The 71882-nt window shown below is 44.1% G+C and overlaps 2 protein-coding genes across 2 annotated transcripts; one reads left to right on the top strand and one right to left on the bottom strand.

The window, feature by feature from the left end:
- Positions 1–38359: 38359 nt before the first annotated feature.
- On the bottom strand, positions 38360–41137 carry ALG2 (ALG2 alpha-1,3/1,6-mannosyltransferase). The gene is made up of 2 exons (XM_066629002.1): positions 40780–41137; positions 38360–39400 (listed from the first exon to the last, which is right to left on the bottom strand). Exons 1-2 carry the CDS (start codon positions 41110–41112, stop codon positions 38507–38509), a joined length of 1227 nt encoding a protein of 408 aa, XP_066485099.1. The 5' UTR covers positions 41113–41137; the 3' UTR covers positions 38360–38506.
- Positions 41138–41391: 254 nt separating this feature from the next.
- SEC61B (SEC61 translocon subunit beta) lies at positions 41392–45755 on the top strand. The gene is made up of 4 exons (XM_066628355.1): positions 41392–41500; positions 41583–41680; positions 43367–43468; positions 45383–45755. The coding sequence occupies exons 1-4, from the start codon at positions 41498–41500 to the stop codon at positions 45468–45470; spliced, it is 291 nt and encodes a 96-aa protein (XP_066484452.1). The 5' UTR covers positions 41392–41497; the 3' UTR covers positions 45471–45755.
- The last annotated feature ends 26127 nt before the right edge of the window (positions 45756–71882 follow it).

Here is a 71882-nt window from a genome sequence, read left to right as displayed (position 1 = left end):
CAGTGAAGTGGCTAAGTTTGCAGATGACACCAAACTTTTCCGAGTGGTAAAGACCAGAAGTGATTGTGAGGAGCTCCAGAAGGATCTCTCCAGACTGGCAGAATGGGCAGCAAAATGGCAGATGCGCTTCAATGTCAGTAAGTGTAAAGTCATGCACATTGGGGCAAAAAACCAAAACTTTAGATATAGGCTGATGGGTTCTGAGCTGTCTGTGACAGATCAGGAGAGTGATCTTGGGGTAGTGGTGGACAGGTCGATGAAAGTGTCGACCCAATGTGCGGTGGCAGTGAAGAAGGCCAATTCTATGCTTGGGATCATTAGGAAGGGTATTGAGAACAAAACGGTTAGTATTATAATGCCGTTGTACAAATCTATGGTAAGGCCACACCTGGAGTATTGTGTCCAGTTCTGGTCGCCGCATCTCAAAAAAGACATAGTGGAAATGGAAAAGGTGCAAAAGAGAGCGACTAAGATGATTACGGGGCTGGGGCACCTTCCTTATGAGGAAAGGCTACGGCGTTTGGGCCTCTTCAGCCTAGAAAAGCGACGCTTGAGGGGGGACATGATTGAGACATACAAAATTATGCAGGGGATGGACAGAGTGGATAGGGAGATGCTCTTTACACTCTCACATAATACCAGAACCAGGGGACATCCACTAAAATTGAGTGTTGGGCGGGTTAGGACAGACAAAAGAAAATATTTCTTTACTCAGCGCGTGGTCGGTCTGTGGAACTCCTTGCCACAGGATGTGGTGCTGGCATCTAGCCTAGACGCCTTTAAAAGGGGATTGGACGAGTTTCTGGAGGAAAAATCCATTATGGGGTACAAGCGATGATGTGTATGCGCAACCTCCTGATTTTAGGAATGGGTTAAGTCAGAATGCCAGATGTAGGGGAGAGCACCAGGATGAGGTCTCTTGTTACCTGGTGTGCTCCCTGGGGCATTTGGTGGGCCGCTGTGAGATACAGGAAGCTGGACTAGATGGGCCTATGGCCTGATCCAGTGGGGCTGTTCTTATGTTCTTATGTTCTTAGGGGATACACAGGGCCCAATCCTATCCAAATTTCCAAGCTGATGTAGCCACAGTGCAGCCCCAAGATAAGGGAACAAACATTCCCTTACCATAAGGAGGCCTCTGTGACTACCTCCCCACTGCAGGATGCAGTGCATACCCCGTTGGCACACCTGCATCAGTGCTGGAAAGTTGGATAGGACTGGGTACACACTTTTACAGCAGTATTTCATTTCTCAGTATGTGCCTGACCAGCTCTGAAGCAATTCTCCACGTTTACTTACTGTCTTTGATTGCTAACCTCTTAGCCTTGCCTTTTGCCCCAATCCTATCCCATGCGATACAGTGGTGCTAACACTGTATCCTATGGTGGGAGGGCAACCAGAGAGCATGGGAGAAGTAAGGAAAAAAAATTTTTTATTTCCCCATAAGCTGCCTGGGTGCCAATGGATCTACTTGGATCTATGCCAGCAATTTAGCTGGCATAGCTGGCGTAGGTCTGAGGAACCTCAAGGGGCATGTCAGCCTGGGAAAGGGGGAATAGGATCCTGGCTTGCATGACTGCCACTGAGATTCAACCCTTCCCAGCCTCAGCCTCCCCCTGACTGCCCCACTCCCTGCCTGGCTCCTTTCCTGCTCATCCCCTGAACTGCCCATGAACTCAGTGGTGTTACTAGGGGGTGAGGGTGGTGCGGGCCGCACCAGGTGACACACACAGGTGGGTGACACGCACTGGGGGGTGACAAGCTAAAATCGCGGAGGTTAGGAGGAATACCATCATGTTATATACCGTTGGATGTGGAATTTCCAGCAGAATGCAATGCAAAAAACCAGAATGAAATCTCTCCTTTTCCTCAAAAGTTATGGCCAAAAATCTGGAGAACAAAAAATGCATGAAGCCCTATGGAAAGTGAAACTGAGCCGTATCACGCGTTTACTTGCAAGTAGGTGAACTTGCCTTAGTCCATCAGAAAGGACTAGAGAGCAATCCAATGACACCAGAATGGCCCTGATCCAATGAATGCGGCCCCCAAAAACACCTGAGAAGGAAGTTCCTTCCTCCAAGCAGACGAATGTATTGAGCCCTATGGAAAGTGAAACTAAGCCTTACGGTCGTGTTTACTCATGAGTAAGCACACGTGCCTTGGCTGGTGGTCAGGACAGGACAGGCAAAGGGGAATGTGAAGCCACTGGAATGGTCCTGATCTGATGGAGATGGAGCTCGACAAATGCTCCAGAAGGCAGCCTCCCCCCCCCCCCAAAAAGGATCAAAACAGAGGCTTCAGCTGATAAGGTGAACTTTTTTGAGACTTGCAAACCCAGGTGGATCCTGACAGTGATCTGGTTGAAACAGAAGTTCTTAAATTGAACTGGGCACTGGGTAGGGCTGAAAACCTTTCTGATTTTGGAGGGGGTGTGTTATTGCAGGCAGGCCACAGAGGAAATTCACTTGGTGTAACAGGGCTGGCTTCTGCTTATTTAGAGCCCAATCCTGTCCCACCGACCACAGTTGCAAATGTGCTGTAAGACACGTTCGTGGGGCTCACTACTGGGCTCCTGCCTGTGCTAGCCCAGTGTCAGCCAGTGCTGGGCTAGTGCCGAGCGGTCGCGCAGCTCCCACGGCTCGGCGGTCTCCCGGACCGCTGAGGTGCAGAATGGTAGCCGGTAGGCAGGGAGGAGGCAGCCAGTAAAGTAAAACATTTGTTTTACTTTAATTATTTATACTTATTTATTTTAATTTGCCTGATGATGTCACTTCCACCATGACATCACTTGGACAGATTGTCATTCTAAAAAGTTTGAGAACTGCTACAATAAGGTGTTAGTAAGTTGACACCCTGGGGGGTGTATGTGACACCACTAGTGACCAAAATCACAGTTAGGAGGAATAATACCATCATGTTATATATCAATCAATGCGCAATTTCATGGAGAATGTGTTCTATCTTTGTTCTATCAAAAGGTACAGCCAAAAAACCAGTGGGGGTGGAGTGATGGTACATCACCATGCCCACCACCTGGGGTGTTGCCCCGCCCACTGCATGGGGGGTGATGCACTGGCATCCCATACCGGGTGACACGAACCCTAGTGACACCACTGCATGAACTGGCCCTGCTACCACCTTTCTTGCTTCAGCATGGCCTGGGCAACTCATTGGCATGTGTGTGGGTTGTGTGGCCATTTGTGCCTGTACTCCCACAGTGCACACAGTCCTGCAGTGCACAACAGCTGTGCGCCTTTTGTAACACTGGAGCAGGACTTAGGGCAGCTGATTACGAGACCTACTACATAAGCCTCAGGCTGGATTGGGTTGCCCAAAGTGTTCTGTCCATGGTCCTGTTCTGATGCAGTCTGCTATCCAACTTGCACTATGAATTCACCCTTCTTGCCTTCTATGTGTTTCTAGGCTTCTATGTGTTTCCCACAATCTTCTCTCCACCATGGAGGAGGGAACACGTTCCTGGAGCCTTCTGTGCAAGGCTAAGGCACAAGCCAGTTTGGTAACCATGAAACACTTTCAGAAAACACGATGAACGTTAATGAGTTCCTATTTCCTCGACTTTCCAGGTGAATGATAGAGGCTATCAGTGGAGAAGACTCAAAATCTGGCAAACATCCTAGATCTATTCTATACAAGCACACTTCTACTAATTGCATAAAGAGCAGCTGGTGTGCTACAGTGGCTCACAGTGTGAGCTGGGAAGCCCTCAGTGGAAATCTACCGTTAACCAGGACATTATATAAGGGATAAAGTAACCATTGGCTAATTGTGACACTGGGGATAAAATGTTAGGCCAACCAAAAGTTTCGTACAAAGAAGTGAGCAAGCTTTCAGGTTCAATGAAACTCCCTGCCAAGCTGGATATTAAGCAAAAAGGGGTCAGGGGAAGAGGAAAGGATGCTATTATGCAGACAAAAAAAGCTGAAGATTGCAATGATCTTAAAATAGGGTGGGGAAGGTATTGTACATGCACCCAGATAGGCAGCCCAAACCTATTTGATGACCCCTCCCCCCTTGTGATGCAGATACACCAATGGAGAGTGTGCTGCATGCTAGGGTGGGGGCAGACAGTTGCAGAGTTCTCCTCGGGGTAAGGGAACTTTTATTCCCCTGACCTGGGGAAAGCCTCAGCTTTCCCTATGTGTCTCCTTAATCGTGTGCTAGATATTTTTCAGAAAAGAGAGGGCTATGATCTGGTCTCAAGTGAGTGTCACTGATTCAGAGATGTGCAGTCAGGGGAGGCTCTCCTGTCAGCTCAGCCTCAGCTGTGATTGGGCATGAAACTGCACCCAGCTTCTGACAGGTTGTGCAATCACAGAGGAAACTGAACTGCTGCTCTGCAAGCCCTAATCTCTCCAAGAGCCTCTCCGAGTGACTAGAATTTTTGGCAGCAGCAACTCAGCCTCCCCAATGATCATGCCACCACTTAGAAACTGGGTGCAATCTCCTCCTCTGTGACAATTCCCATTGTTTTACTTGGGACAGGTATACAAAAAGAGGGACTGCCCTGGTAAGTAGGGACAATTGAAATACAGGGAATTGTGGGCCGGCTTTTCCTGCTTTGCTATGTGACTAATCTGCTCTGCTCCTCCTATTATCAAATGCCTGAGCAGTTAGTTACCTGACCACATTGCAGGGGAAAGCCCCCCCCCCCCCAGAAACCCCCCTGCATAATGGCTCCTGACTGATAATGACTCCTCCATCCTGAGACTGCAGGGAAGGCGAGGGCCAAGTGGGTATGTCCCATGTCTGCAGGGACAGCCTCTGGAGGGAGTCCACCATTCAATGAATGCAGAGCTGAACAGCTTCCCATGTTATGTGACATGTAGCTCAGTTCTTTAGCAGAAGGCCACTTATCAGGTACAAAAAGGAAAGATGCAGCCATTGCCCAGTTGTTTCAAGGGTTCTTAGCGGCACAATTATAACCCTGTTGCTGGGGAGCATTCAAATATTGTTTTCCAAGGTAGCATTTTTGTAGGCAAGGAAATCACATTTCAAGAAATTCAGGGTTGTCTCATTCATGAAGCTGGCAGAGGCAGCCATCTCAGGCAGCGGATTCTGGCGGGGGGGACGGACGGGACACCCACTTCTTTCTACCCACCTGCTCCTCCTCCTTCTGCAGAGGCTGGCACACCAGCAGGTAAGGGGAGGGGTAGCATTTGGCAGGTTGTCTCAAATACCAATAAGTTGTGGTGTTTCTAGCACACTAACTGGAACCTTTTGTTGCTAGGAAAATGCATTTCCTCCTCTGTCTCAGCCTGCACCTCTATTATGACTATGAATATCATATAGGCAGTTTGTGCCTGTGACATCACCACTGATGAGCATCACAACTCCCTCTCCATGCTCACACCTGTATGTGTATATTTAAATGGTTTTAGCTTACTTTTCCTAGCCTTCGGAGGCAAAGCTCCTGTTCATGCTTGTCATGAATATGTACAGTTTAGGCCTAGTAACATGTAAAGCCCGAACCAAGCTAAAACAGTAACACAGAAGTGGCTTGCAGTCCTAGCTGCTAAGAATTTACAACTCAATGGAAGGTGATTATGTAGCACCTAGGCAGCCAGAAAGATGCCCATCAAGGATGGAATGCAGCTGTAGATCTCCAGGGGGGAGGGAAGAGCTGAGAGGGAGAGCTTCCAGCCCCACTTCCGGAGGTCAGGGCTTTTGGTCTTAGTGAGAGAGGTGGTGGGTGCACATCCTGCCCTGCCAGCACCATGTGGCCTTATAGGTAACTGGCCTGAGGATCTACAAAAGAAGCTGACCCAGGTGAGATTTAGAGAATAATAGTTAGCCAGTTAGCTTTGTTGTTTTATGCTGATATGTTTTCTAGAAATTTTTATGCCTCTAGCATTTGCTGCCTTTTGTAACCCTATGTACTTAATAAAGTAAAAATCTTTTTACCTTGTTGGTTCATTGTCTGTTGGGGACAAAGGTTCAGAATCCTGCCTAGCTGTTCAGCAAGCTACCAAAAATCCTCATTGTGGACTAGTAACTTGAGGACTGAGACTAAGTAAAGAAAGTGCTCAGTGCCTACAAGGGATATAGTTAAGCCTAGAGGGTCTCGGTGTCCCTGGACTGAGGCACTGGCTCTTACAGGGTGGTGGCAGTACTACCGAACAGGGATCTTTGAGGGCTCTAGGGTTCAGAACCAACAACTCTGATCACCCAAAACCCTGGGAGTGAGACCAAGTATACGACAATGCTGTACTGCTCATGCATAGAAGTGTGCACCTAGCATTTGAAACAAGCAGACAACAAAGACACCTGGTATACACCAGTAGAACAAGCTCCTTCCCCACAAAAGTTATGCACAACTGGTGGCCTGCCAAGCTGAATGCAGCCCACCGACCAACTACAGTGACCCACTCGGAAGCTTCCTGCAATAGCACTACCAGGGAGGGGAGTCCAACACTTGGCAGATCACTATAGATGGCTGGTGGGCTGCGGTGTAAAAACCCTGTCAATTGCAAGGTGTCCACCCTCCATCTATAACCTGTCTTGCTGAACATTATGTATAGGTTGACAAGTTTTAATTTTAAAAAATACTACCTCCCTATCCCCTGCAAGGTTGAGGGATAGAGCCAGAGAAGATGATGGGGCAGAGGTAGGAGAGAACCTAGCAATATGGAAGCACAACCAGAACTGTAACTTGTATAGGTGGAGCCTAGCAGAACCTGGCAACTCATGCACAGTGTGTTGGCATTTAGATTTGATTGACCCTGTGCTGAACAAAGAGAGTGGCTGGGCTGGTGGTGGCCCTGAGTGCCAGGCTGCAAGAAGGTGTTTGAGAGGCCATCCCAGGACGGTGTTGATAGCAGGGATGACCGTGGCTGCAGCCGCAATTTGGCTAGTGCTGGCTGCAGCTACCCGCAAGAGAAGCATGTTTATTGGTATGATTATATATATGAAGTTACAAAGTTATATATAAATATACCAATATAAATGTACAAACTTATCAAGTTAGTACACACACACACACACACACACACACACACACAGAGTTCAATAAAAGAAAATGTTCAAAGAAAATGTGCAGGTGCATATCTGGTCATTATTATTATTGATTTCATGTCATGACTATTACTGAAAATAATTTTGTCATGGGAAGAGTGCCAAAATTTATGGGCCCCAGGTGCCAAATGACCTTGGTATACCACTGGACTGACTTTTTCTTCCATACTAGTTCCTGGCAAACAGTTTTATTGGCTGGACCAATAAAATATTGGCTATCTGGCAACATTGTAGGACTCTGAGAAGAATTTGAAAGAAACATACAGGTGAGAAATGTATATGACGGTATGAGTTATTCCTGAACTGTAAAACAATCCAAAATGTTAAAGAGATGACCATTCTTCCTTGATTCCCACAATTCCAGGCCTGTTTGTTGCACAGTTCCAAGTGTACCACACAGATGAAATGCCATGGAAAAACCCTCCCATTTCAATCTCAGTGTTATCTTAAAAAGTACCTGCATATTTTCAGCAGGACAGCCAAACAACAAAAGTTAATTTGCAAATTTATTGGAGATTTGTCCTACTTATATTGGTTTTGTTTCATTTATTAGTTGCCTCAACCTACACAAAGTCAAGCTCTCCCCCAGTCCCCATGTGGCAGGTATGTATACAAATGGCAGGTACTGATGAAATGTTTACAGAAAAGATTGGCTTGTCAATGAGGCAGAGGATGGATATCGACCCTTTCTCTGGTGTTTGTCAGCCTATAACCTGTTTAAGAAATGGCCCTCAGCAATGAAATCCAATCAAACATCCTCTGTAACTTCCCCCCTTCCCAGAACGCTGGCAGAGGCTTCAATCACAATAAAAGAAAATGAACCACTTATCATATAAATGAGGAGAAGGTAATCAACGGGTTACAAATTTCAACCAGAGAGGTTCTTATTAAGAAAGAGGATTAAACCAGGGAGCTTTTATACATTTGGACCTCATTCAACGGCCTTCCCTTACAGAGCACTTTCTGTAAGACAAGATACATTGCACTGTTTCATGTCCCCAAGTGGTGGGACGTTTCAGGGGCCACATATTGTGGGTTCAATTTCCTTGTGAAGAGACAGCTCTAGATACACACGGAAGCTTCTGTGATACCTTCTGCATTTCAGATTGACACTTGGGAGTTCAAGGAGCAGATAAGCTGCTGGCCAGCTCTTTAAAGTCTTTCAAATGGCATGAATGCCCCCAACCATAAATGGACCCCCTAGAAAATATGTAGCATGTTGAATGAAGTGGCATGAATGCTCCCGAATGGCCTTTGGACTCCCTCCCCCTCCCCCCAAATCAGCTTCATGCCAGCCAGCTGCATAAACTCAGGTGTCTATCTCATCTTCTGGTTATGCCCCAACTGCCTATTTTCCTCTGTTTCCATCTCTGCAAGTACGATGTGCCTGGCACCTAGTAGCTACAAGCCATCAAAAACTGTAAAGACACATATTTAGTTGCTCTAGAAAGAGAAGCCTAGACATGGTGATCTCACTACTAGCTGACGTTAGTATCCGTACTACAAAATACGCTTTGCTCCCAGAGCTGATACCAATGTATTCTACAGGTTACCAGCTCACTGCTGACAATCCAGTGAGAGGATTTGTTTTGGAGAGCTTGTGTGCCAGGTTCCCAGAGTAATTTGTGAAACATTGCTAAAAATAAAGCTGCTGCTTGCCCTGGTGATCATGCTGCAGATGGTTAATGGTGGACTATACAACTAGCAGCCGTTAGTGGAAATTTCACTTGCACCCATGGGAGGCTCCAGCCTCCCTGGGGAAGATGGCTAGGGAAAGCCATGGCATTGGAGATAGTGGGGATTGCACCCCAAAAATGGTTGGAGGCCTGTGCACAAGCTCTGGATTAGAGGCGAATACAGCAAGAATGTGTAGTCAGGGGAGGCAGAGCTTTCCCTATGATTGTGCATGTGCTCTACCCAGTTTCCAAGTGGTGGTACCATCACTGGGGAGGCTGAGCTGCCACTGCTGCAAGCTCTGGTTGTCAGGGTTAGAAAACAACCCGGGGAAATTTGGCCTGGATAAGGTAGGGCCTAAGCTGTGCAAAATGCTGAGTCACCAAGAGTCAGGTGGCTAGAGAGCTCACTAATTGTAGCAGGTGTTGAGCTAGCAGCAGCAGGAGGAGACACCACCCTTCCTAATTCACGCACAGTGCTTTAAAAGGACCGCAAGAGCCCTCATGTGTGAGAAGGCAGGTGGTCAGGTATAGTGCATGTTGTGCCGTCTTTATGTTTCTTTGCTATGCTGCTGTTATTAACGTTCCCTTGTAAATACAGACTGAAATAATGAAGGATTTGTGTCTGAAGTGCTGTTTCTCGTGTGGGCTGAGTCTTTGAGGCTGCATTCCGCAGGCAGCAACAGATAAGAGGCTGCTCCCTCCTCGACACTGGTCTCTCCAAGAGACTCTGAGACTGTCTTTCCAAGAGACTAGACCTTGCAGCCGTGGTCGCTCAGCCTCCTCTGGGATTGCACAGGTGCTGGAGCTTCCTGGTAGCCCCCAGAATGTCTTGCAGTGTGATGATATGCAGTTGCTCTGCATACTGTGTCTCCCTTGCTTTCCTGCACATCACTGGTATACAGTCTCACTATACATTCTGGTATATAGTCTCACTGGTATACAGGCCTTTGGTAAGCAACTTGTAATACGGGGATCCTTCTCTACACTTGAGTTTGTGGTGACAACGCTGACATGATGTGTGTGAACTTTCTAAAGTGCTTGCTGTCATTATCACAACATGGCACAATGAAGGCTACCATTTTAGTAGTTCCCTTTTAGCAGTATAGCAGAATCTCATTAGCAGTTCCTTATTTGACTCTTCGGCCACCACACAGTATATTTTTTTGGCACAAGTGGAGTTGTAACAGAGGGTTAGGGTTAGCATGGGGTTACACAGGCTAACTATTATATTATCACATTAACATTACTGTTAAGCACCCCCCCCCCACTTCCCTTAGCAGTAATTTAGGAGCGGCGCTAAAGACTTATGATGCCCTTGTAATACTTACTTTATTTACAAATCTCCAAGTAGAGCACAGTGAAAACAAATATACAACAAGCAGAACAACTATTAACACAACTGTGTCAGATTCCTTGTCAATCTCAACATGCAAACAGGAGCTGCTTTTAGTTGTCTCTCTGCCCCTCCCCCAAACTGTGATGTGTGTCACATTCTGGACCACCCACCTCCTCTCATTACATCATCGGTCATCCATCAAATTTGTCATGCAAAAACCTTTTGTAAAAGTTATTTTTGTTCATTTGATTACTTGTATTTTTATTATGGTTTGCTGTAGATTCTACTGTCTATTTCACTTTGACTATAAGATATCTTGATAGGGCTGAAAGGTGGGAGATAGATAGATAGATAAAAATTCATCCCAGATACCAGTTGTGCACACTATTAAAATGTTCCCCCAAAATGGCAAAAAAAAGATATAAGATCCTAAAATAATCCTCCTGCTGTCTAAGTAATGGAGCTAGCTTCTGGAGGACCAAGACTCTTGGTCCACCTAGTCAACATTGTCTACTCTGGCAATGGCCCTCCAGAGTGGTAGACAGGAATCTTACCCAGCACAGCCACCTGTGTTCCTGCTAACAGAAGATGCCAGGGCTTGAAAGTGGGACTTTCTGTATGCAAAGCATGTGCTCTACAATGGAGCTAGATTGTCAGCAGCTGTACACAACAATTACCATAGAGTCAGCAAGCAATTCATACTACTGTTCTTACATCGTGCTTTTCCCTACTTGGAAAGCATCAGGCAATTCTATCATCTGTTTTCTCTCTTAGCCACAGATTCACAAAAACAAATTGCGGTCATATTTGTGATCAAAGATTAGCCAAGGAGAGGAGAAGCAAATGCAGTGGAGAGGATGCTGCACCTTTATATGTGGCATTTGCCTGAAAGTGGAGGTGAAAGTGCTCCTTAAGAGCTTGACTAGGTTTTGTTCTTGGTCCTTCAGTTGCTGATTCCCTATTATAAAAACAAAAGTATTAATTGTAAAGAGGCTAAAGAGGCTACAGTGTTTAACAATTGAGAGACTGTTGGGTCCAGTTGTTTTCCTTAGATTTAATCTCTTTATATACGAAATATTTCTTATAAATATATAGCCACACATGCTTACTAGACATTTAGAAGGTTAGATGAATTCCTTCAAAAAACATGGTCCCATCCATTTAAATTAACCTTTTCCTTTAAGCACCAAGAGGAAATTGGCCTTTTTGGTTTATTTTTATAGGCCCTCCTTTCTGTATGTGTGAACTCCAAGTTGTCTTACTCAGAATAACAAAAAGACCAAATGATGATATTAAAGACCTGTATGACTGATTTAAAAAGAAAAAAAGAAAAAGACTAATTTTCTGCATTTTCCAGCAAAATAAGCCATCAGTGTTAGACTGTATAATTGACACCATTGCTTAGGGAACAAACCTATGAATCTTATTAGAGGCAAATTCATTACTTTAAATCCACCCTTAGGATGCAGAGCTCATCAAAGGAACCTCAGGAGGCTGCAGCTTAGAGGATGAGATGATTTGAGGCTACAAATCTACAGATTTGCTGTAATTAACCTGAACTAATTATTGTCAGGCATTGGGTTGGACATCCTGGAGAAAGGTCTTCCAGGCTAGTTTTGCACTCTTGTCAGTGAAATCACGACACAAGGTTTTCCTTGAAGAGAGGTAGTGCAACAGTCCTGCAGATCTAATGTTAAATTGAAAACAGTTGTTGTGCAAGAGCAAAGTGTGTTAAAAGTGATATCTAGTTATAACTGCAGAGATTGTAAAATTATCAGTGCAGTTTGGTGTGTGTGTCCAAAAATCAGTATGCGCTTGTCTAATTCAAAGAACAGAATTGAATGATGACATCATAATCCAGAGGTACTGATGTTCTTATTAATTCAGAGATACTGAGGTTGTTAAAACAAGGTTGTTATTCAGAAACAGTTATTTTCAGTCTTGTTTATAATATGCAAGCTGTAATACACTAGTTTGATGGGTGGGGGAGAAGAGAGAGATGAACGTTTTGAATCTTTTCCCCAGCCCTACTCACTTGTACCATGATTCACACTCTCTACCTCCACACTGCAAGCAGTGATTAAAATAAATTTGGAAGTGCAGGAGCTCATCATGACATGCTCCCAATGCCTTACCCCACTAAGACTATAAACAAAAAAATCAGCTTCAAGTTTCCTCATCAGAATGTCTTCGTCTCCTGCCGCTTATTCTTACTCTGAAATTTGCCAAATTTTAATTAAAAATCTAGCTCATTTCATCTCAAATACTTGGGAGTGAGTTGAAATAGTTTAAAACAAATACATAAAAACTGAAAAATGGAATTTATAAATATCCCAGATAAGTATAAAAAATATAATAGAGGGCCTGTCTGTATATATAAGTAAGTCCCACTATGTTCAGTAGGACTTACTGCCATGTATCCATCCTCCTTATCCATGGATTTGGGACCCACAGATGTAACACACCTTGGGTTCTGAAGCCATGGTGGCAGGCCAGAGCTCCCGTATGGAACTAGAGGCTTTCTGAGGCCTGCAGAGGCTGCGTATGGCCTCTGTGTGCCTCAGAAAAAGCCTCTGGAGTTGCTGGAAAGGCACTTCTGGGTTTTACAAAAACCGCAAGTGCCTTTCTGGCACCTCTGGAAGGCTTTCTGAGGCCTGCAGAAGTGTCTGCGGGTGTCGGAAGTCCTGGGGAAGTCCAGGAACAGATTCTCCTCAAATACAGAAGTCCAACTGTATATGTCTAGGATTGTAGCCTTTATGTAACATGAGCTACATACTGTCTCTCATGCAGCCCTTGGGAAAGATGATGGTCTTGACCAGGGGTGCCCAAACCCTGGTCCAGGGGCCATTTGCAGAGAGTCCCCAGTCTCCAATGAGCCTCTGGTCTTCTGGAGATTTGCTGGAGTCCACACTGGTCTGATGCAACTGCTCTTAGCGTGAGGGTGACTGATTGATCTCTTGCATGAGCTGCGGGCCGAAGGCTCCCTCCATTGTGATGCAGCAGTAGCAGTGAAGGAAAGGCCAGCCTTGCTTTGTGCAAGGCAAAAGGCTTTGAGCTATTGCAAGACCTTCATTGAGTCATATAAGTTCCATCTCTAATATATTCAGTTATATAAATTTATGTAAATTCAAATTTTAAATGTAAATTAATTATTTTTCCCCCAGCCCCCAGCAGTGTCAGAGAGATGCTGTGGCCCTCCTGCCAAGAAGTTTGGACACCCCTGGTCTAGGCCAGAGATGTCAAACCTAAGGCCCAGGGGCTGGATGTTGCCTGTCAAGCTCTTTATCTAACCCTCAGCCTCTCATCAGCTGCTGAACTGTGCTGAGGTGTCAGTGCCTAAAGTGTGGCCCGTGTGACCATTGGGCTCTCCCATATCATGGAAATATGATCAAATTTGCATATTTTCTCTTCTGTCATTTGCAGCTAATGAGATCCTAAGTGAGAAAACAGTGCTGATTTCTGATCATCAACTTAATGTCATCATCTTAATGATGTCACTTCCTACTGAGTGATAACACTTTTGGCCGTCAGCAGGCCTCGTGCATGCTATTCAGCCTGTCGTACAAAATGAGTTTTTGACACCCCTGGTCTAGACATTAAAACATGCCCCTAGGCAAATATCTGACAGCCCAACACTCATATAACTGCATATTCCAGATTGGGGCGGGTGGCAAGGGCGCTAACAACTCAATTCTGTGGGTTCTTCATGCTGGCAGTCAACATAGCTGACTGCCTCCTGTCACAAAAGCACTTCCAGCAACACTGAAAGTAGCATGCTGATTGAGCACCAGCAGGAAGGCAGGAGCCTTCCCACCCATGACGGGATTGCTGGCCACCTGCTGAAGCAGTAGGACAGCGGGGGAGGTGGGAAAGGGTGAGTGAGGGCAGAGTGGGACAGGGAGGGGTGTAATGGGGTGGGGACATTGCAGTCATTGCAGGGACAATGACTCATGCTGGATTCTATCCCCTCTGTGAGCAGCTTCCCCACCCCCTTCTCTCCTCTAACTTGCATCAGCTGAAGAGCTGGTGCAGGTCTAAGGAGACCCATTGCAGAGCAGGAGGCTTACAGAAGTGTAAGGGGATTTACACTGCCCCCCTCCTGCTGGATACAGTGTGGGGGGCAGGGAAAGGATAGGGTGGTGCCCTAAGGAAGGGCCCTATGGATGTGAGGTGTGTGCTTAAGGCCACCTCTCAAGTGTGTGACAGAGGTGAGAGCGGAATTGGGGGCTTCCCAATTCACCATCTTAGCCATGCTGTAGTCTCAAAAGTTACCTTCATTAGAGTGCTTGTTTGTATGATTGTTAATTAACCATTGGGTCAATTAAGGGTCATGCTAACAGAGAGCTCAGAGAATTGTTTTTGTTTCAAGTACAGCAGGTCTAAAAGGTTCATCCTAGGTATATATATATACCTATATAACAATGCAGCAAAAGGTATGGTGAAATAAGCTGATTATAATTGGAATCCCTGATAGCATAAGAATGCTTTCCTGTACTGTCAGTGGGCACCACTACAGCTAATTGCAAATATTTCTGAGATGAAGCATCACTAAAGCAAACCCCTCTGAAATGGCATGTTAAATGGTAATTCTATTCCCTGTAGATGTTTTCTGTGCTATTAATCTCACAACTTGTTTCCAAGTCAGCAAAACACATTATCTGAATAATCATAATGCTGTTAATGTCTCTGTGTATTTATGCTCTTCTTTATGCAAAGTAGACGCTGTTTTCAGCCTCAAATCTTTTAAGATACCATATATTAAAAACTTTATCAGAAATATGCTAGCAGCTCCACAGAACAGAATACCAAAGCAATGTGTATTATGTGAATATATATTTGACATATACATTTTAAAAAGTCAAATGAGCAAGAACAGGTTATGTTAACCAATTGCAGATTAGATTATGAATTGGTTTGAATTGGCTTTAATAGATGAATGAATGAATTAAACTTTAAAATGGTCAGTATTTGGAGGTTCTTCCAGAGGAACCAAATGCTACTGTTGCCTGGCCAATCCTGCTGCGGACTTGCTGCTGGCCAATCCTGCTGGTGATGGATGCCACTTTTTTCTCCTCTACCAGTGATCCCAGGTATTTGAATTTTTGAACCTGCTTGAGACGCCTGCGTTGGCTTGGTCATGTCGTGAGAATGGATGATGGCCGGATCCCAAAGGATCTCCTCTATGGAGAACTTGTGCAAGGAAAGCGCCCTACAGGTAGACCACAGCTGCGATACAAGGACATCTGCAAGAGGGATCTGAAGGCCTTAGGAGTGGACCTCAACAAGTGGGAAACCCTGGCCTCTGAGCGGCCCGCTTGGAGGCAGGCTGTGCAACATGGCCTTTCCCAGTTTGAAGAGACACTTGGCCAACAGTCTGAGGCTAAGAGGCAAAGAAGGAAGGCCCATAGGCAGGGAGACAGGCCAGGGACAGACTGCACTTGCTCCCAGTGTGGAAGGGATTGTCACTCCCGAATTGGCCTTTTCAGCCACACTAGACGCTGTTCCAGAACCACCTTTCAGAGCGCGATACCATAGTCTTTCAAGACTGAAGGTTGCCAACAACTGAGGTGAACATTGGTCTGTGCCTTTTGACATCTCCAGAAGGCTGTAGAAAGGTGCTTTAAACCTGTAGAAAGGTTTTAAAAAAGCAAAACAAAACTGGAAGTGCCTTTCTAAGGTGTTGTAGACACCTTCTGGATGTGACCGGAGTGCGGCTCCAGTTGCGTTTGGAGATCTGGGTCCCTGACCCACAGATTTCTTGATCCGCAAATTTTGGCATCTGCAGAAGTTCTGGGAGCAGATGCCAGGGCACAGCTGTACAAAGATGTCAGCCAAATTGTGGTTTCATCATATACACACTTGGATACAAAAATTCTGGTAGCCATTTTGAAATCAATTTCTTTTTATAAAGCCACAGACAAGCCATGCATGCACTCACAAATGTTATGTATTTTTGAAATGTCTGCAATTTGGCTATATGTTAATGTTTTTAGGATAGTTCACCTGGGCTTTTTTGCAATAGTTTAGCCTTTTCATATAAAATAATCATCCCTTGTACACTTCCTTGTTTCGTGAAAACCGATGAGATGCAAAACTGGAAGTCCTGGAAATCCTGGAAGTCCTTTTTCCAGGATGTCCAACCCAGTGCTTGGCAATAATTAGTTCAGATTAATTACAGCAAATCTGTAGGTTTGTAGATCATCTTGTCCTCAAACTGCAGCTTCCTGAGGTTCCAAGAATTATGTCAGAATGCCAGATGCAGGGGAGGGCACCAGGATGAGGTCTCTTGTTATGTGGTGTGCTCCCTGGGGCATTTGGTGGGCCTCTGTGAGATACAGGAAGCTGGACTAGATGGGCCTATGGCCTGATCCAGTGGGGCTGTTCTTATGTTCTTATGTTCAAGAGAGGTGAGAAAGCGAGAAGCTGTCAAAGGCATCAAGGTGTCAAATGGCCCTTTCAACAGAGCCACTTCTGCTGGGGCATCACTTTGCAGAGCACCTCAGCTGCCGAGTTACAAAGTACTACTTCAGCAGAAGTGGCTCTGCTGAAAGGGTGGCCAACATGATAATTGAGTTCTCCTATTTTGAAAATATGATTATTTTCTCATCTGTCATTTGCAGCTAATGAGTTCCTAAGTGGTGCTTATTTCTGGTAATCACATTTCTGGTGATTCTGGTAATCACATTTAGCATCGGGACCCACTTTTTAAAAAAAGAATCTTGTCGGGACCCACCAGAAGTGATGTAATGACCGTAAGTGACATCATCAAGCAGGAAAATTTTTAACCATCCTAGGCTGCAATCCTATCTACACTTATCCAGGAGTAAGTCCTGTTTACTATCATCGTTAAAAGCATATACACAGTTGTTAAAAGTACAGGTCTGTAACATTTGCAGTCACATGCTATGGTAGCATCAAGTCTAATATATTAAAAATAAAATATTGAAATGAATGGGGACCCACCTGAAATTGGCTCGCGACCCACCTAGTGGGTCCTGACCCACAGTTTGAGAAACACTGGGCCGTATTCATTTGTCATTGCATATTTTCTGCCACAAGATGAGGAAGAGCAACTGAATAAATACCAAAATAAATACAACCGAATATTGATGGTAACAATGGAAGAGATTAGACATACAGCAAAGCTTTGAGATATTTGGTAAGATTATATTCCCATGATAAAATGCAAACTGGAATAGTCTTGGTTGAAATAGGGATGAAATTATCCAATGCAAAATATGCCTGCATTTTTGGTTGATATTATCATTCAGGCCTATAGAATACATTAGGTTTTATTATGCATTTCCTTCTTGGGAGGAATATAAATCAGTACTTGCCAAGGGAAATAGTCCCATGGGACATGAAAATGTTTAAAACCTGCCTTGTATCAAAAGTTGCTAACAATTAAAATTAGACCTGTTTATGGACAAGCATAAATCGCAGGACTAGAGAAAAACAGCCTCTGTAGGATAAAAGTTCTAGCAGCAAAATATTGGAGAACAAAACATTATATAGGAGTTTAAGAAGTAATTTTTGTGATGCATGTGCTTTGTTCTCCGCATTGAGGACATATTTTCCATGTAGATTTATGTGGCATTAAAACAAAATTCTTCATTAAGAAAAAAAGAAATCAAACAGATACTTAACGAAAACAAATTGCTTGAATGAAGAGTGAATAAATATAACATTTACATATTTATCCAAAGGTTTAATAAAATAGCATGAAATTGCCTGTTTTTGTGAGCTAGTAGAAAAATGCTTCAAAATTCTCCTCAGCTGAATTTCCTCCATGTTTTGACTTTCAGTGGCTGCAGTCCTATAATACTTTCCTGGGAGTAAGAATCATTGAACACAGTGGGACTTGCTTCTGATCAGACATGCATAGGATTATGCTGTTAATTACCTACTCTTGTTATTTAAGCAAACTGCTGCATTTCTCTATTGTGTTTTTTGTCTCTGAATTTTGTCCAGTGTTCTGTTGGCAGATCACATAGGATAACACCCAGGGGACTTCACTATGGCACTATGCCTCACTGGTGTCTGATTCAAAATCATTCATCATTTCACATATGAAAATAGGGCCAGGTGTACAGTATTCCTAATTCTCCTATTCCAATAGCAAGAATCACTACCTAAGCATGCCACTCATGTGTTGCCTATGAACACAGAGATGTGCCTGTATCATGGATGGATGGATGGGGGGAGGGTTTGTATTATTGAGAAATACTAGCGGCTGCTAAAATGTGGCAAAATCATGGATGGGGGTTTTAGTATATTTCCTCTGCCATGGTTTTCTTCTTGTTCTCCACATACACACACCCCTCCCACTGCTACATGCTATTTTTAGAGGGGAAAACTTCCATTGAAAGTCACAACCATGGCAGAGGCAAAGAAGCTTTACTACTCCTTCTATAGTTATGCCAAGTTTCAGCCCTTTACCACTAAATAACCAGAATCTGAGCCATTTAATGCTAAATGGGGGGGGGGGGGGCGGTGCTTCTGGAACATGGGAGAGGAAACAAATGCCTTTTTTTCCTTTCCTCCCAGTCCCAAAATTTCTCTGTATAGCACAGAGAGGAGTTTTCCCACTTTACAATGTGAACCCCCCCCCCCCCCCCAAATAAATCCCTCTCCAAGCTTTTAGAGGCTCAAGCAGGTCAATTCTCAAGCTGGCCAACAAAAGACTTGTGCAATATGTTGAGAATAGACCCTTGTCAGGCAAATCATTTTAACTGACAAAGTTATATACTTCTACATACCTGGGGAGTCTCTCAAATATGTCTACCTTGTTCTGGAGCAACCCTGTTTCACTTCCAGACTGATAGGCATTCAGTCACCTAAATTTGTTCCTGGGAGTATGATAATGATGGTAATATGTAGTTCTATTAAATGGTTTATACTTACAGCTATAGCCACCTAGGGGATATCCGTACTGCAAATACAAGGCATTGATAGTAGTATTACATTGATTATGGTATAATTCACACACATACTAAAATACTATAATTCACACATATACAGCATATGGAACAAACAGAAACAGTTGCTTGACTTGGGGTGCAATCCTAACCCCTTATGTCAGTGCTTTCCAGCACTGACATAAGGGCAATGCAGCTCTGAGGTAAGGGAACAAACATTCCCTTACTTTGAGGAGGCCTCCGTGAGTGCCACCCAACTGCAGGATGCAGCACGTGTCCCACTGGCACCGCTAGGCCAGTGCTGGAAAGCACAGACATAAGGGGTTTTGATTGTGCCCCCAGTTAATTAATTAATTAGAGACCAAGTGCTTGAAATGTTCTCCACTGGCATCTATGCACTGCCGACATAATTGAGTAAGGGATCTGCAGACTAGGGGTATGCAATGTAGGGACAGCAGGTGACACAGATCAGGATCTCTCAAAAAGCATTGCCACTGCCAAAGCTGTGAGTACACAAATACTCACAACTTGCACCCTCTGAACAGCAGCTGGAGCGCATGTGCCAACTTTGGTGGCAGCACTTTTTGGAGGACTCCAGTGGGGTTGTTCTGTCTCACCTGCCACCCCCAGACTGCATGTCCTTGCTGCCGACATCCACCTACATGTCTACTGTTTGTTGAGTACAGTGAAGATGTTCTTTCACAGACTTCTTAGTGACCCTCGTTTTGCAAGTGATCCTTCTGAGTGACCCTCCCAGACTGCCTGGGAAAAGGGAATGACTGTTGAACTGGTTCATGTGTGCCCTCAATGAGCTAAACAAGGGATGTGGTCAGAGTTATGGTTACTCCTGATAAATAGGCTTGTCATTTCTAGCCATGGGAGGAAACAGTTTGTCACATGCAAGGACACATATAAAAACTGGTGGGGTGAGTGTGTGTGCAATTTTCTGTCCCAGTCTTGGGCAGGTTCCTGTGGGCCATATAGACTCATGAGAGACCATGGGAAAAGGCATCACTTGGTACTGGTCACATCTAAGGGTGAGTAGATGGGCAGACCAATCCTGAGCTGCCCAGAATGTGGGGCTGCTGCAGTGCCAAAAATGGCTGCCGCAGCACCCAACACGCAACCAGGCAGCCGCCAGTGGCTCCTCAGGGGAAGGGGACATTAGTAAGGAAAATAGCCCCGCAATGGAGCTACTCAATTCTGCAGCAACCCTTGGGCTGGCGCAGAATCAAAGAACTCTGTGTCGGGCCACACGGCCCGACATGGAGCTCAGGATCTGGTGCAGCTGAGCTTTGCCGGTACCACTCTCCCCCAACCATGCCTCCTCCTTGCCCTCTGCCCGCCCCCTGCCCCACAACGCCTCCTCCCCGCCTCCTCCCATGCCCCCAACTACCTCTCAGCTGCCTGGCAGTTTGGGCGGCTGCTGAGCAATGGAGCACCAGCTAACTCCTGGTGCTAGCCCAGTGCCTGCTGGCACTGGGCTAGCACTGGTGCTAAGCTCCGCAAATGTGCCTTACAGCACATTTGCGACAGTGCACGCTGGTGGTGAGCTGGCGCACAATGCATAGGATTGAACCCTGATATATTAACAAGTCACAGATGCACATTTTTCAATCTCTGCTTTCACCTAACTTCACCCCTCAACTGACACCACAAATAAATAAGAGTGAGAGAGAGAGGGAGAGAGAGATAGAGAGAGATGGAAGGGAGGATGGATTTTGAAATAAGATTTGGGGGAATTGATTTGCACAGGAAAAGGGGGAATGAATTTTGGAAAGGAAAATTAATTTGTTTGAGAATGAATTTTTGGAAGGAGGAATATGGTAGAAAATCAACATTTTTGGAAAAACATTTTTTAAAGGGGAAATTATTTGGATGGATTAGGCAGCGAATTAATGCATTGGAGGAATAAAGGGTTGGGGATCAATTGAGTAATAAGTAAAGTATATCTGAGAAATTACTTTGTAAAGAGAAAACATGCTTTCAGTATGTGTTGGATAGATGGAACTGATTGACCAGCAGTCTGATCAGGGTCTTGAATGTATTTGGAATTCCTTCTCTCAGGTTTCCAAAGGATGTGTTACAATTTGGGAGTTGAGGATCAGGCAGAAGTTACTCTAACTGGCCTCTCTCTCTCTCTCTCTCTCTCTCACTCTCTCTCTCTCTCTCTCTGAGCACTCCACAAACCTGAGTGATCATCAGGGAAGCCTCTTCAGTGGAAGCATCTCTCTGCACAAGGCTCTGCATACCTGACCAGGTTGCTGCAGGCCGGAACGGTCAAGCTTCCCTACCATGTGCTGCAGGCCAAATCAAATCCTCTGGCAGGCCAGATGTGGCCTCTGGGCTGGAGTTTGGAGAACCCTGCCTTAATGCCTTGGGTGGATTGTATGCTTTCATTTTTGTTTATGTTTTTGTGTGTTTTTTTCCAAGCATGTTTATCTGTTATAATTTGACTGGAGCTTTCTTTTAAGAAAGAAAGGAAGAAAGGAAGAAAGAAAAGAAGAAAGAAAAGAAGAAAGAAGAAGAAAAGAAAAGAAAAAAGAAAAGAAAAGAAACCTTTTCCTCTCACTGTTTATTTAAACATTGAAATTGGCTTTGGTAGTGGAGGGGAGATAGCTTCCTGACTGATACAGGAACCACCCAATCAGCAATGTGCACAGCCTGGCTCCTTGAAAAGGGGAATCACTTCGTGGTGATAAACACAGGTGCCAGCCAATCATGCTGTTGTAAACTAGAACTGGTTTCCTTTGAGTCTGATCTTCAGAAGAAGTTTGTCCAAGTGTTATATATGCAGTGAGTGCACTTTCCCAGCAGAGTCACTGCTAATCACAGAATCACAGAGCTGGTAGATACCTGCTAGGTCATCTATCCAACCCCCTGACTGTAGCAAGTAATCCTCCTAGAGCAGTGATTTTCAACCTTTTTCATCTCACGGCGCACTGACAAGGTACTAAAATTGTCAAGGCACACCATCGTTTTTTTGACAATTGACAAGGCACACCATGCTGTTGGTGGGAGGCTACATCCCCCAATGGTCCTACTAATAAATGACCTTCCCCCTAACTCCTGCGGCACACCTGCGGACCATTGTGTGCCACGGCACAGTGGTTGAAAATGGCTGTCCTAGAGCATCTCCGGCAAGTGACTGTTGTGCTTCTGGCATATTTATGCATGTATAAAGTGATATGCAGTTGACTTCACCTTAACAGTAAGAATAAGGTCTCTTGGTGAGCAGGACTATTTATTTATCAATATTTCTTGGTTGATTTTCCACCTATTTGGTCTGTTCAGGATTGGGCTCTCATGTGGAAGGATTTGTGACAGTGGCAAAAGGAGGCACAACTCCAACCTCGCCAACGTACCCTGCTATACCCACTGTAAAAGGTAAGACAGCAGCGGGGATGGGCTGGAAGGGAGAGAGCAGGGAGGGGGAGGAATGGGGATGAGGAGGCTGCGGGAGGGGGTGGATCCAGCGGCAATGGTACATGCCAAATCCTATCCCCTCTTTTAATGGCGTCCCTGCCCCCTTTGTGTCCTCAGACTTATGCCAGTCAAAGAGCTAGAACAGGTGTGAGAAGACCCAAACGCAATCGGGAAGTGTATAGGGAGGTAAGGGAAAATATTTTCCCTTACCTGTCCCAAGCCTCCCAATCTGGCCCCCACCCTGATGCAGCAGGCACTTTTTTTGGTGTGATTGCATTAGTGAAAGAATGTTAGGATCAGACTCTAAGACAGATAACCTTGATGTGCTTGCGATGGAGTAGTCCCTGCTTTAGCAACGGTGTTACAAACTGCTATTTTAACCAGTGATAAATGAATTCATAAGATCAGCTACCTAGAAATGTGTATGATCTCAGAGTGTGGCAGCCAGACGTTTTCAGCCAACAGGCTCTGCTATCCTGCCAGGAGTTGATTTGATCATGTGACTTTCTCCCATTAAGAGCTCAGTTGAACTTTATGTAATTTAATTGCAACCAGATTTTAAAAATTTTAGCAGGGTGGTTAAACGTGCAAATTGTGAATCAAGACATTCCCAGTTAAAATCTCTTCTCAGCTGCGAACTGACGAGGTGATTTTAGGCAAGGGTCTACTGACCCAGGTTGCCCGCCCTGCCTATATGATACAGGGGCTGTATCATATATGATACTGTTATATGTTATGATATGCCTATATGATACTGGTTAATGGGTTTGTGCTGTTGATTTTAAATATCTCTGAGTTATACCATAAAAGTGATAAGCCTGTGCCTCTTGTATATTTCCCAAAGGGATGAACCACCTGCATGTGTACATTTATTACCACCTTTTAGTTTTCCTAGAAGTTTTGATTGATGTACTATTCAAGTAAATTCCTACCCCTTAATTTAACTTGGCAGCTGATCACAAATATTAATCTTTTTATGTCCAGCTCCTGATAGTTAACTTTAAAAAAAATTCTAATAATACTTCCATTGAAGTCACTTTTTAATAAACACTTTCCCCCCACAAACCTCTGTTTAAAAAGAGATTATTCAAGCGGCTTTTAAACAATTAGTTCTTTGAAAGATTTAATTGGAGAAGATAAACCTGTAGAGAATCTAATGGAGGCACAGTTCTTCCACACTCAAGATTATCTATCTGTCACCCGATGACCCATCTCCTTCACACTACGTTTTAATTTTTGTACCAATTATACTGTATATGGATAATTCCTATTAGCATATTTATGGTCATTGCCTCATATTTATTGTCTGCACAGCTCATTAATCTTCATCTAATGTGTGGGGCTGACAGCTCAATCTATTTTGCAATCTTTGGGCAGCAGCCATATCCAAAAAGGGCTTTGTTTCCCTGTAAATAAACTGTGTTTGGGACCAGAGGACAATGGCGCATCATACAGTGATTGACACAAGCCAGGAGTGCTAATCAAAAGTAGATTTTATTACCAGATGAGTCAAGTGCATTATGGAGCCATTGTTCTAGCGCTGTCAGGGCAAGAGCGGATGTGGTCAGTCACCTCCTCAAGATGGGTTGATTGTTCTCTAAGATTATACAGAGTCGCCTTATTATCCAGCCTAGACAACAAGGCAGTTCCCCCAAACAGACACCTTTTGCAGAAACTGCCTGTGCATTGGGTTGATTTGAATTGCTAATGCATAATCTGTCTAGCACAGATGTGCAATGAATATTGGGATGTTTTGCATGTCAGTTGAGGAGGCTGAATGATGAGGTGATGATTATTCCATGATGGCTACTGGACATTCGCCAGCAGTTGAGTTCTAGCACTTTCCACTGACACTAATCAGATCATCTTCCAAAGCCTCCTTTCTTTTGTCAATTCAGCGACAATTTATGTAAGAATATAATACAGCCCTCTTCTAGTTAACACAGTTGGCAGGAATTTTGCATTTTTATCTAATTAAAAAATTTCACTCCCATCTCCGATAGGATAGATGAGAAAAGCACACACAAGCAAGTTGGCTACTTCTGTTTGCTTTTTTGAGGCTTTTAAAACTCCCATTTCCTTTGGAAAAGTCCAAAATGTATCCTCAGTCTCTTGCCAAAGGTATCTCCTATTTTACAAAATGAAAAGCACAGAAAGATCTGGGCGTATTACTAAGAGCTGGAGAGAATGCTATCAGAGCTTTCTATGAATGCAGTCTCAAATACACAGTAATAACAGGTGCTTTATGACAGGAAAAGATGGTAAACTGAAGAGTAACAAAAAGAGAAGAATCATCGCAGCACCTTCTGTTAGAGCTGTGCACCAACTGTAAATTGTATATTGTTTTTACCTCCGTCACCCGATTAACAACTGTTTAGTCGGCCAATCATCTGCTTTTTTAACAGATTAATCAATAAACAAATTAAATTTAAATACATTTAAATATTAATCAAACCCCAATCTGTTTTCTTTTGAGATGAATACTCAGAAATAACAGCCCAATCCTATGCACTTTCCTGGGAGTAAGCCCTATTGACTCTGATGGGACTTACTTCTGAGTAGACATGCATTGGATTAGGCTGTCAGTCTCATTGACTTCAATAGGACTTACTTCCAGGCAAGTATGTAGAGCAGCGTTTCTCAAAGCTTGTCCCTCACTGTACTGCTTCCTTGGTCTACCTATTTGAAGTACCACCTACCTATTTGAAGTATTTGATGATGTAATCACCTGTTACTTCCAGATTAGTAGGCCTGACACAGTGTGATAAACACCAATAAGAGGCGCAGGATGGACAGGAGGGCTTTTTTGAGGACACAAAAAACACAACCCCGCCAAGCCGAGCCTCTTACTCCTGCTTGTTGCGTTGCATTGCTGGTCTCACTGCCAGGTTGCAGCCAAAATCTATGACTATTGATGAGGAGAAAAGGCCATATTTGTTAATCCCCGATTACACTTCAAACCCCAGCCCGGGGGCCAGATGCGACCCACAGAAAGCCTCTATCTGGCCCACGGCCAGCTTCTGATCCCCTGAGAGCCTCTGGCCCAGTTGACCAAACACAACCAGCGTTGTGCCTGTGGGGTGGGGGAATGGGGGTCCATTTAAGTCTATGCTTTATTTCTTGGGCTGTGGTGGTGCTTGGAGAAATCCTGGGCATTTGAGCCCATTGATTCATTCATTCGTCTAAGTTCCATCTTGAATGTATTTAAATTTTATATTTAATTTTTTTTCCAGCCCTCAACACTGTGCCAGATATTTGATGCAGCCCTTTGGCCAAGAAGTTTAGAGACCCCTGCACTAGTTAATCAACCAAAATAGTCTCTCCAAACAAGCATACCTTAAACTTGCAGCCTCCACCAATTTAAAATTTCTTCTTGTCTATTAAAATAGATCCAACCACTTACAGAAATGCTTTCATTGATAAATCAACTGTACAATACCGATTAAAACTTGAATCCCTACGAATTGATGTTATAGGTGGGGTATTCAAGTTATATTCAAATTGTCCTCCGCTCTCCCAGTAGCATATTGGACACCTTCCAACCTGAGGGGCTCATCTTCCAGTGTTGTATCTTTTGCCTTTTGACTCTAAAGTCTACTACTACTAAAGGCGGGGTATAAATAAAGTAAATAAACAAACAAAATAAATTAAAGTCCATAGGGTTTTCTTCCCCTTGCCCCTGGCTGAGCTGCTGCACCCAACAAACCTGCGTTGGATGCAGCGCAAGCCTCCTGGCTTGCCTGCTCCAGTGCAGGTTTGGATTGCACCCTGAGTTACTCAAGTCCCTTTGCCACAACAAGGCAGTGATCTATGAAGGGGATTCAAATTGGGATAGGAAAGTATTAATGTAATTGTCCAGGGATTATTGGATCCGGTGCAGGTCACCCATGTTGAAAATTGCTGAATTCAAATTGGATTAGTTGCAAAGAAGAGCAACAAGAACAATCACAAGATTAGAGAACACATTCGAGAGCTGGAGGAGTGGCTGCTACACTGTATAGTGAAAGAATTCATTTCCCCACACTCTATCATTATAAAGCCTGAAAATTCTACTCATCGTAAAAATCATGGATTTGTTCTTTTGGTAGAAAATCTGGCAAGGAAAATCTACCTTGGGGGAGATAGAATTGGATCACTTTTCAGGAAATGCTCATGAAAAATGGTTGGGTTTTAGCTGCTCAAAGAACCTGTGCTGTGCAGTTCCAGCAACCGATAGGAGATTCCCCAAGGCAAGACTCTTCCTTCCCAACCCAAGGAGCAATACTGTCTCAAGATCTGAATAGCATTATTGAGGCTCCCTGGGAAAAAGCACTGGAAAAAGATGCAACTGTGATTCAGGAAGCTAATACCAACAGGACTCAGATTATCCTGAGATGACATATCTACCACAGTCGCAAACCTCCATCACTAGAATGTTAACAAAAGCAGTAACGCTCCCAGGCTTGCCAACAGCTGCGGATCTGGCCGATTGTGACCCATTGCTTCAGCTCGATATCATAGATCAGGGGTGTCCAAAGATTTTGGCAGGAGGGCCACATCATCTCTCTGACACTGTGTCAGGGGCCGGGGGGGGAAGAATCAATTTACATTTAAAATTTGAATAAATTTACATAAGTTTACATAAATGAATATACTAAAGATGAACTTGTATGAATGAATGAAGGTCTTGCAATAGCTCAATGCCTATAAAGGGCCTTGCACAAAGCAACGCCAGCCTTTCCTTTGCTGCCGCTATTGCATCACAGATGTGAAACAGCAAGCAGTGGAAGAAGCCCTCATCCCACAGCTCACGCAAGAGGTCAAACAGTTGCCCTCACGCTGAGAGCAGTTGCATCAGGCCAGTGTGGGCTACAACAAATCTCAGAGGGCCAGAGGCTCATTGGAGACTGGGGGCTCCATGAGGGCCGCATTGAGAGGCCTCGAGGGCCACAAGTGGCCCCAGTGCCGGGGTTTGGGCACCCCTGTCATAGATCAAAATCTTGTGCAAGAGGCACTGATGGCATTTAAAGCTATGCCTAATCAAGAACAGAAAAAGATCATTGGCAACTTAGATGCAGTCAGACAGCAATTACAACAATCTATTGACGCGTGTGGCCTCTGGGAACCAAGTGCCTCGGGAACTAAGTGCCAGGTAAGGCACGAGAGTTTAGCATCCGGGCGAGGAGAAGGCAAGGAGACCTCTGAGTTTTGGAGAAGGAGAGGAGGAGGAGCAGGAGGAGGAGGAGGTAAGTGTACTCATTCTAACGCTTTGTCTTTCTAACTCCCTGTCTTCTAACCTTAACCTTACCTTTAAAGCAACCTTAAATCAAAATTGAAAGTTAGCACCTAAGGGAGGTACATAGGTCTACTCGTGAGTAAGAGCAGAGTCCTACTCGTGAGTAAGAGCAGAGTCCTACTCGTGAGTAAGAGCCCAAGGGTCAGGCATTTAAATCAAAGTTGAAAGTTAGCTGCACCTAAGGTAGCACCTAATCGAAGGAAGGGAGGAGGATAAAGTGGAAAGCAGGTTTTTCTACTTGTTTAAATTAAACCTATACTTAACCCAGGTTAAACTTAATCTAAGTTAGAACATAACCTAAACAGGTCAGTAAATTGGGACACAGGATCTAGAGAGCAATAAATAATTAAACAAACCCAAATAAAAACTAGCTTGAGGTTACAAAAACAGTCCAGCCTAAGAGAACAGAACTAGGAGGGAAAGAACCTAGGAAGGGCCAATTCCCAACCCATTAAGAGCCCCATTAGGCTAATCCAAACAGTCCATTCAGGAGCCTGCAGAGTAGGTCACGCCCATCAGCAGCCATTTGCCTTCCTGAGCTTTTGTAAACTCACCTGGGAAGGCCAGCCCCCTTTCAATCAGGAAGGAAGGAGGAGCCAGCCAGGAGTATAAAGCTAGGCGGGCCATCACGTGAGGCTCTCTGCAGACGCGTGTGGCCTCTGGGAACCCAGTGCCTCGGGAACTAAGTGCCAGGTAAGGCACGAGAGTTTAGCATCTGGGCGAGTTCAGCAGCAGGGCGAGGAGGCCAGGGCCCCATACACTGCCCTTCCTCTTCCCTTGAGAAAAGGGCTGCTATCCAGTGTACGGTTTTTAAAAGGACCCCTAAATAAAACAACAACAACAACAAAAAAGCTATGCAGTCAGACAGCCAGCAGCAGGGTGGGGGCTATCCAGTGTTCTGCATCGAGTGCCAAATGTATGATTATATGCCTCTGGGGCATAAGTCATGGGTGTGTCCTCGGTGCAAGGAGCTCCAGGCTCTCAGGGAATGCGTCCGCTCCCTTGAAGCCTTGGTGGCCGACCTGGAGAAGCGCAGGCAGCCAGAGGAGGACCGTGGGGAGACTTCCGGGGACGATCAGGCTTCGTCCCAACCTCAGGCATGCAGGTCCTCGGCTGCCCGGGTGGGACGTCTCGGGACTGGAGGATGTCATCCTGGAGAGGAGGGAAACAATCCCCTAGGGGGGATCCTTTCTCCAGGGGATGGGCCCGTATCCGAGCACACTCGGGATACTCCTCGGCGGGAGGGGGGTCGGGGGCTTCTTGTAGTGGGGGATTCGATTATTCGAAACATAGAGAGGGGGGTTTGCGACGGATGTGAGGACCGCATGGTGACTTGCCTGCCTGGTGCGAAGGTTGCGGACACCACTTCTCGTCTAGACAGGCTAGTAGACAGTGCTGGGGGAGAGGTAGCGGCTGTGGTGCATGTCGGCACCAACGACGTGGGCAAGTGTAGCTGGGAGGTCCTGGAGGCCAAATTTAGGCTTTTAGGCAGGAAGCTGAAAGCCAGGACCTCAAAGGTAGCGTTCTCTGAAGTGCTACCTGTTCCACGCGCAGGGCCAGCTAGGCAGGCGGAGATCAGGGGTTTCAATGCGTGGATGAGACGGTGGTGTAGGGAGGAGGGGTTTAGATTTGTTAGGCACTGGGGAACGCTTTGGGACAAGCGGGGCCTGTACAAGAGGGACGGGCTCCATTTGAACCAGAATGGAACCAGACTGCTGGCGCATAACATTAAAAAGGTGGCAGAGCAGCTTTTAAACTGATCCCTGGGGGAAGGCCGACAGGAGCCGAGGGGCATCCAGTTCGGGACTCCTCATCCCTATGGGATGAGGATGGGGAGGTTAGAGAACAACAAGACAAAGGCAGGGTAGAAGAAGAAATTGGGAAAGGTAGGGTGATGGGATGTGATAGACGGTTTGGCACAATGAGAGGATGCGGGGACAAAGGAGCGAATAGGCAGCCCATCCTGGGCATTCCGTGTATAAATGCTTTTATGCGAATGCCCGAAGTCTACGAGCAAAGGTGGGAGAACTGGAATGTCTGGGGACAAGGGAAAATATTGACATAGTGGGCATAATGGAAACCTGGTGGAATGCGGAGAATCAGTGGGATACCGCAATCCCGGGCTATAAACTCTACAGGAGGGACAGGCAGGGGCGTGTTGGAGGTGGGGTGGCCATTTATGTTAAGGAAGGGATAGAATCCAGCAAAGTAGAGATTGAAGGTGGGTCCGACTCCACCGTAGAATCTGTGGGTTAAATTACCAGGCTTGTGCAGCGATGTAATACTGGGGGCATGCTATCGTCCTCCAGACCAGAAATCGGATGGGGACCTTGAAATGAGGAAACAGATCAGGGAGGTGACAAGGAGGGACAGGGTTGTAATCATGGGGGACTTCAATTATCCTCATATTGACTGGGTCAATTTGTGTTCTGGTCACGGTAAGGAAACCGGATTTCTTGACGTGCTAAATGACTGTGGCTTAGATCAGCTAGTCACGGAGCCCACCAGAGGACAGGTGACTCTGGATTTAATATTGTGCGGTACGCAGGACCTGGTTAGAGATGTAAACGTTACTGAGCCATTGGGGAACAGTGATCATGCTGCGATCCGTTTTGACATGCACGTTGGGGGAAGAATACCAGGCAAATCTCTAACAAAAACCCTTGACTTCCGACGGGCGGACTTCCCTCAAATGAGGAGGCTGGTTAGAAGGAGGTTGAAAGGGAGGGTAAAAAGAGTCCAATCTCTCCAGAGTGCATGGAGGCTGCTTAAAACAACAGTAATAGAGGCCCAGCAGAGGTGTATACCGCAAAGAAAGAAGGGTTCCACTAAATCCAGGAGGGTGCCCGCATGGCTAACCAGCCAAGTTAGAGAGGCTGTGAAGGGCAAGGAAGCTTCCTTCCGTAAATGGAAGTCTTGCCCTAATGAAGAGAATAAAAAGGAACATAAACTGTGGCAAAAGAAATGTAAGAAGGTGATAGGGGAGGCCAAGCGAGACTATGAGGAACGCATGGCCAGCAACATTAAGGGGAATAATAAAAGCTTCTTCAAATATGTTAGAAGCAGGAAACCCGCCAGAGAAGCGGTTGGCCCTCTGGATGGTGAGGGAGGGGAAGGGGAGATAAAAGGAGACTTAGAGATGGCAGAGAAATTAAATGAGTTCTTTGCATCTGTCTTCACGGCAGAAGACCTCGGGCAGATACCGCTGCCCGAACGGCCCCTCCTAACCGAGGAGTTAAGTCAGATAGAGGTTAAAAGAGAAGATGTTTCAGACCTCATTGATAAATTAAAGATCAATAAGTCACCGGGCCCTGATGGCATCCACCCAAGGGTTATTAAGGAATTAAAGAATGAAGTTGCAGATCTCTTGACTAAGGTATGCAACTTGTCCCTCAAAACGGCCACGGTGCCAGAAGATTGGAGGATAGCAAATGTCACGCCTATTTTTAAAAAGGGAAAGAGGGGGGACCCGGGAAACTATAGGCCGGTCAGCCTAACATCCATACCGGGTAAGATGGTGGAATGCCTCATCAAAGATAGGATCTCAAAACACATAGACGAACAGGCCTTGCTGAGGGAGAGTCAGCATGGCTTCTGTAAGGGTAAGTCTTGCCTCATGAACCTTATAGAATTCTTTGAAAAGGTCAACAGGCATGTGGATGCGGGAGAACCCGTGGACATTATATATCTGGACTTTCAGAAGGCGTTTGACACGGTCCCTCACCAAAGGCTACTGAAAAAACTCCACAGTCAGGGAATTAGAGGACAGGTCCTCTCGTGGATTGAGAACTGGTTGGAGGCCAGGAAGCAGAGAGTGGGTGTCAATGGGCAATTTTCACAATGGAGAGAGGTGAAAAGCGGTGTGCCCCAAGGATCTGTCCTGGGACCGGTGCTTTTCAACCTCTTCATAAATGACCTGGAGACAGGATTGAGCAGTGAAGTGGCTAAGTTTGCAGACAACACCAAACTTTTCCGAGTGGTAAAGACCAGAAGTGATTGTGAGGAGCTCCAGAAGGATCTCTCCAGACTGGCAGAATGGGCAGCAAAATGGCAGATGCGCTTCAATGTCAGTAAGTGTAAAGTCATGCACATTGGGGCAAAAAATCAAAACTTTAGATATAGGCTGATGGGTTCTGAGCTGTCTGTGACAGATCAGGAGAGAGATCTTGGGGTGGTGGTGGACAGGTCGATGAAAGTGTCGACCCAATGTGCGGCGGCAGTGAAGAAGGCCAATTCTATGCTTGGGATCATTAGGAAGGGTATTGAGAACAAAACGGCTAGTATTATAATGCTGTTGTACAAATCGATGGTAAGGCCACACCTGGAGTATTGTGTCCAGTTCTGGTCGCCGCATCTCAAAAAAGACATAGTGGAAATGGAAAAGGTGCAAAAGAGAGCGACTAAGATGATTACGGGGCTGGGGCACCTTCCTTATGAGGAAAGGCTACGGCATTTGGGCCTCTTCAGCCTAGAAAAGAGACGCTTGAGGGGGGACATGATTGAGACATACAAAATTATGCAGGGGATGGACAGAGTGGATAGGGAGATGCTCTTTACACTCTCACATAATACCAGAACCAGGGGACATCCACTAAAATTGAGTGTTGGGCGGGTTAGGACAGACAAAAGAAAATATTTCTTTACTCAGCGCGTGGTCGGTCTGTGGAACTCCTTGCCACAGGATGTGGTGCTGGCGTCTAGCCTTGACGCCTTTAAAAGGGGATTGGACAAGTTTCTGGAGGAAAAATCCATTATGGGGTACAAGCCATGATGTGTACGCGCAACCTCCTGATTTTAGAAATCGGTTAAATCAGAATGCCAGATGCAAGGGAGGGCACCAGGATGAGGTCTCTTGTTATCTGGTGTGCTCCCTGGGGCATTTGGTGGGCCGCTGTGAGATACAGGAAGCTGGACTAGATGGGCCTATGGCCTGATCCAGTGGGGCTGTTCTTATGCTCTTATGTTATTGAAGAAGATAGCATACAGGTTCGTCCTGCTTCCCAGTGTGGTTTGCCTAACACCGTCTGTGTAGAAGCACTTGTGCACTGTTCGGATGTGACTGCAGTCCAACAAACAGTGAGCAGTGATGTGGATTGGGATGAAAGGCGAACTGATGGTACAAGGAGAGGAGAGGGAGGGAAACGATCAGGACACAAGCAGAATCTCAGTGACCCCCCCCCCATGACATGTAGGTGACCAGCATAAAAATAAGATTGAGCTTATAAACATGGAATGTACATGGCTGGTGTGGCATTCACTGGGACCCCACTTGGGAATTCCTAAATAGCAAGGACATAATAAGAGAGACTTGGACATCTGGAAATTTATGGTTAAATGGATATCAGGAATATTCTATGGAAGCAAGCTTGGGGAGTGGAAGGGGTTGTTGGAATGGTGGTTTGGGTGTGTTGATTGTCACCTCAATGTGTGTTGATGCACGTCCGCTTACAATATTTAAACAACATGCAATGTCAATCTTGGTTCAACTTCCCCGGTTTGAGTTACTATTAATCAATGCTTATTTACCCCCTCTCTCAAGGAAGTCACAAACTAAGGAGTTATGGGTGGCCTTTGAGGAGTACGTAGGGACACTGCTCAGTCATCATCCTAGGGCCCATGTGGTGCTTGCTGGAGACCTTAATGCGAGGCTGGCTCGAGATGATGAGACTCTTTGTGTGCAACAAGGATTCTATCTGCCCTCACCTGAAGGACCTGGTCCACTATACAAACGCTGTTCCAAGGATCAAAAGTCAAACTATGCGGGTCTCCTTCTGAAACAACTTACTTTAAGACTCAATTTGAATATCTTGAACCTTTGGAAAAGACCATCCAGCTGACTATACTTATTTTGCAGGGCCTAAAATGACTCAAATTGATTATTTCATTATCTCTTCTAACTTGTTTCCTGTTTCAGATGAGCTGGAGGTAATACCTAAGTTTGATAGTGGTGGCTTTGACCCTAAAATTCCCTAGCCAACAATTGAGAAGTGTGAGCCATTACAAATTTATGCCATCTGCAGAAGGAGGAATATATCGCCGCCGAAGATGGAGCCCATGTATTGATCAGAAGATAAAAGTATTGCTTGCTTCTGATCCCCTGAAACACATCCAGGTGTTATGTAATAGTGATCGCACTACTAAGGTTGTGGACACGTATCATGAACTAGTGCATAAGCTGAAGCAGGTGCTCTCTGGTAGAACATCTGACTTCCCTCATTGCTATCAGAGTGACCGTCCCCTCTCTAAACAGTGGTTTGATAAGGAATGTATAACTGCCAAAAAGGCGTTACACAACACGTACCAAACTTTGAAATCTGAGGGGGGATTGGGTGCTGCTCAGAAGCTTCTGTGGCTTAAAAAGCAATATAAAAGGCTGGTGACCTACAAAAAGAAAGTGGCTGTGAGAAATGAGTGGGTAGGATTGATACAGGCCGCCAGAGTCAAGGATTCGGGTCGGTTTTGGAGATTGACAAAGAACGCACCTAATTATGGGCCAACTTTATCTGATTGCTATATACAGCCAAGTAGCTGGGAGAAGCACTTCCATGAATTATATAATAACCCAGACGTTGTCCCTAGTGAGACTCTAGGTGATCTGGAAGAGACTGCTCCTTGGCCTCCAGTCGTCGTACCAGAGATACATAGCTTGGTCGCTCAGTTGAAGGATGGAAAGGCTCCTGGAGAAGACCTTATTCCCCCGGAGTAAATTAAAAACAATCTAGATTGGTGGGCACCAGTACTGGCTTTGCTATTTTCTTATATTGATAAAACCGGTCACATACCAACAGACTGGGGGATGGCAATTATTGTCCCTATTTTCAAAAAGGGGAAGAAAAATGACCCCTCCAATTTTAGGCCTATAAGTTTACTCAATTTTATCAGCAAATTGTATGCAAAGCATTTGCAGGAGAAGTTCAAGGATTGGTTAAATCAAGAGAACATAATAGCAGAGGAGCAGGCAGGTTTCAGGGAGGGTCGATCCACAATCGACTAGTGCATGGTACTTCAACATTTAGTAGAGAAATATATGTCCTCTAGAACGATCTCCCTCTATAGATTCTTTAGATGGCTGCTTTCGACTCCATCTCAAGAACTAAACTATGGGAGAAGTTGAAGGCTACTAACATTGATCGGCACCTTCTTTTTCTTATACAGTCCTTGCATAGAAATACTGCACTAAAAGTGAAATGCAGCCTGCAAGGTCACCTCACTAAAGTGGTACCAACTCAAAAGGGGGTGAAGCAGGGCTGTATTCTGGCCCCACTTCTTTTTAATTTCTATATCAATTCAATGGTTGACCATCTACAAAATCCCAATGTCCATCCCCCTAAATTAGCTGGGAGGCCTATTGCCATCTTACTTTATGCAGACGATGCAGTTATTCTTTCTAGAACACCTATTGGCCTTAAAAGAACTCTGAACTCTCTGAATGTGTATTGCAAAGAAAATCAACTGGTGATAAATTATAGCAAAACTAAGATCTTGGCCTTCTCCAGGAAACCAAAAATTCAGTGCTGGAAGATCGATGGACATAAAATAGAGCAGGTGTCCAATTTTAAATATTTGGGTGTGGTATTCCATACAAATGGTTCTAGGAAAGCGCATGGAGAATATGTAGCGTTAAGTGGTCAGCAAACCTCTTCTGCTATTCTCCAATTTATGCGAAGTAAAGGAGCCCAGTATCTGCCAGCAGCCCTTAAATTGTTTGAGGCAAAGGTGATGGCCCAATTATTGTATGGAGCATAGTTGGGACCTTTTCCCAACTTCATGATAATGGAGCGTGTCCAGTCTAAGTTTATTTGGGCCACCTTTAGTGTATCCAGTACTGTCTTGAACACTTTTTTATGTCTAAAGTCAGGCCTGATAGGATAGAGGCCCGTGTCTGGATAGCCATTTGCTCTTACTGGTAAGACTGCACCTATACCCATTAGGGATTGCTTCCCTAATCCTCCAAAATGAGTATAAATCCAAGTGGATTAAAGGGCTGGAACAAAAACTGTCCTCTCTGGGATTTTCCATGCCATTTTTGTTTGACATGGGACTGGCTCATGCAGGAGTTAGGATTAAGCAGCGGATCCTTCTTTGCCAGGAAGACCTTAATAATGTCAGAAAGTTTTGTATCAAGGAGGAACTCAAATATATAGCTGCCCCAGCTCCCTATCTTTTCCAGTTAGAAATCCCAAGCCACAGAACGGCGTTTACATTGGGACGGTGTGATAGTTTGCCCTCAGCTGTAGTGGAAGGACGCTTTTGGAGGGTCCCATTTTTGGAGCGACTGTGTCCTTGTGGGGAAAACCAACCAGAAACTACCAGTCATGTTTGCTGGATTGCAATTTTTATAAGGATATACAGTTATCCCTTATCTTCCCATTGTTAGAAGAGCTCACCAAATGCCCAGGTCAAGATTATAGTCATTCTCTTCTATCAGATGCAAATCCAGAGGTAACGCGGAGGGTGGCTAAATTTTTAGGTGCTGCAGTTAGCATCAGGAGGAAGAGAGTGGATTGTGGCCTTCCAGGTTGCTCATAGAGGAGTATTTATATTCTGAATAAGTTTTTAATTCAATATGGACTAGAAGACTTTCACAAGTACCTTCCTCCGTTTAATCCACAATAACTAGACCAAACTTAGTCTTATCTACACTTAGGTCTATTAATTGTTAGCATTTTATGTTGTTAAGTGCCTATGTTAGGATGCTGTGATGGGTTGTATGTATGTTCAGTTGTATACTATGAATGTATTGTTATTTTTATGCTGGTCGGTGACTGTAATAAAACTGAAAAAAAAACCTGTGCTGAACTATGACCTTTTACACCTTTGTAACCATTTTCATGCCCACTCTTACATTCTCCTTTAGGAAACTGAGTGTGTCAAAAATTCAAGGATAATGTAATGGTGTGCCTTAACTGGTTTGATGAAAATACTACTTAATGTCTCTCTAAAATACTGAGATGTTCACATTCCCATTTTAAATTAGTCATTTAGCTAAGGGAAAGTAGAGCAAAACATATCTGTTTGGCAGATTGAAGCTTCTTTGGTAGAACATCCTATAAATCCCATCCTGCACCAAAAAGCATAGAAATTGTAAGTTAAGGTACTCTTAACTTCTATTCCATGTAAGCAATAAACATATTCTACAGTATTGCACATTGTATTTGCTCAGTTTTCATGTTTTGTTGAATGAGTGGATTTGTGAGCATCTGTCAGGATTTGTTAAATCTTCCCTTAAAAGTTTTTAAAATCATTGAAGTGGTCTCCAAACCATGACCTGCTGCATTCAGGAAAAGCAATTCAGTTGTGGCGCCTATTGTTCTGCACTGCAGACACCTTTCTCCTCATCCAACTGTTCCAGTCTTATCCCAGGTAGCCACTGGGAAACACAGGGTATCTGGGGTGACATGCATTGGAAGTGGCTGATTGGTGCAAGGCTATGGGATGACAGGAGAAAGGTGGTGCAGTGTAGAACAAAAAGCACCACACCTGGACAGTTTTTCCCAAATGCCAGATCCTGCCTACAGCCCAGGGTTTGGAGGCCCCTAACCTAGAAACTTAGGAATATCCCTATGTATACAGAAGGAAGTCCCACAATGTTTAATGGAGATTTAACAGAGACAGGTGAAAATTGCCTTGTACTATAGCTCCATAGTTTGTGGGGAAAATGACATTTTCCCAGCATTTGAACTACAACATGATGCTATTGAGAGTATTATTTTCACTCAACTGTAAATGCTGTGTAATTGTGCGTCATAAGTACCTACCATATGGTAGTCAATAAAGTCCAACAAACTTTCCATCCTCATAATTTTAAAGTGATTTCCCAACTTTTCATTCCTTGTCCTCTGCAGTGGGTCACGATGTAATGGTCCCTCTAGGGCTGCAATGCTTTATTAGAAGGACCCAGAGACCGCTTCTGGGTCATACCAGGTCTGCAACCAACTCTGTTAACCTGCACAGGTTTCAGAATGCCCCACAGAAGCTACCAGAAGTGACTTCTGGTCAAACTGGAAGTTGTGTCCACAAACTGAAAGTCACTTCCATGGGGCATTCTTAGGCCTGCAGAGGCCAAGAGTGGGTTGTGAGCCCAGCGTAACCCAAAAGCAGCCTAAAGGGCCTCCTAAAAAGGCACTGTGGCGCTATAGGAAGCATCATGTTGGGCCTAGCACATGTGGGGCTGTGACCTAGCTAACATAGGCTTGCAACCCAGTTTGGAAAATGTGTGAGCTAAGAGAAGTCGAATCACTAGCCCATGTAATTTTGTATTGCCCACTGCACTCTGAAGCTCATTTGAAATTTCTAGAACTGCTGTTGCATTTAAAGAAAAAGTATGATGGCCACGAGAACAAGATCCTAAAGTATATATTTTCAGTTAATGCTCCAGACTCAGCAGAAAAGGTAGCTACTTGCTTGGAGTCAGTGTTGAAGAGTAGCATGTCAAGATATAGAACATATGAGGTTAGCTAATTACTATCATTTTGATTTGCATCTGTACTTGTGGCTGATACTGTAATTGTTGTTTGTTCTTATATATATATATATATATATATATATATATATATATATATATATATATATGCCAATAAAGGTGGAAATGCTGCTTTAAAGACTTAAAGGATGGCTTTTGTAAGACTGATGCTTTATTATTCTGTAGGAAATGGTATAAAGACCACATAACAGAAATATGAGATACACACTGGAATATTATAAGACTTGGTCTAAAAAAAAATCTAATAAGTCATTTTTGTAGGAAAAACATGGTGCCATTAACAATTTTAATCAATTGGTTTCACATAAAATAAAATACTGCAAAGCAGTATATTAACAACTGGAATTTTATTTCATTGCATTAAGTACAAACATATTGGTATAACTTTTCAGAGAACACTTCTGATGAAAATTTTTCTAGAACTCTGGTTCTCCCAGCAGTTCCCATTGTCCTCTTTAAAGAAGGGTCTTTTACAAATTTCTCCATGGCATCCGAAAACTGGGTTGGAAGAGGATCACATAAGAAGCCAGTCACATTGTTTGCGATTGATTCCAAAGGTCCACCTGAGTTTACTGCAATGACTGGACATCTCATATACATAGCCTCTAAAGGGACTATGCCAAAGTGTTCATTACTTGGAGTATATAATACACACACACAGTTATTAAGTAAAGCTATCTTTTGCTCATCAGAAAAAGATCTCAGGAATGTGATACACTCATCAATATTAAGCTTTGTGGCAACACCTTTCAATTCTTCATAATATTCCACATTTTCTTGAATGGCTTCATCGTAGCCACCAGCCAAAACCAAGTGAACCTCCTTCCACTCCTGAGCATTAAGTCTGCCACGAAGATCATGCAAAGCTTTCAAAGCCAATTCTAGATTTTTCTTTCTTTCATATCTATTGATTGAAAGAAACACAAATTTCTTCTTGTTGGGAACTATGCTAGCTACATCTGCAGAAATAACAGCATCAAATGTACTGACGTTCAAAGAAGGGTACAAGACATCTGGATTTATGTGAGACAAGGACTTGAAGGTTTCTTTAAAAACATTTGCTGTGAAACAACTGTTGACAAGAATACAGTCAGCCATGCCAGTTGTATATTCTTCCAACCAGTCCAGTGGTGCTCTGTAAATACGTTTAATAAATGATTCCCTCTTAGTAAGAAGCTGATCAGGGAAGTGACAGTAGAACAAAACTTTCTTATAAGTCCGGGCTAGACGAAGAATTGGAATGCATGCAGGCACCTGGAGAAACAAGGAAAAACACTGTTATTCAATACAGCAGGCAAGACTGTCCAAATGTAGTGTTTGGCTGCCCACAATCCCAAATCTCTTCTGCCTCCAACAACCAAGACTATGGATGCCCTCTGGTTGGATAAGGAATAGATGACTGAGAACTGGTTACTTTCTTTCTTCATTCTGAATCACTACTACTGCTATTCTAACAGTGCCTTTAAGCAAGTATAATCAAACTTGCTGTAGAGTAGGAAGTATGCTCAACCATCAAACATTTTCCAAAGGCAGAGTCCAGAAAGTTCCATCTTATTCTTATGGTGACTTGACAGAGTGAAATCCTGACACTAGTTAGTTTAGAACTGCACCTGTTTATGCAGACTATGTTATATGTTATTAGGCAGGAGGTCTGGCTCAGTTGGTAGAGCTGCCGCCTTGTATGCCTGAAGATCTGAGGCTACCAGTTCAAAACAACCGGAAGTACCCGAGAACTGACGACACGCTGATATACTGGTGAGCTGACCCTCGGTGGCAGAGAGACGTTGCCGTCAAGTGGAACGTGGGAGGCAAAGGGCCAGAGAGAGGCCAGACCAGGAAGGAATTCAGCTGGAACAGGAGCTCTATGAAAGACTAGAACTATTCAATTGTAAAAATTCCTATGGGGGGTTTAGAACAGCCTGCCTATGTAAACCGCCTTGGATGAAAGTCTGAGAAGAAATCAGTATATAAATACCTGTATAAATATAAATAAATAAATATTATTTCTAACGGTGTCTGTGTACTTAACACTTTGCGTACAGTGAAAAGACAGATCCCCTCTCTAGCTCACTAATACAAGGGGAACGACAGAGGAAAGGAAAAAATGAACTAGGTAAGAAAAATGGACTGTTTTTTCTTACCATGTCCTCCTCTTTAATGTACAACATTTCCACACTGAAGCCTCTATTTGTGCCTATTTCCTCCTTCTGCTCATACAAAAATCATAAAGAAAGTAAGTTTTTCCACCCCTTGCAAAATGATTAAGGGCACAATCCTAACCCCTTCTGTCAGTGCTTTCCAGCACTGGCATAGCGGTGCCAACGGGACGTGCGCTGCAGCCTGCAGTTGTGTGTCACTCACAGAGGCCTCCTCAAAGTAAGGGAAGGTTTGTTCCCTTACCCCAGAGCTGCACTACCCTTAATTGAGATTGTGCCCTGAGCCTGTTATTAGTGTGGATGGGCTTGTTTTTTAAAGAGTGAATTGCCTGGAACGGCTCCGAAGGGAGGGGCCGCTCGCCCCGCTCCCTGCCAGGCTGAGTGCTCCGCCCCCTCCAGCTACGCCACCGAGCCCAGCCTCTGCAGGTCTCCTCAGAAGCGAACCCCATCAGAGTCACTGGGGCTTCCCTCGCCCACCTGGTCGCAGACGAAGACGTCGAAGGCCTCCCCGCTGAGCAGCAGCACGTGCAGAGCCAGGGCGACCATGCGGAGCGCGGCGCAGAGCGCGTGGCCTCTTCCCAGGATGCTCCGCGGCAGCCAGCCGCCCGCCGTCCTCACCTCCAGCAGGCGCGTTTCCGAGAAACAGCGCGCGGGGTCGTAGCGCGGCGTCCAGATCTGCACGCGGCAGCCGCGCGCGCGCAGCGCCAGGGCCGCGTCCACGACCAGCCGCTCCGCGCCACCCAGGCCCAGGTCCGGGTGCAGGAAGAAGACCGACGGGGCCCCCTCGCGAGCCTCGGCGGCGGCGGCCATGACCGCGCCCTCGACCGCGTGGCGCAGCTTCGGTGCGCGCGCACGCGCGCTTCCTTCTCGGACGGACACGTCGGCCTTCGGCTGGGTCCTCCCGGCGGGGTGGCCTGCGGGGTGCCTGTTTCGGCCGCGGGCCCGTCAGGCGGCAGGCGCTGGTCGGAGCCGGCTGAGGAGAGCCGGAGGCGACGCCCTGCCGGCCGGGAGCAGCGCCGGCCTGGGCGGCCGCTTCTTAAGCCGCGGGGAGGGCGGGCTCGAGTCAGGCGCCGCGGAGGGCAGCCGCTCCAGGGGTCCTTCTGCGTGGCTGGCAGAAGGCCCTTCCGGCTTGGACGCGTCTCGCAGACACACGACGGGGCTCGAGTGAGAGGGACGGATCCACTCAGCTGCTGCCATGGTAACGGCGGTTGGGGGCTCGTGCGGGGGGCGGGGGCGCACCTGTGTTCGCCGATCGCCTGACCTTTGCTTTCTTCCCGCAGCCAGGCCCCAATCCCAGCGCCACGAATGTGGGCGCCTCCGGCCGCTCCCCCAGCAAGGCCGTCGCTCCGCGGGCAGCAGGCTCCACCGTGCGCCAGAGGTAGGGGGACGGTCGCTGGCGGCGCCTTCGCAGCGCGGGGGACCCCGAGACGTCGCCTCTTCCCTCAGCGCTGCTCCGCCCGCTCCTCACTGAGGGCGCCCCGCAGAACCTTTTCCAGAGGACCAGCAGGAAGGACGGGCTGCAGTCCGCGCTTTCCTGGGAGGCAGCCCAGTGCCTCTAGCGGGAGTTACTGCTGAGCAGACAGGCATAGGATGGGGCTCTCAGGCTGCAGCCCTGTCCACACTTACCTGGGAGGAAGCCCCATTGGCTATAATGGGACTTGCTTCTAAGTAGACATGCACATGACTGCACTTTCAACCTGTGATCGTGAAGTAGGTTAGGAGGATGTCATCTCATTTCTTCAGTGCAGTAGTTCTTGGTCGCCCACCAGTTCGTGTAACGCTTCCCCATCCCTTTAAGGGGTGGGGGAAGGGAGGCTGCGACACAACCCCCAGGATCGTGCCACTAAGGGGGGGCGCTTGTGACTTACTTGGCATGGTATGAGGCTGCAGGAGGTGCGGGGAGCCATGCACAGAGCTCCCTGAGGCTTGGAACGTTCATTGAAAGCAGGCACAAAGCACCTGCAAAACAGATGTGCTTTGCGCCCGCTTCTGTTGCAAATTCCAAGCCTCGGGGAGGGCGGCACAGGGGTCCCCGCACCTCCTTCAGCCTGCTGCAGCCCTACACCATGCCAAGTAAGTCACAAGCACCCCCAGCCCCTCCCCCACAAGAACTTACTGAGGGAGTAAAGCTCCCTCAAAGTTTAAGAAACCCTGTGTCCTTGTATTTGCATGACACAAATGCACGTTCAGAACCCGGGACGTGTGGTGGTTGGGGAGGCAGGTGAAGCAGAGCTTTGAAAAGCGCTGCCACCATGGGAGGTGCCCAAACACCCCCAACCCACATGTGAAGCAAGAACCGAGAGAGTGCAGAGCACACAGCGTGTGGGTGTTTGGGTTTATCCCACAGCAGCAGCACTTTTCAAAGGACTCTGGTGGGGAGGCTCTGCTTCACCTGCCTTCCCACCCAGTGCACATCCCTGTTTAAAACACAGTTTTCATATGTTCAAAACATACACAAACTAAAATTTTTTAAAACACGGTGCAAACCAAGACAAATGAGTTGCATTATAGCAAGTGGCCATTTCATCACCAGCTCATAAAAATATTAAGAAAAAAGAAAGATCTCAGTACAGTTCTTAAAAGAATCTGAAGAACTGAATCTTCTTAAGGAAAATGTCCTCCTACAGGCTTGGAGACACTTCTGGTAAAGACCCTGCTTCTTTCCTTGTATATTTCCCTTTTCTTCCTTCCTTTAAGGTTGGTCTATATATGAGAATGGTTTAACACAGAGTGAAAGTATTGAAGCTGTGCCACTTGTCACAGACCTTTTAAAACGTTAGCACTTTTACATATGCGTGTGCAGCTCAAAGATGTACACAGTATTGTTTTATTTTCTTATTGACTCGCTGCTTTAGACATTCTTTTTTACTACAAATGTAGCTTAGAACTAATTTAAGCAAATGCAGTCAGTTCTTGTTATCCGCTAAGGTTAGATTCCAGGAAAACCTAGTGGATACAGATACTGAATCATTCAGCCTATGGGGACAATGGGGTTTCATGAGAACCATGATTTTGGGGGAATCTTGCCTATTTGGACAGTATTGCTGATTTGTCTTTGATGCAGGAAAACTGCTAGCTGTGGAACAAGGAGTGCAGGTCGTACAACTTCTGCAGGCACTGGAGGAATGTGGAGATTCTATACAGAGGACTCCCCTGGTCTTAAAGTGTAAGCAAAAAGCAATTGTTGGCCTAATTAATAGGGATTTTTTTTTCTTAGAGCTTTTTGGAAAACAATAGTTAAGCAACAAAGTTCATGATTAGAGTTCCACAATTTGTCTTACCACCCTTGTCATGGTGAATTGCATCAGTGAAAAGAAGAGTCCTAGCCTTTCTTTTTAGAGATGATGAAGGTAATCCCTGTGCAATTGTAGATTTTGGGAAGATTTTCTCCAGTGCCAAACTGCAGATAAAGACTAGCGGTTACCATTTTGGTTACAGGAGATAGTGACCCTTGGAGGAAGAACATATTTTTTTACTCGGTGCAGTGTGAAAAGATTCTAGGCGTGCACGTGGTTCCACAAATTTTGTCTGGTCTTGAAAGTTAAGCCAGAATTTGTTGTTGTTTAGACTCTGCCCATTCAATCTCTCCCCCTCCCCCAAGAGGCAGATACAGTATCAATAGGCCACCAGAATTCAGTGAAATCTCCCATGCAGGTGTGCAAAGATAAAACTCTCTGTGCTAGTCAGACCTCATCTAGAAGTCCTGTGAGGAAAGATTGACAGAACCTGATATGCTTAATCTAGAGAAGGTAAAGGGGGGAATGATAGTGCTTTCAGGTACCTGAAGGAATGTGACGTGGAAAAGGGCGAAGATTTGTTTTCTGCTGCCTCAGAAAGGAGAATGAAATCTAATGGGCTTAAGGTGCAGCAAGTGAGATTTAAGTTGGATATCAGAAGGATATATTTAATGGTAAGAGCAATTCCATAATAGAACCATTTACTGAAGGAAGTGGTGGGTTCTCCCTTGCTGGAGGTCTTCTGGCAGAGGCTTGACAAACATCTTTTGGAGATGCTCAAGAGAGAATTTCTGACTTGCAAGTAGGGGTTAGGCCTTGAAGGCCCTTCCAACTCTAGGATTCTGTGAAACCCAGGGCCCAATCCTATCCAATTTTCCAGGTCTGATGCAGCTGTGATGCAGCCCTTAGGTAAGGGAACAAATGCTCACGTTGAGGAGGCTTGTGTGACTGCCTGCAGGATGCAGCACACACTCTGTTGGCACAGCTGCATCAGTTCTGGAAAGTTGGATAGGATTGGGTCCCCAGTCTCTGTATGATATTCCTGTGATATAATATTGGAATCTCTTTTTTAACAAACTCCATTATATGGAGAAGTTGGTCACTTTGATCAATTATATATTTATGCTAAAACTGTCTATAAACCAGATTACAAATAAGTATAGATATCAGCATCTCACATCCAGGGACAGAGAATATGTCAGCATTGCACCTTTATGTAGCTGTGTTTATGCTGCTTTTTCAAATAAGTAGAAAGTGATATTGGATCTCTGCAGTTTCTGTGAGGCCAAAACTTCTGCATAATTTGATTGAAGTCTTTGGGCTAGATTAACACTGTTGGGCAGATAATTAATACATTATAAAGTGACAATGTGAAATGCAGCAATGATTCTTCTTAATGCAATTAAATTGGTAATCTGATTTATTCTTCAGTTAGTTCAGAATGTAGGCACTGCCACTAGATGACTTATGTAGTTGAGCACTTTATGTTCAACTGCAATTGACCAGATGTTTCCAGAAGCTTGCAAGTTGGGCATTAAGGTCATCATGACCTCCCTCCCCCCAATTGGTCCCAGTATCCAATATTCACAGATATCTTGCCTATGGATATAGAGATTCTACTGGGTGATGTTGAATATCATTCATAGCTCTCACTTCTGTTCTGATGTAATATTTTCTTAAAGCAGCATGAACTAGTGGCTACTTCATAAGTTAATTTTGCATTATATGATTTCCTAAAGTTACTGAATTATATGCAACTGTATGCAAAATTATATGCAACTATATGCAATTATATGCAAAAATTTAAAATTTTTGTTAATAAATGCATTTTTCTCTATTTTCAGTGGTCCTGTTCCAGTTCTTGTTATGAGTCTTCTCTTTATTGCATCTGTGTTTATGCTGCACATCTGGGGTAAATACACTCGCTCGTAGACTTTTTGTTATCCCCCATCTGCCAACTTGAAAACCATGATTTGGACCAAAAAGTTGTAGCTTTTCATATTTTTCTTGGAGGAAATGTATTTGGGGCATTCTTCTGGATGGAACAATAGATCTTGCCTTTATTTGGTTCCACTATAGAAGGACTATGGTTTCACTATAGAAGAAAACTTTATGCTAACTAATGCGTCCAATCCTCTTTCGGTATAGATCATGCTCTCAGCATATCTACACTTTAATTGTAATTGATCTCATTAAAATTTGTATAAAGAAATGAAACTGTGCATTTGTTGTCCTTTAACTATCGTACTTTGGTGCCTTAAAAAAGGCATATAGAAAAAACTGTTGTAAAATGTGAGTGTGCAGCTGTTTGGGAAAATGGCAGCATTGTTTTCACAGGACTCAACAGTAATGCTGGTGCTTTCTGTAGTTCTTAATATCCTGGATGAGAAAGTAGATGAAGATTCTGAGTGTCAGATTCATCTTGGTTATCTAGCTCCTTTCTTGTCTTGCCTCCATCATGGGGATTTCCTGACCAAGTAGCGCCTTGGCCTGGACTTACTTTTAAAAATCAGTGTGGCTTCCTGCAGTTTCAGCAGCACAAGGGAAAGCAATACACAGTATTTGGCCTCCTTGCTCCTCCAAAGGTTGTACGTTTGCTGTAGTCATTTAGAAAAAGAGGTGATTGCTTGCTTGCTTGTTTGCTTGCTTTCTGAAAATCTTGGGTAGCAGCTAGTGACCGCAAGACCACAAGGCTCAACAGATTTGGGCCAATGTCTGAAAATGATCATATATTTGAAGGAAGCCACATTTAAGGAATGTATTTTTGTTTGGGCCTATGTTTGTACTTTGGTGTTTCCCAGTTCAGAATAATTTATATATATTAATCTTTGTTTTTGAGGGTTAAAATACCTGGGAAGAAAAAAACTTTTATCTTTTAAAAATTGTGTATTTTTAAAAGAGCTTTTTGGAAAACACTTAAAATTATCACACCAGCATTCTTCATTAATGTTTCTGTATACAGATGGTGCCTCATTATTTGCAGGCGCTCTGTTCCTTGAACCCCAGCATGTGCCAAAAACAGCGAATAATGAAATCCACAGTTCAAGACACCTTTAACTCTCTGAAGGCGACCAGAGCTGTGCTCCAGTTGCCTCTGGAATTTGATCTGAGCCGTCTTTGGTCCTCTGAAGGCCTTATAAGGCCTTTTTTCTGTAAAACCAGAAGTGACCTAAGGCCTCCAAAAGGACTTAGAAGTCATTCTGAGGAACGGGGGGCCAGGCTACACACAGTCTCCATGGCCTTCAGGTCATCCTTTGGAGGCGACTGGAGTTCTTCTTCTTCAGGTTGGCTTCAGGAAGCTTCCGGTTGAGCCGTGTCTGGCTCAGTGCAGGTTGGGGGACCCGCATTGACCCAAATCTGTAGATAAGAAGGCTCAACCTATACTAGGAAAGTACTAGTAAGTGCTGATTTGAATGCTGGGGTTGTTGATGCAGAACTGCCAGTTCACTTATATTTAGGCATCTCCATTTTTATACATTTTCAAATAAACATGAGTGTTGTGAAGGGCTGTCTGAAGGTGGTGTGTGTTTGAGAAGCCTTATCTTTAAAATGGTGAAAAGATTGTGTCAAAAATAAGTCTGAAATGACATAGATCCGTTGGTCGTCTGTGTTTTTGATTTACAAGACTTTCAAGAGTGCAGAGCAACTATCCTCCATGCACCTCTTTGAACAAACGTTATACCATTAATTTTAAAAGTCTTCAGCTCTTCAAAGATTGTCTTTTTCTTCCCCCTTGCCAATGAGTCTTATCATACTGAACTCTGAATTTGCTGTCCAATAGAAAACCCTTGCATCTCTTCAGTGCATTTCAGTGGTGCATCTGAGTGTATACTTTTGAAGTTATTTTTTGCAGTATATTTCTTTATAATTAAGAGATCCCTCACTTGCAACATAAGTTTGAACATCTAGTAATGGGAACATGTTGGGACAGACTTGATGCAATTGTACATAACACCTATTTTTCTAAACACTTAAGATTTAAGCAGCTCTTTAGATCCTGATTATAGATGAAATATCCTGTCTCTTGGAAACTTCCCTCTCATACATGTTTGGATGTGGAAAGGGGGGGGAAGACTTTCACTGTATGAAAGTTCACTTACCGGTAACATTCAGCCTCTTGTTCTTAACAGTACCTCTGATTTTATTTTTCACACTGCAATGACACTGTCAGTGGTTTAATACTAAACCACTCAACAGGCCTGGAAGGCCTCATTTTCCCTTTCACAGTGGCGTCGCTAGGATTCGTGTCACCTGGTGCAGGAGGCCTGCGCATCACCCCATGCAGTGGGCGGGGCAACGCCCCAGGTGGTGGGCATGGTGATGTGCCATCGCCCCGCCCCCACTGTTTTTTTGTCTGTACCTTTTGGTAGAACACAGATATTTCAATGTGGTTTGTTTCATTGCATTATGCATGAAATTACGCATTGATTGATATATAACATGATGGTTTTATTCCTCCAAACTCTGATTTTAGTGATTTGAAAACTTGTAGAGTCACACACACACCCATGTCAACATACTAACACCTTATTGCAGCAGTTCTTAAACTTTTAGCACCAGGACCCACTTTTTAGAATGACAATCTGTCCAGGACCCATTGGAAGTGATGTCATGGCCAGAAGTGATATCATCAAGCAAATTAAAATAATTATAAGTTAAAATAAATAAATAAGGGGGAGCCAGTCATGTTCCACCAAGTGAATCTACTCTGAAGAAAGTCCTATTGTGGTCAATGGGCCTTACTCTCAGGAAAGTGTGGGTAAGATTGCAGCCTGTGAGCCCAATCCTATGCATGTCTACTCTGAAGTAAGTCCCATAGTGGTCAATGGAGCTTACTCTGTAGTCTGCCTGCAATAACAACCCCCCAAAAAGAATCAGTGAGCTCTTCAGCCCTCCCAGTGCCAAGTTGGAAGTTCTGTTTCCTAGTGCTAAAAGTTTAAGATAAGGACCCACCTGGCTTTGCAAGTGCAAAATAGGAAACTTTCCCTTACCAGTTGAAGCCTCTTTTTTTGTCCTTTGTAGTGGGGGGGGGGGGAGGCTGCCTTCTGGAGCATTTGTTGTGCTCCAGTTCCATCGGATCAGGACCCTTCTGGTGGCCTCACATTCCCCTTTGCCTGGCCTGACCAAAAGGCAAGGCATGTCTGCCTACTCATGAGTAAACAGGACCACGTGGCTTTCATAGAGCTCAATAGACTGCAGGAGGGAGGGAGGGAGGGACTTCTTTCTTAGGTGTTTTTTTGGATTCCTCTCTGCCTGCCCTTTCCAGGGGACTATGGCAAGTATTCCTACTTGCAAATAAACATGTGATACAGCTCACTTTCACTTTCCTTAGGCCTCCATGCATTTTTTCCTTCCGGTTTTTTGGCCATAACATTTGAAGGAAAGGAGCTATTTCAATTCTGTTTTTTGCATTGGGTTCTGCTGGACATTCCGCATCCAACAGTGTATGGCATGACGCAGTAGCTCCTAAAGCCACGATGTTAGTACATCCTCCCCCCGCGCGTCGCCTGGTGCGGCCCACACCCCCTAGCGATGCCAGTGCCCTTTCAAGCTCCTGCTCTAATGTCTGGTCTAATTTTCTAAAACTGAAATCCAACTGAGACTGCCAGCCCTCTGTCAGCAAATTTCCACAACAAAGATGTCACCACAGAGAAGACCTTGTCCTCATTCATTGAGCCTCTGCCAAAGCTGGAACTTTGATGCTCCAATTCCAGCACAATAAGTTTATCTGAGCGCAGCTGAGATGTTCTGTAAGGTAATATGGAGCAAGGTTTCTTTGAGCCTTTTGAGTTAACACCAGCACTTGGAATTGTTCTTGGAAACTACGTACAGATCTCTACATACTGATATGTGTTCCCTTTATTTCAATTCTGCTAATAAGAGGGCGACTTTGGGTTAATTAAAGGACACTATCAAAGTATTGGATGCAATTTTGCAAAAAGCACATTCTACATGGAGGCTACACTGTTACATATGGTAAGCAGCCATTTTCTTTGACACATATATGGTAAAAAATGTGTTTTTCCAGTGTAAAACGTGAATCTGATAATTTGCTGAAATTGTTTTGATACTTAAACTTTTTCAATAAATTGTTTCAATTAGTGCATTGTTAACTTGTATTGCTCACAATTTGTGGTTTGAGTCTAAAGATCCTTGAGCGTCAGCAAAAAAAAAATGTGTGCAAATTCTCTGCAGCTCTTTGTACCTCTTTGTACCTCTTGAAAACCCACTTGAGAGGCTACTGGCTGCTGACAGCCCAATCCTGAGCTGTCCTGTACCCAGAGGAGCAATGGGGCCAAAATGACTACTGCTGCATCCTGTGTGTGCTGGGCAACTGCCAGTGTCTCCTTGTGGGAGGGAGACATTTGTCCCCTACCTTCAGGTAAGGGCATAGACCCTGCAATGGGGCTACTCAAGTCTGTGCCAGCTATTTTACTGGTGCAGAGTTGAGTAGCCCTGTTCTGGGCCGGAAGACCTGATGTAGGGTTTTGAGTTCCGCCCCCTCCCCCCGTCCCAGAATGCCTCCTTCCCACCCCAACAGACCTCTCCACTGCTCAGAGCTCTGCCCTTGCTCCCGGTGGCATGCGCCAGGCTTCCGGCTGGCACTGGGCTCAGTGCAGACTGCTGCTTAGGCAGCGCTGGTGCTGACTCAGCGCTGAGTGTTGCAGGTGAACATATGGCATGTTTCTGACACTTAGCACCGGCAGTAGGAGCTCAGGATTGGGTTTTGAGTAAAGTGTGATACAGTGGGAAATGTTGGATTAAAGCAGGGGTCTCCAAACCCTGGCCCGGGGGCCAGATGCGGCCTGCGGCTAGCCTCTATCTGGCCCACGGCTAGCCTCTGATCTCGAGAGACTCTGGCCCAGTTGACCAAACACAACCAGAGTTGTGCTTGTGGGGTGGGGGAATGGTGGTCCGTTTAAGTGTCCATTGGGCTGTGCTGGTGTTTGGAGAAATCCTGGACATTTGAGCCCATTTATTCATTCATCTAACTTCCATCTCTAATGTATTTATTTAAATTTTTCATTTTTTTCCCAGCCCTCGACACTGTGCCAGGTGTTTGATGTGGCCCTCTGACCGAAAAGTTTAGAGACCCCTGGATTAAAGGGTTTTAAGCAGTTTGGTTATTTTCTATTTTGCAGCAGAAATTCTTTAAAGGAAAGTAGTTTTCGGAACCCAATATAGTTGCAGCAGATGTTACAAAGCTCACTTCTGACCATCAGTCGCTTTGCTGCTATCTTCCATTCTCATTCCTCTAGAGACAGCTGATTAGATTGAATTGTGGCAGGAAAGGTAATGTTGAGAGGTACAGAGCTGTCAAATGATGGCTGCATTAAATAGAGCAGATCTGCTTCACCAGTGACAGCATGTATCCAAACCTGACTTGGACTGCTGTACTGGGTGAAATGAAAAACTTGCAGTCTGTTTCTCACATATGTTTAAACCTGAATCTTCATTTCAGGTCTGTTAATAATCTTATTGCTCATTTATTTAAAGCTTTCATGCCACACCTCTTCAACTATTCAAGGTGGCTTATGAACATGCTTAAGAAATGAATATCTTAAAAATAACTATTCTCTCTCCTCCAACAAAAAGTCATAAGCCTTAGGCTCCCATTTTGCAACCACACCTCATAAAGGCCTTGTTTGCATAAATAAACAATCCATGCATTCTAAGGTCATTAGGAGTGCTTCTGTGAGGAACCAGTACATAACTTTGGAGGCTACTCCAAAACAGGCTCTGTGCCTTTTCTGCATGATGGAATTCTGATTCAGCACTACATTATCTCAGCCTACAGAAAACTCCTACAGCTAGCCCTAGACTTTCAGATGGGTGGTTCCACTAGAACACAACTCTGCTGATGTTCATGCTGCTTCTTGCTATGAGGTCCATGTAGGTCCAGCAGCCAATGTGTGTAGACCAGTGGTTTCCAACCTTTAGAAACCCGTGGACCACTGAGGCAAAAATTGGAATTGTTGTGGACCACATGTGGCTGTGGGGGGTCTGAGCTCCACTCTCTCTGGTGGTCTGTCCCCCAAGCGTTCCCCCATGGACTATCAGAGAGAACAGAGAATGGACTGCCCACAGCCACAACTGACACTTCAGTGGTTATGGTTTTGGGCAGTCCGTTTTCTGCCCTCACTGGTGGTCCGTGGGAGATACTGGAAGTGATCGAAGGTGATTTTTTTTTCTGGGACCTTGCGGATCACTTCTCATGGTCTCACGGACCACCTAAGGACCATAGGTTGGGAACCAGTGGTGAAGACCAGTGGTTCTCACACATTTAGCACTGGAACCCACTTTGTAGAATGAGAATCAATCAGGACCCACTGGAAGTGATGTTATGATGGGAAGTAACATCATCAAGCAGGAAAATTTTTAACAATTCTAGGCTGCAATCCTACCCACACTTACCCAGGAGTAAGTCCAATTTACTAACACTGTTAAAAGAATACACATAGTAGCTTGTTAAAAGTACAGACCTTTCACATTTTCCCAAATGCAGTCACATACCAGGGGAGCATTAAGTCTACAATATTAAAATAAAATATTGAAATGAATGGGGACCCACCTAGTGGGTCCCGATCCACAGTTTGAGAAACACTGGTGTAGACTATTTGGCAATGATAAGTGATGTTGCCTAGGGTCTGCCACAAGTAGGCTGGTATACATTACACATCTACATTGCCCATATATAGATATAGATAGTGAATTTTATATAATGACACTGCATTTTGCCATACAATTAAATAAATAAAAAACAACTCTGCTTTGGCAGGCCAAATGCCTGTCTTTTGTTTCCTCCATGGATCCTCCTTAGCTCATTCAAGACCTATAAATATGAACGGTAATGCAGAAATGCTCCTTATTTTATGCATCTTTCTATCTTGCCAATAAAGCCCTCAAAGACATATTTGGCTCCCCAGGAAGACATGGGTAAATATGTACTACAGCCTATTCCTTCCGAGGATAGCAAAATGGTTATCCTATGTTCTTTTGCACCGAACACGAGAGTACAGAGAGTACAATTATCATTTATTTAGAAGATTTATACCCCACTTTTCCTATTTATAATTTACTGAATTTTTATCCTGCTTTTCTCCCTAAAGGCATCAAAAGCAACTCACAAAAAAATTAAGTCACATTTAAAATAAAGCCATATATCACTGTTTTCCAAACCGTGGGTCATAACCTGAGGTACAGTGGGTCATGACCTGATGCTTGCTATTGCACTGCAAAGCACTACTGAGAGCCACCAGAGGCTCTTTCTGGGTCAAGCTGGGCCCACAACCCACTCCACAGGCCCCTGATACCTTCTGGAAACAACTTCTTCCAGTGGGTCACAGGTCACAGGCCCAGTTCAACCTGGAAGTAGCCTCTGGTGGCTCTGAGTAATGCTTTGCAGTGCAGCAGCAAGCATTGGGTGATGACTGAGCACAGAGAATGAGGTGGGTCCTTAGACCCAGCAGAGGAAGAGGGACAGACAATGTGTTACTACAGACAGTTGCCCTAGAAACAGAACTGTAGATACCAGAAGAGTCGCCCAGATGTCAGAAGTGATGGTGCAAGAGGCGGAAACCAGAGAAGACTATAGACATCAGTGTGCTGTGAGAAGCAAAAATTGAAAATAGTTGGATTAGACAACAAATGTATAAGGATGGCCCTCTGGGCCAGGTGATTCCACTTGTACTGGGGGGGGGGGTCACTAACATCTTTTTGTATTTGTCTTCAAGTGATGGGCAGCCATTGGCACCACCACTATATTTCTTCCTTTGTCATTTAAGATTTTTAATAGAAAAATGACCACAGGAGGGAATAGGAGAAAGTGGGAGGATGGCAGATGGCACAGTTATGAACAGGACTGGCCCATTCATGGGGCCAATTGAAGCAGTTGCTCCAGGTGGCAGATTGGTGGGAGGGCACCCATCTCTATCCTCCAACTTGCCTCCACAGCTCCTTCTTCTCTCTAGACTGGAAAAGGAAGAAGGGGAAAAAATAGGAAGAGGAAATGTGAAGGGAAGTGCTGTGATAGAACACTGGAGAGTAGGCTGGTGCATCTTCAGGTAAGGAAAGGGTGGGGAGCATTTGTGCCACCTCAAGATGTTTTGGGCCATCCTTGGATACGGTAAAAATTAAAAATGGACCTGATATTGCAGGATAGGGATAGAAGTGTCTCCTAAATATGAAATTTGAGAAGACTAAAGATGGAATTAATGTGAAAAGATGAGAGTCAATGTGACAGAGTGGATCATTTTGTAATAGCTTTGTTTCCTGTTATGCTTATTGTGAAGCAGCTACTCCTGGAAACCGACTACTTTGTTAAAGATGGAGATATTTCCCATGACTTTGGGGAGTGGGGGGATCAGGAACAATAAACGGCTGTTAGTGTAAGGTGTGGGTGGAGGAAATTGAGTGGACTGCCGAACACTGAGGTTATTTGTCCTGCAATATTGAACCAGCTCATTTCCCTTTACTCCCTGCAAGCCTTTCCAGTGCAGAATTAGATTGTAGTTGATGGAGGCTGTGTTGCTAGGCAGCACCACACATGGCAGCTGAGTGGGTCAGTCACCTCTGTGTGACAGTGAGGAATTAAGCTATTTAATTCCATATTAATTGCAAATTGCATTTAGATCTAGCATGTATAGGAATGGCCATACAAAATAAGCAAAGGAAGCATACAAAGGCAGAAGTAGGAAATTAGTACATTCACTTGTCTGGAATTGTTGATAGTTTGGGTATGTTACTTCAATGGTTCAGATTCTCCTGCCCTCCACACCCAAAGATTTCAGAAGTGCTGAGTCCAAACTGCTATTTTTGCAAAGGTATCTGAAAGGCCAAAACAAGTACCTCCCCTTTCTCACAACATCCGTAAAAATGTTAACCTGCTTGATTTAATGGCTTTTAGGGATGTCATCTTACAATCAGATCAGATGAGCTAAATAGCATCATAATATTCTGTTCTCTATGTCTTGATTGGAAAGGATTATCCATGTGACTAGTCTAGGAAGGAGGAAGCCTCAGACACTTGGGGGGAAAATGATAATAGCCAGAGGGTTTTGGGGCTGTGTTTTTTTTTAAGATTGTACAATCTTAAATATTTGGTGGAATAATTTTTCATGACATTGAAAGAGCTTGTTTCAACCCTAAAATTAAAAGCAGAGATTATTTGGCCCAGTTCTAGTTTAATGTATTCCATTGTACAAGGTGTAACAACTGGTATACATATTTTTTAAGCTTGATTTGATAAGAAGAAATGTTCATCAGTTCTGTAGGGTAGTTGTTGCAGTGGAGCCTCCAACATGGATTGATTGGGCTGATGGGATAGTCCAAAATACCCGTGTATGCAGTTCCAACTTTTCAGAAAACAGAGTTGTTTGCAGCAACATAATACAATATTCTGCTTCTGTGATAACTGTTTGGTCTCCACACAGACCTTATGGGAGAACAACTTTGCAGAGATTACTCATTTGTTTAAATGATTTATATCCCACTTTTGAATAAACAAAGCACTCAAAGTGGTGTACAATATAGAGACAAAATAGTAAAATGTCAAAGTAGAAACAATATAAAGTTTAATAATCATAAAGAATAGTACAACTGAAAAAAATTAAAACAAAATACAACCAGAAAGCCCAAAGCAACTAATTACGAAGGGAAGGTTGGATGGTCCAAGAGTTTTCAGCTCTCATTGGAAGGCTGACTGGGAGGGGAAAGTTCTTAAACCCATTGTGAAGGAGTTCCTAATGAAGGTGCTTTCACAAGGTGAGCCCTACTCCTTGTTGCCATCTATCTGGCCTCCACCAGAAACGACACATGCAGTGGGGCTCCCTCGACTGACCTTAGGGGAAATCCCAGAAGACAGGGAATTGGTAAAGGGTCAAAGGAGGCAGTAATGTGAGAGACAGAAACCTGAAGAAAGGCCAGATGGCAGAGACAACAACCTGAAGAAAATATTTGGGAACTGGGCTAGAAACAAAGAAGGCATGAAGTTACTAGTTTAGACCCAGATTGGGTACCAGTGTAAACGCTGTGCCTTTTAGAGCAGTATAGAATTCTGTTAGCTGTGGCTTCTCCAATGATTTTTCTGGTAGTTTCAAAGGGACAGACCTGAGCATTTCTTTTAAGGTGGGTTTGGAGTTGGAGCCTAGTGCGCTGTGGAAAGTCTGGGGGAAAAGCCCACCACAAAAGCTAGCAATTCACCAATGGTATACAGATCAACAATAGCTGCGGTAGGCTTTGACCTCTTGCTTTTCCAGCAATGAACCCAAAAGCAAAATACAGTCAGGGAATCCGTGGGGGTTAGATTCCTGGAAACTCCAGCTGATACCAAATTTGCAGATAGGGAATCACTGATCCTATGGAATCAATGGGTTAGGGGGAAGGGTAGCTTACCTGCTAGCAGCAGAGACCCTCAGCAAGGCAGTGGAGGCCTCCAGAAGGCAGCAGAGACCTTCAAAATGGTGCCTCTTCCTTGCTGAAGATCTCTGCTGCCTTGCTGAATGCAGTGGAGATTTTCAAAATTGCACCCGCATCTAGTGCGGAGCCCTTTTAAATATACATAGGAAACTTCAGAATGCCAGCATGCTAGCAGATATACACTGGCATTCTGAAGCCATTTGAGCCATTAGTCTCTGAGCTAGTCGCAGACACCATTTTGAAGGTCTCAGCTGCCTTGTTGAACCTTTCCGCTGGCTTTTGGATGCCACAGATCACTTTGGGCTGGCCAGGGATGGCAGCAAATCTGCACGCAGAGACAGCTGTTTCTAGCCAGGCTGGTTTTGGGGTGTTTTTTTTTTTCTGATTTGAAACTGACAGTAGAGGAATCTTCCAACCAAGTTTTACATACCTGCTCTTTAATTCAATATGAAGCTGCAAACAAAAATAGAAAGAAGGAAAAGGCAGTGCATTTTAAGAGCATATGCTGTGATACTTTTAATGCCTCATAATAGCTATTCCAAAGAACAAATAGTCACAATTTTTCTTTCCTGTTAAACAACAGAGAGGAAGGTTGTTTTTTTTTTGTCCTTTTTGAATGGCCACCCCTGCAGGGTGTGTGAATGACAACACTCTGTGTTCTGCTGACTGCAACTCAATACCTTCAGGGATGGATGGAGGGTGAGTTGGGGAGGTAGAAGAAAGCTGTGACTCCTTTTCCTGGCAATGATCTCACATAACTGCTTGTTCAGTGGATTGTAGCTTGTGAATATCATTTTTTTTTTTCCAGCTGTGGGGTGATTTGTAGCTTGGGTGGCTTATTGCCATCTGCTGAAAGACAAGGCTAATGATATCTCTGTGCATGAAAATGTTTGCCAACAAGTAATAATAATGTTAATAAATCCCTCATCTTTCTACATATTGCAGTTCCTTGGTCTTGAGATATTGGCATGCAAGAGAACACCACCCAGTTCCCTCTGAGACTGAAAGCGTGTTAGGTAGAGCTGCTGTACGGCACTCTGAGACTCTCAACAGCAAGGAATTAATTTTGGAGTCAATTCTGGGCATGCAAGGTGTAAGGCAGGCTGCCAGAGACACTATTCAGATCATATACAGTGACAATGAGTCTGACAAAATACAAAATTCTAGTCACTGAATGTAAGATTACTGATTAGGATAACCATCTGCCAGATTATGGCCAGCCAGAAGTTTGGCCAGCTCTTTTTAAATATTATCAAACACTTGATTTTTAAAAAGGAAAGAGAAGAAAAACACCTTTAACTGGAAAGCAAGAGGGAGGGGAGAAAAAAACCCTTCAGCAAGCAAATCTTGGATCTTTTTGTAGGAGTGTACATATCCTTCTAGCCTTTATACTGGAATTTTTTATTTTTTTATTTATTTACACTTCGTACCGGAAGCATTTTTTTAAATTTCTCAGAATCAATAGATAATTGGTGATGCAAAAACCAATAGGGCAACAGATGCAACTCTGGGACACATGAAACCCTGAACTGAATAAAGGCTGGTTGTCCAGCTAGTTGGAAAGCACACAGTGTTTCTATTCCACTTCTGGGATTCTGTTCTCCCCTCCCTTTTCTTAGTTAAGAGGGTGGAAAGGGATCAGTGCCATGATCTAGGCATGGAATGAAGGGCTACTGCAGCTTGCTATGTTTGCCTACACACAAGGCTGGTTGGGGGACTCTCTGATGCTATGTGAAGAGGAGGTGCGTACGTGTTTGTGGGGCAGGGTGATATGTGTATTTGGAGGCTGTCCTACACATGCACATGTGCGCGTGCATGCGTGTGTGGCCTTTACCACCCTTAAATTCTCTCTCTCTTTTTGTTAAGAACTTATCTATTATTTTCATTGTTGAACTAACACAAAATTTTAAAAGACTTCCACTTATCTCTACTACAGGCTTACAAACATAAATAATAATAATAATAATAATTAATATCTATCTTTATAATATTTGATACAATAAAGATTAAACTTAATATTAGATCTCTTTTAGATCTATCTCTTCTATTCAGTCTCCAAACCCACAGGTATATAATTCATTACCGTCTAAGCTCTGCAGGAAAATCACAAATGGCTTCTGCTCAGTCAAAAATGAATCTACTTTCTTTTCTCTAATTAAAGATGTCAACTTGCCATCTCCGCCAGCTCCAGCATCTTCACCAGCCAATCTGCTACTGTTGGTATAGTGGAGCACTTCCATTTCTGTGCATAGAGTATCCTTGCTGCTGTTATCAGGTACAGCAATAATACACCATGTTCTCTTTCCAATTGTTTCTCCATCAACCCCAACATGAAAAACTCTGGCTTCCACTGTATATTAATCCCTTAAATTCTCCTAGGAATAGGAGTATAGTAGGGTACTTCAAAAGACTAATGCCATAAAAACTTTTGAAATATCAGGTTAATTGTGCCCTATAATCTCTTTTTGCCTGAGCATCGTTATTTTGTTTTGTATGTACTATGAGAGAGTAGTTGTGATTTCTGCACGTTTTGGCTTGGCACTAGCCTATCAGCCCAGTTGGCTGGAAGTCAGCTGTGGTGAGGGGACTTGTGTGACAATTAACATGTTGGGAATTGTGACACTTTCCAATTACCTTAATAAAAATATGCAAATTTGGAGTGGCACTCCAGTTCAAATAAGCTTCCAACATGCCCCTTGGTGTTGCACTAGGGGTATTCCATTCAGATCTGGGAAGCAGACATTATTTCAGCTGGGAAAAGTGAGATATCCTCATAATCTGGTAGCCTTCTAATTGTGGGACTTTTTTTTTTTTTTTTAAATCTCAAGTGGCCTACCACACAACATCTCATATCACAGCTTTTAAAAATGAAAACTCAGCCTGAGTGTGCAGGCTATGGGTAGAGGAAAGGTGGGCAGAAAGACTGCTTTTACATCAACAGGGAAATGCTATAAGGTCCAGTAACTTCTATCTTTCTTCTTGTAAGAGAGAAAGTTTGAGGGGAGAGTGATTTTGAGTTGGAAAAGACCTCGCGAGAAAGGGTTCAGCACTTCCTCCATTCAGAATTGGAGCAGGCAGTTCAGGCAGATTTGATTTTTAAAAGGAAGCAGTGAGCAGGCGGGGAAGAAAACACAGAACTGTTGTGTAAGGTGTCATTTGAACATTGGTTCAAATGAAGGCTTCGACAGAGGCTTTGCTGTTCATGTGCCCTTATGGGGTAAATGTACATCAGCTGATAAAATAAAACAGAGTCACTTAGCAATCTGGGGGGAAAAAAGACTAACAGAAGCTTAACCTTGGAGAGAATTTGAGCCCCTAGAATTTCTAGTAGGTAGGATAAGGGATCGTTCAACTTTGGACAATAACTTTGTCCCATTCATTTTCTCATTACAGTTTCCTTTCTTTTTTCCCAATTACTCAGCAGTGCTAATAGATTCTGCCACTATGACTGTGCACAGATGACAATATTTTGTTAATTATATTTATAATTATAGAACATTAGGGCAGAGAGTATTCAGGATAATAAAAGCAAAAGACAAGTCTGAGTGACCCAAGAGCAGTTTTTTGCAGCCTCCTTGTGTTGATTGTGAAACATAGCATTACATCCTAAAATGGAAAGGTATAGCCTGAGTTATTGAAGCTTTTTGTAAGACAACAGAAAGCGTTGGTCAAAGGATAGGGTGTGTGCAGCAGGGGAGACCTTCACTAGCAATCCTCCTATGATCTCTCCCTTTTACTCTCCTAATTAGCCTAAATGCCTTGGGAGAAAAGGCATGGGAGATACTGTAATATTCAGCTGGGCTGCTGAGCCTTCTCATAAGCAAGGCTATAATTCTGTCTTTTGGAATAGTTCTTATGCTTCTTCCATTTTCCAAGAGAATTCGGAGAACATTTCGGTGAACAAAATGGTAATTAATTGCCACTCTGTTAGAGCTTTCCATGCAAACTGCTGGCACAGGAAAGAAAAAAAAATTAGCACATTTCATGTTATTTATTTTGTCTAGTAGAGGGCAGTGGCGGCACAGACTCTCCGGCAGAATGGTCTAGCATAGCTGCTGCATAGTCTTTTAAAAGCGCCTAGATTTAGAAGCAGAGTCATAAACAAGCTAGATCTTTACTTGCCTGGAGCTGGTACATACTTTTGAGAAAGGAATATGTAAAACACAAGGTATTAGATGTGTTCAAAGACCCTGGTTTCTTTAGAAGGGTGAGGAAAGCCAAGTTACTGATGTGCTTATTTGCTGGATGTCTTAACATCCTGGGATACCATAATAACTGAGTGTCAAACAAACATACTTATGATTGGAATGTGAATACCATAATATAAAATCTAGTTGGGTTTTCCACAGTATTCTGAAAATCACATCTGAAAAATAAGTATGTTTCTAGCCCTCATAGTTTTGGAGAAAAACTTGAAAGTGCATTGTTTCTGCTAAACATTCAGGGGAAAAAAAAGAAACCTACTATTTATGCAATTGGTCTGCATCTAACATGAGGGTCCTGAGATCAGCACATAAAACCAGAGTCACAGTATAGGTAAGTATAAATTCCGAGAGTATATAAATCCTTTATAAACACAGTTCGAGAGACAGATGGGGAATAGCAGCTTGATTCTCCAATTTCAGGCTCACTCCAGGGCATATACTAAGTAAGTGGAATGGTGGGCAGAACGCCTGCATCACTATTTAAATTGTTGCTTTTCTCCCAGGAAAAAGTTTACTTACTTTTCACAAGTAAAGTATGTGTAAGTGCAGGCTGGCTGTACAGTACTTTTCCTTAATGCTCAAAATGTTTTACAAAAATTATCTCTGTCACCCTTCCAACAATTCTGTAAGGTAGGCCAATATTGTTGAGAGGGGATCACGTGGACTGGGTTTGTGTGCTGAGGCCAAGAGATCTCAGCTTGCCGACAAGTGGGACCAAACACAATGTTTTGTCTGATTGTCCTGTAAAGTCAGTCAACAAAACCTTTATTAGGCATAAACATTTGATAGGTGAAGACTCTGTACAGAAATCATAGAGAGAGTATAAACCTAAGTAGTACCCAAATATATGTATATGTGTGCACCTACGTGTACACACAGAAATGAACGTACATTACATTTTACATGCAAACATGAATTATTTAAAAGACAGAAAACAATCAGTTACTCTGCAGATCTTGCCAAGATGTAACCTATGCAGTGATTACTTGGTACAGAAAGCTTGGCTTGATTCAGAATACTCAAATTTAGGAACTGTGCGACTGACAGGGTTGTATGCTCTACATCACCTGCTAGAAGGAATTGAATTATATCTTTCTCAGAATGCCCTGTTTTAGGATGGAGCAAGGGAGAGAGAAATTGTTGTCTTAATGCTTGATATCTGGGACAGTGCAACATAATGTGTGTGGAAGAGTCTACTTCATGTCCTGTAAAGTACAAGGGATGCACTGATGTACATCCTGATGAAAATGTTTTGTAACCAAAGTTCAAAGTGGAAAGGTTGCATTTCAAATTTGAACTTGGTTGGTGAATTATGAATATTTGCAACTGCTGGTTCACAATGAAAAACAAAATGAAGCCAAGTACTCAGTATGAACATGGGCTCGCTAGTATCTGGACCTGATAGTAGCCTCACATACAAGCTGCCACTATCCTGCATTTTCTTGAACTTGTTTACTTGTTTACTTGTCATTACATTTGTAGTGTGTGACTGCACTTGAGATATCACTGAGCATCTAAAGAATTCTCCTACCTGTTTGAGTCATTGCAGCCAGCACTTGTGTTTCAGAATGAAGGGCTGGAAATCTGGAATGTGGCCTCTCCCTTTCCAAATCAAACCACAAATCTGTTGTACTGCAGAATGTTTTGACAGGGTGACTCTCAGGTCCCTTCCTTCTGACAATTTTATGATTGTATCGCTCAGTTCTGTCAGTTGCTTGCCTCTTCTGCATCCAACAGAGAGGCATTTTTGTGGGGTCTCCTGCAAAGTGAAAGTCCTTGTGATTTCTCAATGCTTTCCCCATGTGCGAAAGACAGATTTAGCTCCATAAAGGAGAGTGGGGGAAAAATGTGAAGAATGAGAAAAAAGATAAACAGCCTTCTTCTTGGCTGCTAAGCTTGGATAATTTAAATGCTAGCAGGCCCAAGTAAAGCTGTTATTTTTCTGATCCAAACAGCAAGCCAGGAATAAAACATTAAGCAATGACAATCCTGATTCTTTCCAAGGGTAGTTTTTCTTTTCCATCAGATAATTCAGCAAGTTTAAACTAATACACTGTTTTAGTTTAAATTGTTTAATGTTTTAAACAAGGCATCAAATGCAAGATGTCCTTCATGTGGTTTCCCCTTCCTCTTGAGCATGGTTAAATAAGACAAATAGCATGCTACTTTCTACTTGTATTTATTTCCTTCCAAAGTCTTAAAAGTCTTTTCTTTTCAATCTTTGCTGGTTAATTCAGGGTTATGCCCAGCACATTTTTAAATATGCATCAAAACTGTAAAATGGTCCCTTTCAATCTGGCTTCAGGCCTGGCTTCGGGGCGGAAACTACCTTGGTCGCCTTGGTGGATGACCTACGCCAAGGGCTGGATGGAGGGAGTGCATCCTTGCTAGTCCTTTTGGACCTCTCAGCGGCTTTCAACACCATCGAATTCCCTCCCCTTTGAGTTGAGAACAGCTTCCTCGTAACTGACATTCCAGCAGGGCCTGAAGACCTTTTTTATTTAGGAAAGCCTTCAAGGCCCTATAAGGGCTGCTTTTATAAATTATGTCTTTTACTATGTGTTTTTATCTGCTGAGTGCATTTTATGTTTTAATTGTTTTTAATTGTTCTTTTTAAATGTTTATTTGAATTTTATTTTGCTTTGTATTTTAATCTTGATTGTTAGCTGCCTTGGGTGCCCTTTGGGGAGAAAGACGGAAATCAAATCAATCAATCAATCAATCAATCAATCAATCAATCAATCAATAATAAGTGTAGATGTGGTGGCAAACACAGGTTTGCAATTTGTGAAATGGCCTTCAAGGAAGCAATTCTTAAGCAAGGATTCCTTCAAAGGGTGACTATAGTTTCATATGTGCTTGTGTTAGTCAATATTAACTCTCTTTGAATTTCCTCTAGATCTTCTAAAATAAACATGATGAACGAAAAGTTATGGTAGTTATGGAAATGTGCTTACCTTGTTAGTCACCTTGTAAGAATATCTCTGAGTATATTTCCAAGATACCCTTTGTCATGTTTATTTTAGAAGGTCTGTTGGAAACATGAAGATTTCAAACTAGTGGCATTTGTTAGGGAAAGGGTTCTCAAACTTCTTGGGAATAAAACTCCCAAAGAAAGTTCTTGTAAGGGAGGGGGGAATGGAGCAACACAATCCCCAGGATTGCGCTGTTGGGTGTGTCTTTTACTTACATAAAGTAGCAGCAGGCTCCTGGGGATGTGAGGAACCCGTGGAACCCGCCACAGAGCTCCCTAAGCCTTGGAAAATGAAAAATTAACTATCACAACCCAAATCTGGTTATTCTCTATGTCAAATTTAAGGCCATAAAAATAAAATATTTACATGGACTGAAAGTCCAAATACAAGTCAAAGCTCTCTGGTGTGTTGAAAGCAAAAGATAAACTTGACTTTGTTGATGGGTGGCTGTTTGCCCTCTGTGCCTCTAAAATAGTGCTATGGCTTGATTGCTTCCTTCTGCAATAAATTGTTACTCCCTCCTAATGCTTCTACAGTGTGTATTTTTGGGTTTCTGTTTTGTTCTGTTTTAATGATTTTACTTATTGTTGTAATAACATTGTACATATTATTATGTAGCTTTGCAAGCTGCTTTGGGCATTTGCTCCAGCATGGGAAAGGTAGGATATAAATTTTTCAAATAAATAAATAAAATAATATATATTTTTAAAAGTCTCACTAATATCTTTGGAGATCAGTATGCAAACTGCATATGGAACCATTTCATAAGACAGAGGGTCAAATTTCTTATTGCACACAAGTGACGTGCCGGGGGGAGGGAGTGGGGAGGCAGGAGGTGGGTCCAGTGGAGCTCTGCTCCACCGGATCCTGTCATTCATTCATTCCACCTTTATTGGCATAAACAATCCATCAAGTAAACAAAATTAAAACTTTCAAGGTTGCAACCAGGGATCCTGTCCGTTCATGGAGGGTTTGGCACCCTACTCAAACGGCTTTACTTTACCGCCAACCAAAAGGCGGTAAAGTGAGTAGCCCCATTGTGGGGCTGCTTCCCTTACCTGGGAGAAGGGAATGAAATGAATGAATGCGGTAGCCCGAGGCGTGCAGGTTCCGGCGGCAGCCATTCTCGGTGCTGCTGAGGCTGGGTGCCCCGGGCAGCTCAGGATTGGGCTGTCAGGCTGTAATTCTATTTTACAGGAAACTAACTATAAGTCAATATCGACAAAGGAATGGGAAACTATATAGTATGGGTCATTCTGGAAACATTTTCTAAGCAGAAGCCGCGCAGTTAATTTGCATGCTAAAAGGAACAATCCTAACCAGGTCTACTCAGAAGAAAGTCCTGCTTTGTTCAGTGGGGCTTACTCTCAGGAAAGTGTGGTTAGGATTGCAGCCTTAGTAACATACATAATTAAGAAGTATAGCAATTAGCATGGTGGGAACTCTGTCAAGTCCCTCTCACCAGCTGAGACTCCTAGCTGGCGAGAATAGCCAAGAACCCCAGTTTTTGCCAGTTATGGTTTTCTTCAAAGCCCAGCAAATCATGGCATTGACTTTAACCAATCAATTTTGCAGCAGAATGAATTTTGGAATTTTCCTTTGTTTACCTGATTGTTTCAAAGCATCCAGGCACTTTGATTTTTTAAACTGTTTCTTATGATGAAGGTTAATTTCCAAAATTTTACTAGAAGTAGATTCCTGTCATGGTTTATCTTAAAAAAATGCAGTCCAATTTAACATGATTTCCACATCCTCTTATACTGTTGAGATATTTTTAATGCCTAGCCCAAAGTAACTGGCACATTTTAACAGTAAATGGATTACTGATAGTGAAGATTAAATCTTGCTCCCCACATTTCCTTTTCAAGGCCTAAGTGCACTCTTGAGAGTCAAGCACGCACATGCGACAATACTTGCTGTTTTCTAGGTTGTCTATATTATTTTTACACTTTCTTGTTTGTATGTATCAGAAGCAAGTATGGCACAGAAAACTGTGATGTGCCTTTAAATTGTAACAGTAGAATCAACATTAATATCCTAGCAAAAGCAGATTACAAAACTGCTTAGAGGAAAGTAACAGGGATGGGAACTCAGGTCAGGAGACTCAAGTCCGAGTCACAAAAACACACAAAAACACAGGTGTACACTCAAGTCACCTGTGCCAATGACTCCAGCACTGACTCAAGTCTGAGGCAACTGATTTGTCACTTGGTCCCCACATATAAACACTTGAGTGTGTCTGGGTGTGCTTGCTTACTTTTTTGGCAGCGTGTAAGACCTTGTGGGGCCATCATTCAGACTGGGCAAACTGCAGAGAAGTTCCAGTCAGGAGGCAGGGAAGGGTTAATGTTTTCTGTTTGCATTGAGCAGGAGGCGGGTGGAAGGAGACAGGAGAGGACTCTCTTGTCCATCTCTGATGGAACCGATGATCATTGGACAAAGGATGGGCAGTCTGATATTTTTCTTTGGATGAGGTTTGGCAGAAGGAGGAACCCAAGGGGGTTCTTGCCTTAGGATTGGCTGAAGGGGGAAACAGGAGATAGGGAAGTTGGAGGGAGGTGGTTCATAGCAATCACGCTTTCCAACCTTGTGGCTCCTGTGGATTCTATTGTTGCTTGGGAGGAGGAAGCCCCATTGAATGACTGCTGAAGTGGGACTACTTCTGAGTACAGCTGCAAAGGATTGGGTCATACTGGAAAGCCTCCCAGCTGCTGCACTTGACCCTCCTCTCTCTTGCCGCTTCTGTCCCCACTCTCACGCTGTTTGTCCCACCCCCCTCCTGCCTTGTTTACAGATGGAATGGGGAGATCAGGGGAGTATTTAATGATGACTCCAACACACGCACGCACACACCCTGGCAGCAGGTCCCTTTTTTTCCAGGGAAACATGGCTGGCTTTTTAAAGGGAAAGACTTGTGACTCGAGTCTTTTCAAGTCACCAAAATGCTCTGAGCAACTTGGAAAGTCTGCCCATTAGGACTCATTTTTTAGTTGAGTCATGAGCGGAGACTTATGACTCAACTCAAGTCAAGCCACAGTGGATTTGCCCATCCCTAGAAAGTAAAAGTCCCAAATAAAGACAAAAAGGGTTTTAACATTTATCCAAACTAGGACATCACAGTGGTGAAGGTAGTGACACGATCACCAGGTTTGCGCCACTGTCAGGGACAAAGCATTCTTTTTTATGCTTACCTGTGGCAGCGTTGGCCTTCCAGGGGTGCAGAGAGCCTGTGGATGCCTCTGCAGGGCTTCCAAAGCCTTGAAATATCTAAAAATAGTGATTGCGACACTTCTGGTTTGCAATCATGAAACTGGAAGTCGGTCACAATCACTTTAACAGATATTCTGAGGCTTGGGGAGCTCTGAAGAGGCATCTGTGTGCTCCCTGCACCCCCTGGAATGCCAGTGCTGCTAGTGGTAAGTGCAAAGAAACCCCTTTTGTCCCTGGCAGCAGCATGATCCTGGTGATCGCTTTGCTGCCTCCACCCCTCCCCTGCAAAGACTTACAGCTGTAAGACCCAGAGAGGGGAGAGAGAAAAGGGGTGGGTGACCGCCAGGAGGAGAAGAAGGATGAAGAAGAAGGAGATTAGCATCATCGTATTTAGGCTCGCACTAGAATGGAAAATGTCCTGGGTACACCAAAACCGACTTCTGCAGCATCTGTAGTCCTGCAGCTGCGTCCCTGAGCTCCTCTACATTCCTTCATGGGAAGCGAATCCACAAACCAAAGAGTCTGTTTCCTCCCAGATGTGACATTGTTAAGGAATGTGTGCATTCCTGGGCCTGGTGTGTATGGCTTGTGGCAGTAGTTGCCACCATGTGGGCAGTGAGTGAGTCTGGGTGAGATTGGAAAATGGAAGATCCCAGGAAATTTCTGGGCCCCCTCCTTTGGCTCCTGGGCCCCCTTTCCAACCCTGGGCCCAGGTACAAATTACCCACTTTACCCCCCTCTCCTAGGCCCTGCTTACCAGGACTGCTGAGAGCTGGCATTGGGCCTGGGGCAGGATGCCTGATTGGCACCCCCTTCCTAAATTCATTGGGGTAATAGAAGTGCATTGAAAATGAATTAAAGCTGTAGTGGAAAGGCAATCCTGAATAGCCTGAGACTGCGGTACCCACACTTATTTTGTAATAAATTTGTTTTGTACTGTATAGTTTGTTTTGTCATGGTCTAGGCCCCCCCGGTAGTCTGGGCTTTGGGGATTTTGCCTCCCCATCCCCTTTCCTCACGTCTGATGCTTATGGATGAATAGGATCCCCCCTTTTGATAACACATTGGGGCTAGATCATGCACAATTGCCACAAAACTAGTACTGTATAGTGTTAACAAAAATATCACTTTTGTTAACTACAAGCATCCTGCATTTCTTTCAAATTCTTGCATTCAAATCTTGGCTTGCCCCTGCCTGTTCTCTTGCTTCTGTGTTATACAGCAGTGGATTTTCAGCTTCACTCATGTGAAGACTTATTCTTGACCCCATTTTAACTTCTTATCCCCAGCCTGGGCATAGAAGATGTTAATCATCTCAGACTGCACCTTGTTCCCATTTGCAGATGTTAACTGCAAGTTAACTGCATTAGCTTCATTCACAGACAGATGTAGACAACAGACAGAGGTAGCACCATGACTGTGTACATGGCATGCATGCTTCCCTTTTGAGAAAAGAAACCAGTCTCAGAAGCTGGAAAAGTCTTAAAGGATATCCCAACGTGTGGGGCACCTGGCAACTTTCCCAAGGCAGATGTCATTTCCCAGCTGGAAATGTGTGACACATTGCAAGGGGGTAGATGGAAGAAGGTCGATCAAACCATAGACATCACTGATGATGGCTGTATTTTTCTAGAAACAGGAAGAACAGGCAGAGGAAATAAAACTCTGATGAAAGCACAATTAGTTTCCATATGTTTAAATATACCATTTCTGCAAAGTGCCAGTTTCAAGTCCAAGAAACTTTCTTGTAGGAATACCCTATCACTTCTGTAGAAAACCTTGATCAAAGTACATCATATTAGCTGAGCATTTTCTTCATAAAGTCTTGCTAATCAGGCAGGTAAGTCTCATCCCTTGTCTTGCAAGAGCTGTTGGTTGGAGGAAGGAACTGCAAGTTAGCATTATAGACCAGAATCTTCCAGATATGTCGAATCAGGTGATTCCAGACAGTCAATTCCATGCCACTGCCAGCTATATAAAACACCTAAATCTGCTGCCTTCCCATAGTTGGCATAACATGCTGTGAAGGGACTTCATCAGGCTATCCTTCTGCACTACATTTCTGCCAAGAGTTGTATGTGCATGACAAGCACCAAAAATTACTGGCTGCTGTACGATAGATTTGTCATACAGTCATTTGACTAAATGTCCATTGAGAGCACAGGTTGTCAGAGCTGGTAACTGGGAAGCAGTCAGGCAGCCAGATTGGCTAGGTAGTGGTATGGAAGGCAGGACATTCAGGCAGCCTGTAGCTGGTCAATTTGCACTAAGCAACAAAGCCCAAATCAGTTATTTTATGAGACCAGATGGGACTTTATGCCTGCTCAGGTCACCTGTTCTTACTAGGCTGAAGGCTACCGTACACTTGTGAGCCATCGTTGAGAAGGTGCTGAAAGCAGTGGGTGTCATGCTAGTAGCTGCCCTGGTGGCACAGGAAGTGAGGCGCTTGGGGCCCTGCTGCCAGAGTTCCTGCTTTGAGGAGGTGCCTGGCATCTCACATGCAGATAGAAACAAAATCCAACTGGACAGTCATGTAAGTTGTAATGGAACTGGGAAAAGTGACCTGTGTTATGAAAGCTGTCAACAGATTCATTGTTCTTGTTATATTGGCTTGGGGCAAAATGAAGGACAATTTTCTAACCACTGATTGACCCTTTATAGCTAAATAAGCAACTGTTCAAATTCTTTTCAGAGAGATAATTATTCAATCAAATTACTTTGAAAAGCCATACCTGGAGTTCTGCTAATTTTCCAAATCATTTTATTTAGAAAGGTGACTTTAAAAGGTAACTAATAATAGCAAATTAAGGGTGATACTTAATTATACCTAATGCCAAGGCAGTACCATTAGAGTTACAGTGTGAAGCACAAGGGCAGCACAGATGAATGAGATGTGATTATATACATCAGAAGAGAGAGGCAAAATCATTCTGTATTTAATAGTGATGGGGAATCCCAGCATTGCTCTAGTGAGATCTAATATGCAAGGGCATTTAATTTGAATATGAAAAGTGTCATGCAATCTGTTCTTAATCTCTTCAGTTACAACTGGGTTTCCAATTAAAAAAAAAATCAATGTGGTGGGCTCCTACTACTTCATGATCTATCCACAAAGGAGCTTTCACTTGGAATGTCAGCTCTCCCAGCTATTGGTGAGAGTCTAAAATGATTTTATTTATTTGAAGGGCAGCCTATAGTTGAGTTTAAAAGCTTGTTTAGATGTCCAGTCAGCTTCCAATTGTATCAACACTGACTTGCTGTAGTGCATATAATAGAACTAGTACATAGAACTAGGACTTTGGGCTAGGGCTTGGCCATGAAGGTCACTCTTGGGTGGTCTTGGCCAAGCTCCTGTATTTCTGTGTAAGCTACCACTCAGGTTTGGTTTGAGAATGGGGGAAGATGCTGGATACTATCTTAAGCTTCTTGCTGGAATGGCAGGATACAAACGATAAACAGGAGTAACAATGGAAAAAATGCATATTTTCTCACCTCTCCCCAAGACTTTACTTCTCAATGCTAGAATGACAAATTGGGGTTGACGTGTGCACAGTCACAAAATTTTTAAAAGTCCCACCCAAAATCCCCTCAAAAAGGCAAAGAAAGGTGATTTGCTAAGGACAAATAATGGAAAACACTCTCTGTCCCTGGGAAGGTGGGACCATGGGAAGTAAAGGCCTAGATGCCTTTAAAAGGAGATTGGACAAATTTCTGGAGGAAAAGTCCATCACAGGTTACAAGCCATGATGGATATGTGCTACCTCTTGATTTTTAGAAGTAGGCTACCTCAGAATGCCAGATGCCAGGAAGGATGCGGGTCTCTTGTTGTCTGGTGTGCGCCCCGAGTCATTTGGTGGGCCACTGGGAAGCTGGACTAGATGGGCCTTTGGCCTGATCCAGTGGGCTCTTCTTATGTTCTTATGACCATTGGAGTCCATTGGAGCTACATGAACAGTAACTATTCTTATTAAAATCTACAAATTTTTGACAATTGGTGAATAATGACTTGCTTTGAACTTTGAGAAGTAGTAGGCACATATGCCTCGCAGCCCAATCCTGAGCTGCCCGGAGCTGCGGGACCCGGCAGCTCCACAAAGGGCTCCTGCCAGATCCAGAGCCCTGCGCTACTGCAGGAGGCTGCTTGGGAGAAGGGGATGTTCGTCCCCTTCCCCTGAGTAAGGGAAGCAGTCCTGCAATGGGACTATCACTTTAGCGGTGACTGTTTGGTCACCGCTAAAGTGAAGGCGCTCGCGTAGGGTGAGCAGCCCTGCCCGAGCGCCCTGGATCCTGTGGAGCTCGGCTCCACAGACCCGCCTCTCCCCCACCCCCGGGAATGCCCCCAACCATGCCTCCCCCTCCCTGGAACGCCTCCCCCACGCCCCCAGGAACGCTCCCATTCCCTGTTCCACAGCCCGGCGGTTGCAGGCACTGCCGATCTGCGGAATGCGGGCGCCCGCTGGGCAGTGGCTCAGCGCTGGCTGGAGCTGAGCCACCTCTGGCGGGAGCCCGGCAGTAAGTCCCGCAAACGTGCCTTATGGCACGTTTGCGACTGTGGTCTGCACCGCAGAGGCGCGCCGTGGACCACAGGGTTGGGTTCTCATTCTTTTAGTGGTTTTACATTCACTGTGTGTCATGAGCAACATTGGTGCATTTGAAACAAACACACACACATGTGAGAAACCTCATAGATCACAGGTGGGCCTAATCACCCTTCTGATAAACCAGTACAGCAGCAATATCTTTGGGACTACTACAGCAATGCTTTCTAAATAGGAGCAAAGCACACATGGTTCATGGAGTGACCATGACCCTTATGAGAAGCCATGGAGTTCTCTTAGGATATTTTTTTTACTTGGCAAAGCTAGAAACAGCGACTGTGACTGTGACTGGATGGAAAATCAGACTAGCGTACGTATTGAATCATGCTCTGTACCTACGAATTTTGTTTCTAGCTTCACATACCTCCAACTCAATCATTTTCCACTGGAATTTCCACTTTCTTTCAGCTTGGCTTCTGCAAACTATTTGTAACTTCATTTGAATAGTTGGCGGCCACAGAAACCACACATGGCAGCCACAAAAGGGAACAGAAATTCTGTTTAGTGACAGAGTTGCCATTTATTCAGAGAAGCATCTCTCCAGCTCCTCTTCTGCTTTTTGGATGAGGAGAACAACTCCTTCAGAACTATACTACTGTGAAACCACCAATACAAGACAGGAATAGGCATTCAAGGACAGGGATCCTTACAGCAGGGGTCTCCAAACCTTTTGGCCAGAGGACCACATCAAATATCTGGCGTGGTGTGGAGGGCCGGGAAAAAAATTTAAATATAAAATTTAAATAAATTTAATATGTTTTTATCTGTTGTTAAATTATGTTTTAATCTGTTTTTAATATGTTGTAAGCCGCCCTGGGTCCCTTTAGGGAGAAGGGCAGGATAGAAATAAAGTTTATTATTATTATTATTATTATTATTATTATTATTATTATTATTATTATTATTATAGATTTATTTCTAAATTTATTTCTCTAATTT

The sequence above is a fragment of the Tiliqua scincoides genome, chromosome 5 (genome assembly GCF_035046505.1).
Source record: "Tiliqua scincoides isolate rTilSci1 chromosome 5, rTilSci1.hap2, whole genome shotgun sequence".
Lineage (NCBI taxonomy): Eukaryota > Metazoa > Chordata > Lepidosauria > Squamata > Scincidae > Tiliqua > Tiliqua scincoides.
This window is presented reverse-complemented; position numbering and strand designations above follow the sequence as displayed.

Bases quoted from the DNA above. Each gene is read 5' to 3' on its own strand.
- ALG2 (XM_066629002.1), bottom strand. From the start codon at position 41,112: ATGGCCGCCGCCGCCGAGGCTCGCGAGGGGGCCCCGTCGGTCTTCTTC. The intron at 39,401-40,779 runs GTGGGCGAGGGA...TTGTTTCTCCAG, and splicing joins ACGTCTTCGTCTGCGACCAG to GTGCCTGCATGCATTCCAAT.
- SEC61B (XM_066628355.1), top strand. The intron at 41,681-43,366 runs GTAGGGGGACGG...TCTTTGATGCAG, and splicing joins GGCTCCACCGTGCGCCAGAG to GAAAACTGCTAGCTGTGGAA. The intron at 43,469-45,382 runs GTAAGCAAAAAG...CTCTATTTTCAG, and splicing joins GACTCCCCTGGTCTTAAAGT to TGGTCCTGTTCCAGTTCTTG.